The 72,089-nt window shown below is 43.1% G+C and overlaps 1 long non-coding RNA gene across 3 annotated transcripts; it reads left to right on the forward strand.

Moving 5' to 3' along the window:
* Positions 1-583: 583 nt before the first annotated feature.
* Positions 584-17,532, forward strand: LOC123863919 (uncharacterized). Of its 3 annotated transcripts, none has more exons than XR_010411033.1 (8): positions 584-720; positions 1,515-1,562; positions 1,658-1,836; positions 8,341-8,402; positions 11,157-11,240; positions 12,158-12,354; positions 12,470-12,541; positions 15,132-17,532. It is a non-coding gene; the product is annotated as an uncharacterized LOC123863919 (long non-coding RNA). The 3 variants fall into 3 exon arrangements; XR_006795673.3 differs by having other exon boundaries at positions 12,277-12,354; XR_008505087.2 differs by having other exon boundaries at positions 1,682-1,836; positions 12,277-12,354.
* The last annotated feature ends 54,557 nt before the right edge of the window (positions 17,533-72,089 follow it).

Below are 72,089 nucleotides of genomic sequence, written 5' to 3' on the forward strand. Positions count from 1 at the left end.
CTGGGTCTTTGATGGATTGAAACAGTTCCTCTGTAATCACAGCCTCTTGGCTCTATTTTTACAATCCTGCTTCGGATCTCTTGGAGGCAAGGCTCTCCTGGGAGTTTGCTGAGTCAGATAGTCCCCAAGAGAACCCAGGGAGAGGCTTGCCAGACAAAGCCACCAGTGAGGCCCTTCCTAGTGGGCCCTGTGGTCACCCACACCTCCTCCACGCTTCCTGGAGACATGGGGGGAAGTGGCGGGCAGCTCTGGGACCTCCCGGGGCCACAGTCAAAGACCCTTCAGTGACTCTAGATTCAGCTAACTCCACATGTTGGGGCCTGGAGGGTCTCCTGAGGACCCCAAGTAGCTGGTACAAAGCCCTGCTTTAACACGTGAAGCCACTGAGGCCGGGACAGAGCCCAGCTCTCCCCTGGCCAGGGCGACCCTTCCTGCCTCCCAGCGCCCCATGCAGGAGGCTCACAGTGGTTCCACAGCATCTCCTTCCTCTTTCCCTCAGCTCCAATTTCCCTTGTTATTTTATTTTATTTATTTATTTTTTTGTAAGGAGATTGATGTGGAGCCAAACTCTGTTGGCTACGTTTAATTGTGTTTTATTCATGTGGAAAGCCACCCTGGCTGTGTATCCTGGAGAAGAATTCTGGGCTTGGTCCTGTTAGCAGCCACTTTCTGGACTTCTGAAGGAGCAGGGCCTTGGCCCTTGAGCCCTAGCGTGCAGGGGTGAGTAGTCCTCAGGGTGTTGGCTAAATTTTCTGAGGCTCAAAGGTTCATAGGTCTAAATCAGGGAGAAGGGATTTGGGACGGTCTCAGAGCAGGGGAGTCCCCAGGCCACGGGGCACCCATCCCATCCCATCCCAGAGGGCGTAATCGCTTCTGCCTGGTGTAAGGGGAAGGTTTAACTGAAGCGAACCATCAGGTTGGTGTGAACGGCTCACAGATCACAACAGGAAGTACATTACACCGTTGGGAACAAATGCTGTGGAAATTTTCTTCACAGAAAAGGGAGGGAGAATGTTACGTCCTGCCAGACATTTGTACCAAATGGTTAGATGTGGAAATAATTAGCTCATTTATTTTTCTTTCAAGTTTCAAGGTTTGAATTTGTTTGTTTTCCATTTATTTTAATATAATTCTCTTTAGTATAATGGTGTGGTATGTATATATAAATGGGTCACAAGCCTGCAGACTAGAAGAAGAGCCTCCCCTTAGCCGTTTTTCTTTTATTCTGCAACCAGCAGGCAGCGATGTGTCCGACTGAGCCTTGTGATTGTTGGGCCTCCCTCCAGAAGCTCGTCACAGCCCTCCCTGCCAAGGGACTATGATCCTTTCTCAGACACTCTCGATGCCATTTTCAGCCAAACATATTGAATTTGCACTATTTTTTGCACAATTGTTGTTTCATTTAGCATCTTCCCAAGGGGGATGAGGGAAAAAAATGGTTGTTAACTAATTTATTTGCTTATTTTAATTTAATTTCTTTATTTCTCTTTTGCTTTGTGTTCTACCAAAAACAGAGCCTAAGACAAGGACCTGTAGAAGGATGCCTGCAGTTTTTTTGCAAGGTAACTCCAGGAAGTAACAAGGAAATGGGGGGAGTGAGATAAGAGGAAGAAGAAAAGCTGGTAAGTGGTGAGTTGTTGTTTTTTTTTTTTTTTAGATTTTGTTTATTTGTTTATTTGAGAGAGAAGAAGTGAAGGGAAGACACAGAGGGAGAGGAAGAAGCAGGCTCCCCACTGAGCAGAGAGCCAGATGCGGGGCTCTATCCCAGGACCTTGGGACCATGACCTGAGCTGAAGACAGATTCTTAGCTGACTGAGCCACCCAGACACCCCAGTGGTGAGTTCTTAAAACAAATAAAAACTGGTTATTTCCGTGGGCACCTGAGCACAATTTTTCAGCGGGGAGGGGTCCCTAAGGAATAGTGTAGAATGCACCTCAAAAGAGTCCACTTGGCCAACAGGAAGCTCAGGCATTTTTATTCTAATTCCCATCCTCCTTTGATAGAGGCCCAACCCTCTGCGCCATGCTCATGTGGGGCTTTGAAGAAGCTCTGAGGCAGAAAAATCGAGAAGTTCAGTGAGTAGGGTTGCTGTTGCATTAAGTCCATTGTAGCTACAAGCTGAAGTTGGAGAGTGTGAACACAGCTGCTACAATTCTTCGCATTCAAAAGAAAAAGAAAACAGATTTTCAGTGGTGTACAAAAATACCTATAGTTCAAGACATAAAAGATGTGAAGAAATTTGGCAATGAAGGGAGAAAAAAAATAGAACACATTTTCCCTCAGGTCTTCCTAGCAACCAATTCGAGGAGGGAAACTCATCAGTTATACAATTCACAGTGTCCATGAGTCAAGCAAATCTCAGGCAAAGTTAGCCTTCCTCCATGGTCCTTGGAAGAAAGGCAGGGCACACAAAGGTGATGCTGACACTCCAACGGTGAATGCAGTGGCCGATCTTCTCTCTGTATAGTCTAATGGATGAAGAGTCTACCCTCAAAACAACAAAGAGCATAATATTCAGGAACACATTGTTTAGAAAGGATTTTTTCAAATAAGTGACAGGAACCCAGCTTAAAATTAACCTTAGTGGCTAGTGGCATTTGTTGGGTTGTGGAGTCATGGAGTGGACTGACTTCAGGCAAACCTGGATCCAGGCACTCAGCTTTTCATCATAACTCACTCTCTGTCTATCAGTTCCTTGGTTCTACTTTCCTCAGCATGGCTTCATTTTCCAGATGTTCTCTTTCTGTGGGTGGCAAGATGGTCCTTGGTCGTTCCAGGCTTACATGGCCTTCGAGAAGCTCACTCTCCCAGCATCCATATATGAAATCTCATTAAAGGATTCCAATTGACCCTGCTTGAGGCCCAGGTGGACCCCTTGAACATTTAATGACCATAAGAGGGATATGATCGGCCTGGCCTGACCGTGTGCCCACCTTTGCAGCCAGAAGACAGGCAGGTTTCTGTGATCCACAGACCCTTCCATCACAGTCATGCAGGATGGCAAAAAGAAAGTTGAACAGGCCAATGCAGCAAATCCACCGTGCCCACGATAACTTCTCAGAGTCCAGGTTGACCTCAATATTCTAGGGGAAAGAGTGACATGATATGGTTCTCACCACACATCATGACGGGGGATGATTTTTGAAATGGTCCAGGTGATAAAATAACAAACTTCCTGCTTGCTTATGAAAATGGATGAAATCCCCATCTAGTAAGAAGAGGGGTATAGCTGAACCGTTGATGCCCCATACATAGCCCCTTGGTGTTACCATTCCCATCCTTGTTGACAGTCTTGCAATTATTCTGAGGGCTATCTCTCACCACAGGATTGTGTTTGACTTGTTCATGGACAGTGTAAGTAGTTAATGTCCCCAGGAACATAAATCAACAAATTGGGAGTTGAAAGATGAATGCCCCATCTCAACGACACCAAAGCATGGTCTACACTGTCTCCCGGAAGACCCTAGTGGATTGAGCCACAGTTGATTATAGCTGTAATCAATGCTTCCTACATTGGCTTCCTTCCCTTCTCTCTCACCTGCTCACCCCAAACTGGTGCTTCCTGGGATCGCCTCCTATATAAACTACTTGTATTAAAATCCTTTTTTCTGGATCTGCTTCCAGAGGAACCCAGCATCAGCATGAGTACTCTTATTTATTTCCCTCATTGCCAGGATCATTAATTTCTCTCCCCCACCCACTCCCAGTTCTCCAAGATTAACAAAATACACACTCTGATTTGGCGGCTTTGTGTTGTCTGTTTAGAGATGAACTAGGTCACCCAAAGGTAGGAAGAGGTCAAGATGATCCTTCTTAGATTTGGAAATGGCCAGCAGGAACAGATTCCTGAAAGAGGGAAAGATGGACTGCCTTTAGCAAACATACCTCCCATTACAGCTCGAGGTCTTTTTCTGCTCCATGTCCAATTATAGCAGCAAGACTTATTGCTCAGCTTTAAACTGCTATCGGTTGTTTTAGAGACAGCACAGCCAAAGAAAGAGTGGACGCCAGCCCTCAGCAAAGGTTTGCAACCTGGATTCCCAGCCGACAGACCACATCGACACTCTGTTCCTGAAGGCACAGGGAAAGGAGGGTTTGTAATAATTTCCAATGGAGTCCAGACAGGTTACATTATGAGAATGAAGATAACTCCCCTGCCTGGAATATATGGATTTATTTGGAGGCATACCTCTGTCTGGTTGAAGTAGGACCTTCATTTAAATGTAAATGTGGGTTTTCAATGTGTTCCTAGAGAAAGGAAAATACTGAAGCTGCTGACATCCAGGACCTGGGGGAAGGTGCTCAGGGTGGCTTCTGTGAACTCAGGGGGAGAAGGGGCACTAGGGGCAAGAGGTGGAAAAGATAAATAAAATGGAAATGCAAAAGGAGCAGATAAACCGAGGACTGGACAACAAGATGAGTTACTATGGGACAGAGAGGCTGCAGGAGCCTAAGGGGAGTTCCCAGGCTGACTAGAACAGCATTGTCTGGTAGAATGTCCTGTGATGACAATGTTCTCAGTATTGTTCTGCTCACAAGTGGCTGTGGAGCACTTAAAATGTGTTCCTGATGAACTGAAGTTTTAATGTTATTTAATTATAATTAATTTAAATCTGAACAACCATAGATGCCTAGAGGCCATATTGGACAGCAGAGGACTAGAAGCTTATAGTTTAGGGAGGACTTGAAAACAGATTGTTGTCCACTCTGAGATAATAGGCCTGGTGATTCTCCATGTAGCTGGAAGGGGGCAGATCAGAATTACTTGGAAGGCATTTTCAAACAGCACATTTGCACTGTTACTCTGGTAAGTACCACCTCCCACCACAGGAGGAAGGGCCCTGCACAATTCTGTGGTGAGCCACCATTATCTAAGACAGTGGGTGTCCCTCAAGGTATGAGAGCAGGAAAAAAAAAAAAAAAAAAGGTTGAGAACTCCTAGCCTACTGGGCCAGAAAAATGGAAGTTTCCCTACCCTTATCTGTCCCCCAGGGACTGGGAAGAAGTAATCTTATTTAGAGCTGATCTTGGTCTGCAGGATTCTTAATGATCAATTTCAGTTTTCTGTAATCTTTAAGACAGATGTGAAGCTGTATGTATTCATCCTGTTTACATTGAAGGCCTACTGTGTGCTTAGCTCTGTGTTAGGCACATGGCTTATCATGGAAGGGGTGGGGAGGTAGGGAGGCTAGCCATCTGGCTCCAGCCACACATTCATGAAGGTCCTCAAAATGACACTTATGATTTAATCTTATTTATAAATCCAGGAATTCTTCTGGGAATGCACCATCAATTTCATTTTTATTTCCATGAGTTAACATAATCTGGTAAATATAAACACTGAGATTTTATCAAAATATCTGTGAACCCCAACTGGACATTTCTTCTCATCTTGGCCAGACTTGGGTGATCTTAGGTGGGCTCACTCATATACCTGTGGTCAGCTGGTGGATTGCCTGGGGCAGACTGCTCATCTTGGCTGTGCTCCCTTATATGTCTGGTACCTATGCTGGGACAACTGGGTTGACTCTGCCCCATGTTGTCTCTCATCATCCAGTTGGCTAGCCTGCACTTGTTCCCATGGCAGAAGCCAGGGGCCCCAGGGCGCAAGCAGAAGCACACAAGGTCTCTTGAGGTCTAGGCTTGAAACTCCCACATATTACTTTTGCTACGTTGTATTAGTCAAAGAAAGTCATGTGGCCAGCTCAGGTTTTAGGAGTGGGGGAATAATTCTACTTCTTGATTGGAAAAGCAGCTAAGTCACACTGGAGAGGGGCATGGATATGAAGAGGGGAATAATTGTGGACTTTCTATGCAACAGTTTATACATAAGGCTCAGCGGCGCTCATTCAAATGGGAGTTGAAGGTGATCTAGGGGAGTGGTAATATTTGAAGTTTTCATAAGAAATTTGCATTCAGAAGAGAGACAGATACCTTTGTGCAGAAATGTACATCTTAGCTGGGAAGGAAAGCAAGTACATGTGACAAACACATTGCCATTGACCCTACCCTCATCAAGAGAGCACACATGGGAGATTTCCTTGATAGAAGGGAGGGTTTAAGCTAATCCAGCCTTGCATTTCTTCCTGTCTCCTTTTTGAGCACCGGTACAAATTTAGATTTTTGCAAGACAGCTGGCTATGGTTTAGATTTTCCTAGACAACTTTGGCATAGAAAGAAATTGATAATATATTTGGAAACTACAGTCTCCTAAAGTCCTAGAGACTTAGCTTTTGTTAATTTCTTCTTGTTTTAATGATTTTCTGGTTGCTCCCATTCGCATCATTATATCTATGTGTTTTTGTTTTATTAAATTTTCAGCGCATCGGTGTTCCTTTTTTGTGTATCGATAGGATATACATAAATAAATTAAAGTAATATTAAGAAAGTTGAGTAGGTATGGTAGAGTAAGGTAATGGTGGTGACAAAGTTGAAAAGAAGGGCTTATGTTTAATTCGATTAGAAATAGAGAGCTGGGTGTGCTCAGCAGAAGTGACCTACAGTCAGTGTCTTTGATACTTGGCACACTGTAGCCCTCTGTGACCTCCAGTTGCCTTCTCCAGCTGCGGAGTGACAATCCGTTGCTCAGTTGGCTCACAGGCACTGTCTCTTCAATTTCTTACAGAGAAAGCATCTCTAAAGTGAGGAGTTCTCCTTTGAGCGAGGCACCTTAAAGAAACAGAAGGGAATGGCCCTGGCTGATCTCTGAGTTTTGAATGACATCAACTCTACCCAGATTACTGGGGAAATAGCAGAACTATTTCCTCAGCAGGTTTTAAGGGAATTTGTTTAGACAGATCCAGGAAATACAATTTGATAACTCGGGATTTATTTCATCCTCCACTGTCAAATTGGAATCTTTCCTAGAGCGAGAAACGCAGTCAAGAATTGCAGTGTGAGTTAAAATATATAACTGCACAGGACGGAATAATTGACTTCATTTCTCATTGGCTGTCAGGGAGCAGGTGCTCTGATGCTGGAGAAAGAAGAGAACAGAGGGCAGAGGAACCCCTTGTCAGTCCCTCTCACACTGTGTTCGGGATCTGAGCTTACACTGGCTGAGGGAGACTCTCTCTGATACAGCCTACAGAAGCATTTTGTTTTTATATCACTAGACCCTTGCTTTTAGGTGAGACCCATGAACCAACAATAGTAGCATCATTAGGAAGCTTATTAGAAATGCAGACGTTGGACCCCACCTTATACTTGCTGAATCAGAATTCACCTTTTAATGAGATGCTCTGGTGGTGAGCACACACATTAAAGTTTGAGAAGCCCTGGTCTAAAGAAATCTCTTTGATAATTAGAGACAGAGCCTATTCTAGAATGAGTTTGGGCTTGACTCGGGTTTGAGGAATGGCACTGCCAGTCACTAGCTCCATAACCTTGAACATCTTTCTTTGTTCTGGACACTGAAGCAGGCAGTAGGATGCCTTAGCAAGTGAAAAGTAACCCTTCTATTCAAGGAGCTTATAATCAGGAAGTAAATGGATCATTGGAAGTCATCATAATGAATTTCATGATAAGAGAAAAAGTCAAATGTTATGGAAACAGAGATAAAAGGCATGTAGCCCAGTCTTAAGGGCAGAGATGGCTTTCCAGAAATGATATTTAAGCTGAAGCCTGACTGGGGAGCTGTAATTTTTCTGTTAAGGAGTATGATAGGGGGTGGCGAGGGGAGCGATGCACATTTAGCAGTGATTGGAACAGAAGCCGCATTGACAGTTGAACAAATGGGAGGTGAGGAAGGGGAAAGCATTTATTATAGTCAAGGCTTTTTAAATGTTTGCTCTGAGGATTAGCTAGAGAAAACATGGGTTGTGGAAGGATTATTTTTTTCACATGGAAGAAATCTGATGAAAAAGAACCAGGTGGAATAGAGAAGAGATCATTGAGGGAGGAGATCCCAGAGATTGGAAGAGGAGAGACCCAGAATCAGGGGTTAGGACTGGTCTCAGGCAGGAGAGGAATTCCTTCCTTTCAACTAGAAGGAGGGAGAAGAAGATGAGAGCAGATGCAGGTGTGTTTGTAACTTCAGTAGCAGGAAGTCAAAGGAGAGTCCCTCTCAGATGCATTCCATCTTCTATAAGTAAGAACATTTGCCAAGAGGGAAGAGGTCTGAGGAGAGTAGAAAGAGACTGAAACAGACACTGTGAAAAAGAGAGAAGGGCTGTTTCAGGGCACGCAGAGATCTCTCTGGGTCCCTCTGATGATGGAGAACTTGCTGTGGTACCAGTTTGTGTAGTGGAATGGTTTTCTTTAAAAGTGATCTGCAGCATAAATATAGGCTAAGACCCTAAGACTGATATAAAGGGTTTTTTGGTTTTTGTTTTTTCCAGGTGTGTGATGAAAAGACAATGGTACAGGAGTTGAGGATTCTGGCGAGAAAATAACGACCATGGTATGAGAGAAATCAGTCATTCTATTCCCTCCTACATCCCTTCTGGTGGACGTATTGGTCTTTATGGGCTGGCTTGGGCCCCCCAGTTGAAATGCTGAATCCCTAACCCTCAGTGTGATTCAGAATGTGACTATATTTAGAGATAAGGCCTTTAAAGAGGTAATTCAGTTAAAATGGGATCACTAGGGTGGGCCCTAATTTAATATGGCAGATGTCCTTATAAGAAGATTAAGACAAACAAACAAAAAGAAGATTAGGATGCAGACAGGGCCACCTGGGTGGCTCAGTCGGTTAAGCGTCTGCCTTCGGCTCAGGTCATGATCCCAGGGTCCTGGGATCGAGCCCCGCATCAGGCTCCCTGCTCAGTGGGGAGCCTGCTTCTCCTGCTCCCCCTGCTTGTGCTTGCTCTCTCTATATATCAAATAAATAAATAAAAATCTTAAAAGAAAATAAGATTAGGACAGACAACACAGACCAAGGGATGACTAAGTTAGGACAAAGCAAGAAAGTGGCCATCTGCAAGCCAAGGAAATAGGCCTCAACCTCATCAGGAACTTCAGGTCCCTGATTTCTCCACTTTCTTGCTGTAAATCATCTCTTCCCTCTCCATCCGGTGTTGGCCTCACCTGCCAACACTTAGATCTCAGACTTCCAGCCTCCAGAACTGTGAAAAAATTAATTTCTGTTGTTTAAGCCACCCAGTCTGTGGTACTTGGTTGTGGTCCAAGCAGACTGATTTGTAGTGAGTATGTGTTGCAGGATGCCTTGGATCATGTGGTCTTATCTCCCTGATTGGGCTGTTGGTGGGAGGTAAAGGGGGGCACCTGACCCAGTTGATGCCTGGCTGCAGGCCTACCATCAAGCCATGGCAGGTAGGCTGAGTCATCAGAACCTCTGCTTTGTACGTGCACCCCAATATTTATAGCAGCAATGTCCACAATAGCCAAACTATGGAAAGAGCCAAGATGTCCATCGACAGCTGAATGGATAAAGAAGATGTGGTGTGTATAAATATACAATGGAATATTATGCAGCCATCACAAAAAAACCGAAATCTTGCCATTTGCAATGATGTGGATGGAACTAGAGGGTATTATGCTAAGCAAAATAAGTCAATCAGAGAAAGACAAGTATCATATGATCTCACTGATATGAGGAATTCTTAATCTCAGGAAACAAACTGAGGGTTGCTGGAGTGGTGGGGGTGGGAGGGATGGGGTGGCTGGGTGATAGACACTGGGGAGGGTATGTGCTATGGTGAGTGCTGTGAATTGTGTAAGACTGATGAATCACAGACCTGTAGCTCTGAAACAAATAATACATTATATGTTAAAAAAAAAAAGAAGAAGAAGAAGATAGTAGGAGGGGAAAAATGAAAGGGGGGAAATTGGAGGGGGAGATGAACCATGAAAGACTATGTACTCTGAGAAACAAACTGAGAGTTTTAGAGGGGAGGGGGGAGGGGGGGATGGGTTAGCCGGGTGATGGGTATTAAGGAGGGCATGTATTGAATGGAGCACTGGGTGTTATAGGCAAACAATGAATCATGGAACACTACGTCAAAAACTAATGATGTGGGGTGCCTGGGTGGCTCAGTCATTAAGCGTCTGCCTTTGGCTCAGGTCATGATCCCAGGGTCCTGGGATCAAGCCCCACAACAGGCTCCCTGCTCAGCGGGAAACCTGCTTCTCCCTCTCCCACTCACCCTACTTGTGTTCCCTCTCTCACTGTCTCTCTCTCTCTGGCAAATAAATAAAATCTTTAAAAAAAAAAAAAACTAATGATGCAATGTATGGTGAATAACATAACATAATAAAAAAAAAGAACCCCTACTTTGGGGATTTGATCCGAAAAACATGGACACTGGGAATCCCAATATATGTAGGGCTGGAATGGCCATTTGGGGGCCATGAGCAAGTTAATGAGATGGTAAAAGAAGGTGATCTGCAGAGAGAGGAGAAAACAGTAGTTAGAAGAAAAAGTGAGAAAACGGTACCTAAGATATGGAGAGAACAGCTCCAACTCCTAAAGACTTCAATCCCCACAGGGCTAGCTTAGTTTCTCATCTTTGGATTCAATAGGACCTCTCCATAACTTTATAATAACCTCTGGAGCAAGTACCCACTCCTCAGCTGGATGGAGAGGGAAGAGATGATTTACAGCAAAAAAGTGGAGAAATCAGGGACCTGAAGTTCCTGATGAGATTGAGGAACAGGAGGAGTGGGGTAACTGGGTGATAAGTCTTTCTTTCAAATCTGCCAGCTCTGAACATCTGTTAATGCATGTTGGCCCATGTGCTATTCCTTACAAAGGTAGCATTTTTTTATGGGACAAATCTTTTATTCCAAAAGAGGCAAATCAGAGAGATATTTTGGAATAAAGAAGTCTCTGGTCTCGAAATCAGGCCAAGTAGACCACTGTCCTTCCTTTTTTTGTGTATGTAGCATTCATCTTGTCTGCACTTCCTGGGACCAATAAGCCACTTTCTAGGGAGTCTCTCTGGGTCTCTGGGTCCTCTCAGTAACCACAGAGAGATCGCCATCCTACACAGCTGTTGCTTACATGGAAAGGGCTGCAGCATTACCAGGGAGAAACCCAGCAGTATGGCTCCTGTCAAATGTACAGGGGGGCCTGGTGGTTGGTTCACACCCTCTAGTCGAGGTCTTGGGGTGATGTGCCATCCCCAGACCCTTGACATGGGTGACTGTGTCAGTTTCTCTCATGCATTAACACCTTGTGCTTTATGTTTTATAGCTAGTTAAATACAACCTTGTCAAGTAACCAGATTTCAAGCTTCTTGAAGACAAGACAACTCTGACTGTCGCTGTGGTGCCTTTGGTGAGCTCATAGGACTTTGCTTGGAGCATGTGCTCCATAAATATTCGTTGGCATAAAATGGAATACCCCCATTCCCCACCATTGGCCAGAGAATACGGTTGTCTGACTCCTTACTGGGAACACGACAGTTGTCAGGACATCAGTCTCTTCTCTTTAGTTTTTTCCCTCGCCTCTGTTCAATGCATTCCTCTCGGGTTTGGAAGAGATAGTGGCACCCACAATTTGTTTATCTGCTCTGAAACATGAAGGTACTTTGTGGTTATGAGGCAGTAACTTTGCCATTGTTTTTATTGGAAATAGTGACAAGAAGGCAGTGATTAACTCTCATTGCTGCCCCGGGACTTCATGATCGATGGTATGGCCGCTTTTCCTGTCACTATCAAGTGTTGCTTGGCCTCTCACTGTGGGAATTATGGGAGGAGGAGGGTGAGGAGGGGCACGTCCGAGGCTACCTGGATTTATCAATCTGGTTCTCCAGCAGGAAGAGATTCAGGTTGCATGATCAGCCAGAGACTATTTCCCCCGTGGCTCCTGCCATGTTCAGGTGGCTTCTAAATGTCAATATGGGATCTGGGGAAGGTGCAGTGAGCCACAGAGGCATGCCGTAATAGGATGTTGGCTGATTGGTGACGCTGAACTTCCGCTTGGGAAAAAGATTAGCTATAGAAAATGCAATTACCTTTGGGTCCCCTAGTTCTGCAAATTTGTATAAAAACTGGGCTGGTTTGTCTTCATGATAGCTATGAAGGAAAGGTTTGCTAGCAAAACAAATAGCTGAAACAAAATTGCAGGTGGCATGTTCAGACATTTTAGGGAATCATTTTTCAAGCCCTTTAGCAAAGACTATATGTAAATCAACAATCAGTTGGAATATTTACTTATTAAAGCAGTTGGTTTTCAACTTTCTTTTGTTTTAGACAGGGAAATTTTTAAAGTCTTAGATAAAGCAGAAGAAAGGGGAGTTCTTCGAGGTGAAGGCGGGCCATGGGACCCTGCAAGCTCAGATGTCCTCTTCCACCTTATCCCTCTTTCACAGCCAGGGTTGGCCCCTCAAGCACCTCTGCAGAGACCTGGGATGCCAGGAAGACCAGTTTAAAAGCCAGCAATTCAAAAGGTAAGACCTACATTTGGAGCTGTTTGATAAGCAGTTAGAGGTACTGTGCATACTTTTCAGAAACAAGATTGTGTCTAAACAAAGCATTCTCTAACCACAGCTTTTCTCTCACCAGAGACTTGTTCTTGTTCAAATCATCTTTTGCTATTAGCCTGAACAATTGTTTGGAGTTCCTCAAATAAAACAGGTACGGAGGAGAGATGGGGGACAGAATAAGACGCTGGGCTGCAAGTGATTGCGGGTTCTTGGAAGAGCAGCAAAGTGAAGGATGGGGTTGCTTGGGTCTATGTCCATGACAGGAAAGGAGGCAGGAAGGGAACAGGGCAGAGTTAAGAGATTTAGAATGGTTATTCCCAGGAGCCAACATGAATACATTTTCAAATACACTCGGCCCACTGGGAGTATGGAGCAATGTCACCAGGAAAGGCAGCTTCCAGCATGCGTATGCCATATGTCCTGGAGGCTGTCCAGATTATATGGCCCCAGAGCCAGTGACTGAAGCCCAGCAAGGAAGTGCCTGAGGTCAAGGAGCGATAGCTCAGCAATCCCCATGCTTGGATTAGCCCCCTAAGCCAAAGTACCGGACAGCAAAGCCCAGGGTCCTTGGTCTGGTTGTTGTGATCCTGGTTGACAAATCAGAAGGCCACTGTGAGGGGCAGCCTGACCAGCATTCCCAAGCATCTGTCTGTGGCCAAAGTCCCCAGACCCTCTGAAGACGGCTGACCCTTCCATCCTCACAACACCATGTGGCCGCCATAATTTTCCACTGATCTATCCTGGAAGATTAGTGGATTGAGTGTCCAAGGATGCTTCGGGGTTTGTATTATTCAACTAATTCTCTCTGTGTTGCTGTGTCCACTCGTCAAGAGCAGGGCATATGCTTTATTCCTTCTGTTTTTCCAGGAAACTTTATATTGGATATTCAATATGTGTTTGAGGATGAATGGAAGAGAGGCTGAGAAGTGGGTAGAGACAGCGGTCTCTATGATCCCAGTCTTTAAGCTGTGATCAACCTGTGGGCCACCTTCAGTACGAACTTGCCCAGCAAGTTGTACTGGCAGCCCCCATCCACCTCAATCTTTGAGCCCACTCTGCTGCTTTGAACAACTCCTGCCCCCATCACAAAGTAAGGCAGCAGCAAGCTTTCAAGATTCCTTTGCTGCAAAGATGCATCTCTCCATCATTTTCTTTCTAAAAATCAGAAATTTTTAATGTATACCAAAATAGAATAGTATGCTGAAATCTCATGGACCCATTACTCAGACATCAACATTTATCAATATTTTGCTAATCTTGTTTCACCTATATCCACTTTTTTCTAAGGTAGTTCAAAGCAACACACACACACACACAAGCACTTTTGCTTTTTAATGTATCCCTAGTATATTATCACCAACCCAGAGTATCTAATAACCTGTCTTTGTTCAAATTTTCCAGAGTCTCTCCAAAAACTTTTACAATTGGTTTGTTTTTAAGTAATCTCTACACCTAATGTGAGGCTCCAACCCACATCCTGGAGATCAAGAGTCGCATGCTCTACTGACTGAGCCAGCCAGGTGCCCCTCGTTTTTCTTAAACTTAGTATCCTTTTCTTGAATCACAGTTTGACCCCACTTGTAAGTTCTTACCACTGGCTTTAGGTATTAGCCCCGAGTCATCGGGAACCACGGAGCACACCCAGCAGATGAACCCTCTGGAGATCAGCAGGTGTTAACAGGGGAGACTATTCCTGAAGTTTCATTTATTGTCCACATTTATTGTTATACCCTACTGTTGATTTTTAACCTCTCCAACCATGATGAAGTTCTGCTTGGAATGGAATGGTGCATGGCGTCGAAACAAGTGCTTGTGTTACACACTCATTCTCAGAGCCCAAGGGAGTCAGGCATGTTCTTAATAACAAAACAACCATGGTCACAGATGTAAGCTATTGATAGCAATAAACAACTTGTAACTTTGCATGCATCAGTTAACAAAAGTCCCACTAACGTCTAAACAAGCTTGCATAAATTAACAATTACTATCTGCCGTGATACTTTATTACTGTCCTGGAGCTCACAACTATAGTTTTAGGAACTAGATCCAAAAATGTCCTTCATCCTGCAAAGACTTTTGTTGGTGTCTCCAGAAATTCAGGCAGATACTTGAGGACTGTCGTATCTCAAAACATAATGCTTCTGCAACCACAAAGAACAAGGCAAATGTGAGATTAACCCAGACTCTGCCTGTATTCTTTCTTTCCTACCTAGGAACCAGGGAGGTCATTTTCATTTGTTAGGGAAAGGTAACCCACCACTCAAATTAAATGGATGCAGTTCTCACCATCAGGGACCTAGAATCCACATGTAGCCTCAAATAGTCTATTGTGCAAATGTGTCTTATGGAGACATGATCCATTTTCAAGGAGATGGGATCCCTCCTCTGGGTGAACTTTTGAGTTCTATGAAGATTTCCTTGGGAATCTGGAGCCACCAAGGGAATGGGTCTGTCAGGTCCTGGAAGGAAATATTTGCCAATCACACCCAGGTTAGATTATCTCCGCAGAAGAAACTAGGGGCGTTTATTGTACTCATAGAGTCCTACCTAATTTGGACCTTGAACTTTGTTTTGGTCGAGCGCATTCTCGGGCCTGCACTGGGAGGTTGAATCCAGAGCAGACTTCTGGAGGAGAGCCACACTATCACAATCAGCTGATGAATCCCCAAGCGGGTTTTCAGGGCCCTCCTCCAGGACCGGAGGCAAGTTATCTTTGTGTCTCTGTTTTTCCACCATCACAGGGGAAACAGCAGCCGACTTCGGAGGGAAAAAAATGATTGGAAAAGCAAAGTGACAGTGTTTACCAACACATTACTCACAGTTCCGTGAGCCTTGGGGCTCCCATCCGCCGTGGAGGAAAGTTTGATTTACCTTGCCATGATAGGAAAACACTCACCCCCGTGACTTCACCGGCTCCCCACCTTGCAGACCACATCAGACTGCGCTGGTGGGAAGTTGCAAGGGGAGGCGGCTGTGCACAGGGAACACATGTCTTTGTGAGAGAGGGAGGCTGTCCTGGGCAGTGGCTAACGGGCCTGCTCAGTGGAATTTTTCTCCCTTTTTAACCAGACTGAGCCTTGCTCCCTTCTGGCAGGCAGACAGGCCTACTCTTCCAAGTACACAGGGAAGTTCTGTTTTGACAAGCACACACATTCTTTTTCAGAAAGCCACAGAGGCGAACGCCTTTGTTGCAGACAGACCAACTCCCTTCCAGTGCAGGAGGTGAAACCCTTTCATGAGCCACATAATGGGAGCAGCCGTGGTGCTGGCCGACTCAGTCCCCGAAAAGTACATAACTTCCATTATGTGGCTTCCACATACGGAATGTACTTCCCCTCTCGAATCCAAACGCTGGCAGGGCTCTTTGTCCGGCACTGGGACTGGCAGGGAGCAGGGGCTGGCAGGAGTCATGAGGCATTTTTCTGTGGGCTTTGGCTTCCTGGCCAGTTGAACACAGTCCAATTATTGTCCCAAGGTTCTGCCAGATAAAACAAGGAGAGAGCTTTTCTAGATGCCTGGTGACTATAAGATGGAGGAGGGAAGGCGAGTGCTGAATGGGGGGTGGGGTGTCCAAGTTCCAGCAAAGGCCGTGGCTCAGGAGACCCCTCCCCAGGCAGGGGCTCTGACTCTGCCCTCTGGAATGTGCGGTGGCCTCCAGAGACCCTGCCCGTCAGGCGAATGCCTGGTACTCTGGCCTTTCTCACCCTGGCATGGGGCTCCAATCTTAGCACCCTTTGTGACACAAAATCAAATTCCCTGGAACATGGGGTTAGCATTTTCAGCAAACTAATCCCATTGGTGATATTTAGTATTCTGAGCAGAGTGGGCCATACCCACAAGCAGTCTAGAAAGTTGCTACCTTGAGATGGCATCATGAAGGCTGTAAGACGGGCGCCTGGGTGGCTCAGACAGTTGAGTGGCTGCCTTCAGCTCAGGTCATCCTGGGATGGAGCCCTGCATCAGGCTCCCTGTTCAGCGGGGAGTCTGCTTCTCCCTCTGCCCCTCCCCCCACTCATTCTCTCTCTCTAATAAATAAATAAATAAATAATCTTTAAAAAAAATGCTGTAAGATACTGTCCGCTTCCAAAGTACCTCCCTGACCTGCCCCCTCACTGTGCTTGAACTTCCTACAGTTGGAGGCACTAACTGGGAGTCACTAAAGGATCACCTCCAGAAAGTTCTATTTAAAATGCACATATTAAAAAATAAAATAAAATGCACATATTAAATTAATCGTGCCCTAATTAAAATGCAAATTATAAAATATATGTAGGCTTACCTCTCCTGGGGTTCTAGTGGCTACTCCCCATCTCTCCTTCCTAAGGAATGGCTGCATCTTTTTGACACAGGAGGCTAAGGACGAGTGTCTGCTCTGGGATCTCCTCTTCTCCTATTGTCCAGTTCCATATTCATCTCACTTCCTTCAACAGTCCATGAAGAGCTTCCTTCCACATTGGTCTAAACAAACCCACATCGGATTGACCATTTTCTAGTGTCTCGGCTGAGGTGCTAAATGCAGAAGTTGTTCGATATCCAGTATTCAAAGTAGAGAGACCTTCCATCTTGGTTACAATTCAGCAACTCTATTTCTGCTGCTCTGTTATTTTGGCACCTCTGTGCAATTGCATAGATCTGTGAAATGCTGAAAACTCAGGAGGAGCTCATGTCCCCTGAAATATAAGGACTCTGTGATATTGCATCCTGCAAAATGTCTTTGAAGGCCTCTTATCAAGTGCCTGTCCTCAGCCCTGCAGAGGTGGGGAGGTGCAAGAGGGTGGGACCTCCTTGATGATGGGCAGGACAAGAGATGTCATCCAGGCTGCTCATTGCCAAACAGATTCTGATAACCCAAGACCCTTTCCCCTGTGGTCACTTCAGGTCTCCTGCTATCAAATGCCCATCTGACTCTGGCACTTGTCCTCTGACCACAAAGTATGCCTTTGCCAATGCTTGATGTTTAATTATTTCAACTTAATTAAGTCTAGGTCACTCATATTGTCTTGCTTTCTCCCAGTTTTTTCAAACCCAACCTGAAGAGGATTGGAGACCCAGGGCTTAGGATCAAGGCGGGGAGGAAAATCCAGGCTTCAAAGCTATTCTTACTGCTAGATAAATGCGCAAATAAATAAATAAAACACTCCATATTGGAAAGCTTAGCATTTTCTGTTGATTTCTGCCTTTATTTTTTTTAAATGAAGAATGGGTAGGGAAGGGAGAACAATGAGGGGCAGCAGAGGAAAGGGACAAGAAGGAAAGCAGTGCCAGGTTAGACCAGAGCTGCTGGAACTCAGGGTCTGGCAGGAGCAGAGCTGGGTGTCTCCCGCATTGGCCAGAGTGTAGCCAACCCTTCTGAGCCCTGGTGGACCACACTGGCAGCTCCAGCCAGTTTCACCCCTGAGGCCAGGCCGAAGATGCCCTCAGGGACTGACCAAGTTCAAGGTGAAGCTCCTTAGCATGGTCACAAGTCCCAAAGGCAGGAGCAGGGACCAAAATGGCAGATAGAGACAAGGGAGTAGAAATAAGACAAGAAGAATCCTGGCAATGGACATTCTGGGCAGATTCTGGGAAGCTTCTCTTTATCATTTGTTAGTTAGCATATAGATGGTAAGATGTTGGAACAGACAGTTGGGTTAGAGGAAGGGAAAAAACAAACATATTCTCTTAGAGCTGTACACAGACGAGGGTTTCGGGTAGTGCTTTTTGAATGAATTAATATTTGAAGAAATATCTTTAGCCCTTTGCAGCTTCAGGTGTGTGTATGCCACTGTCTTCTGTAGCCCTAACATGATTCCGTGGCCCAGACCCATCCCCGAGCCAGATAAAGATAGTGGTTGTGAATGTGACAGGAAATCACCCACAGGCCCACATGCTACATCTGGGGTGCCCATGGTGGGGGTTAAGGGCTATTCCCCTAACCAGGCTCTTTCTTGCTCCTCCTCTGCCTTGTTTCCAGACCTCACTCATTTATTCAGTAAATGATTATGAAACAATTACTCTATGCCTTGTGCCATGCTAGGCATGAGCTACATAGTGGTGAACAAGACAGAATTGGTCTCTATCCTCATAGACCTTAGAGTCTGGTGGAAATTTCAGATAGTAAGGAGGCAAACAAACATAATCTATACCTACATATTCACATGTATTCATGGAAGACTACAATGGCACTGCTCTGTTTTTATTACAATCATTTGGTTACATTCATCTGAGGCTGTATATGCTTAAATCCACGGATTCAAATTCAAAGATGTGGAGAGACCCTCACTATCAGGAACTGATCACAAAGTGACACATCCCTGGATTCGTTCCACTCCAATCTCGCTTTCATCTCCCTGTACAGCATTATTCATATAAACAAACAAACAAATAAAAGGGCACTTCAGGAAAGTATGCCCAAATCCCATAGTTGCCCACCTCCCCAAAGTTAACTCATTCCTTGGGTCAAATGCCTCTTTCTTATGTTTCATAATTCCTTACTTTTGTATCAGTTATCCATGGTCATGATAAGGCTGCATAACAGACAGTCTCAAAATCCAAAATAATAAGCTTCTATTTAGTTTATGGGTCTATGTGCTGGCAATTTAGGTTGAATTGGCCAAGTAGCTCTGGTCTCAGAACTCACTCACATATCTGATAATTGTCTGACTATAGGCCATCTTGGCTGGAATGACTGATGATTCAGCTCTGCTCCCATGTTTGGGTCCCATTCTCATGCAGGCTAGCTGGGGCATGTTGTCATGGTGGTGACAGAAGACAAGAACAAAAATGCAAATGGAAACATGTAAGTGCTCTTTCAAGCATCTGCTTGTGTCTCTCTCATCTACTAACATCCCTTTGGATAAAACAAGTCCACATGGTGGGTGCAGAGAGAGTAGGAGGTCATCAGAAGGTGTGAAGAACTGAGGTCATTGATGTGATCACTCTACCACATCTACCATCTTTTTTTTGCTTTCTGGGTGAATTAAGAGAATTCATCAATGATTAAGAAGTTTGCTTGATTTAATATTAGAGCATCACTGACAATTTTTGTCTTTATATTTTTAAAATGTAAAACAATAAAATTTACCTTTTTGGTGTATATAATTCTATGATTTTTAATGCTTGCAGACTTGTATAATGACAAATAAGATAGAGAACAGTTCCATCACCTCCCAGAATTTCCTCAGGTCACTGATATTCTGAGAGCTCATGTCTGGATTCAACTTCTCAAACAAAACTGGTGGATTTGTATGAAGAAAGTTAAAGCTTTAGCAATACCTCTTGGGTATTTTGTAGCTACAACTTGAGGTGTCACTAAGGAAAATAAATTAGTCAAAAGAGTCAGCCATCAGATGGAATGCCTTGTGAAGACCTTGGTAATAAGAAATTTAAAAAGCTTCAAGCCAGAGGTATCTGAACTTGAAGAGACTCATACCTCACCGTTATACAAAAAACTAAATCCCTGAGGGGTTTGAGTGCATTTTCAAAGTGGGGAGACAGCAGGGAAAGAGAGAGAGAACAAGAACCCACACCTCTTGTTTAGTCTAGTGTTCTTTCTCTTGCTCAAAGCTTCTCTTGTTTGCCTCTCACCTCCACTATAAGATTCATCTCTGCCCTTTGACTTCATTTTCCTACCAACTCTGGCCCAGTGAGAATGGACTGGTCTGTCAGTGTCCATTGTCTTAATTCTTCTTGTAGAACTGAAGGCATTGTTTTTCTCCATGAGAGCCTATTTGGTGCTAACCGATTTGAGGTGCCTCCCCTAGGGTTGCAGAGGGAGCAAGGTTTTAGTTCCTGGAAAATTTAATACACAGTTTGATCTTTGCTACTCTACTGGACCCCTGAGTTCCCTTTCCTTATCTCATAGCTCTCTCAGCTGCCAGGGAATTTGATCTGGAGTTGTCTTATCAGTCCTAGGGCAACAAGCAGGTGATGAATGAGGGGCTGGGGAGGCAGCTGTCTCTTCTTCGAGGCCACTGACATTTTTGAAAAGGACCATGTGCATTGGTGGTTGCTAGAAATGGAGGTAAAACTCACTCCCACACTTCTTAGTCTAAGGTCTGTAGTATTCTTTTGTCTCTTTGCCCTCCAACTAATTTAGAGGTGACTCTTTCTTCTTAAGGGTTCTTGGCATTCATGGGGCTTTGCAGTGGCCTGGTCATTGTGGCTCTCTTTCCAGAGGACAGAATTTCCCTGGCATGACCTTGATTGATCTTAAAACACTAGCTCGCACTTACAGATAATGTTCAGAGTCTCGAACTGAGTGTGAAATGGTGCAGCAGGTGGATTATTCAACCTTCCCGAAGAGAAGCCCAGCTGGTACCATGATGGTGTGGCCCCAGGGAACCCGGCTAGGTGTTGAGCTTCAGATGTGAGATTGAAGAATCAAGGAGAAGCTAGTGAGTCATGGCATCTGACCCACTTAAACCCGTTATGCTCTTTTCAAGAATCTGATATGTCCTTTGAGAGGAACCGCCTGTGAGTTGTACCTCTTCTGCCCTTTATTTCTGCTGGAATAAAAATGTAAGCAGGGAGGATGGACATCCAGACCCAGCTGGACAAAGCCCTTATGAAGAAGGGCTTTTTATAGGCCACTGTTGCAGCCATGTCCTAAATAGAAATGTATCCAGCCCGCCTCGCTGACAATTCAGCATTCCTGTGCCTTGGGGGTATGATGTCACAAAACAAGTCAACCATCATTTAGGGGAGTCATTTCAAGGTTTCCCATCTCTGCTCTCCAGCTCACTTTCCCTCTGCTCCTGTCACCAGGATGTCACCACCCAAATTAGTGAAAGGCCCCAACCCAAGCAAGCATCAGCTGGATTGTCAGCCCAGTGAATGGCCCACCCTGGGGACCTGCTGTTATAGCCCTGCCTCAGCTGTCACCTTCCTGTGGCCTTTCCACTTTTCCTCAGCATGAAGAGCTGCCAAAAACAGCAGTCAGCTTCTCCCTGAGGAAGAAGAAGCTGTGTGCAAGGTCAGGTAAACCCAGGGCCTAAGAAAGCTTTCCCCTCCCCCACCCCACTTACATTGTGTCTTATCCTCACTCCAAGCTAAGGACCTCTAAATCCAGCCACAATACTAACCCTGGAATGGCAGGAAAATGTTCAACCCAGAAACCACATCCTCTGTAGTGCCACAGCCAGCACCAGCAAAGGACATGAAGTTAAATCGAAATGGAATTTGAATGACAAAGTGACATGATGTCCATCTCCCTAATGGTGGGACAAGTTGGTCTTCCATCACTGGCAAGGCAAAAACTGCAAGGCCCAGATCTGTGTGTAAAGGCTATTTTGCATGGTTTTAAGTCACCAGCTCAGCTCAATATCTAAAACAAAGAGAATGAATTATGGAACAGGACGAAGGGAGCTTGTTAATTTTCCCACTGATGCACTGTGAAATAAGAGCTTTATTCTAAGAATGGTATATCCTCAGGGCTCTCTCTGGAGAGACGCTGACAAATCCAAATGTCCTTACTGTTTCCTTTGCCCCCTGCTCTATGACTTTTCTATACACATTTACAAAATATGTATATTTCATGGCATGTCTTTATCTATAGGACTCAGCGAGTTCAAATCTGTGATTCTCTCTAGGGCTTCTTTGACAATAAAGAGTGCTCGGGTGATGTTATTGATGAACACACACACACACACACACACAAACACGCACACATATTTGATTGTGTACAGCCTGTCCGTATATATTACAGAAATGTCCTTGCAGCCTGCTAGCTATTGTCCATACTAGTGAGCTATAGCCCATCTCCAATTGAAACCCAATGAAATAATCATGATAATTTTGCCTTCGTGTATCACCTTTCATCAGGGAGGATGAAAGGGCTTCACAAACTCTGGGTTCCTCTTTGATCCAGGGCTACTATCTGGTGTACCAATCTCCACTGTGTATTCTGCCCTCGCCCCGCAGATGGGCCTCCCATTGACAGTAATTGAACCTCCATATGCAGAGCACCAGCCTGGCCCGAGAGCCTCCTGTCAGCTGCCAGGAAGGGGAGGGCTGCTTCCAGAAGGGCTGCGGGTACTATTCCACATTTGCAACAGGGCGAGGATTATAAACAGGGGAAAGGAGGAAAGGAATTCTCAAGCTGCAACTTTAGTTTTGAGACAGAGGTGCTTCGTGGCAGGTGGAAGAGCATTCTAGGCAGTGATGAAACAAATATTCAGAAAGTAGGTGTTGCCTAAGGCTTTGCTCTTAGCTTCTCATCCACACCCAGGACTTAAGCTATTAGCTCTATGGGAAGGACTCCAAAATATATATCCCAGGCTCAGACTCTCCCTTGGGTCTAGCCAGGCATCTCCAGCTGTCTCCCGGGCATTTCCATCCACATATTTCATCGGAACATCAAACTTGACTTCTACCAGATATACTGTATGCTTCTTTCTCCTTCACTCTCAAATAGCTCCCTTCTCTGACTTTCTGATGTGTGGTTGCTGGAGTCATGGCCAGGAGTAAATTAGTTGAGATCTGTGTTCTCATGGAGCTTGCATATGCAAAGGGGGAGAGTGTCATAAACAGGTAATAAAGATAACAGGGTGTGATGGCTCAGGTGGTAATAGGTTAGAGGTGTAGACTTCTTTGGACATAGTGACCAACACTGGCTTCGCTAGGGAGATGATAAGGGAGAAAGCACTCCAGGTGGAGGGTAGAGCAAACACTGAGACCCCGAGGCAGCAATGAGATCTGGCCGTCTGTGGAGCAGAAGAGATGCTGGGCTGCTGGAGCATGAAAGAGGGCGAGCAGGAGGAGATGAGCCCAGAGAGGTGGGCAGGGACCAGGTGAGGCAAGGTTTGCCCACAGGGTGCAGAGTTTGGATTTTCATCCAAGTGCCACTCAAAGCCAGGGGGAGAGTTTTTAGCAGGGGCTATGGGAGCTGATGCCCATTACTGGCAACTCTTCACTGCAGCTATGAGTCACTTTGCTCTCTGTATACACCCCTCTTGCTTTCCACACAGGCAGTGTCTAGCAGAGAGCGAGGGCAAGGTTTTGGTCATCCTCCAAGTCCCTGCATCTCCCCTCCAGGGTCCTGGACAGAGTCTTCTGTGTTCAAGAGCACTGGCAGCCAAAGGGAAAACAAAGCATCCCTTTTGTGATCACTGGGAAAGCACCAGATACCCCAAGGCCGTGAACATGGCTTAGGCTTGCAGACCAAAACCTAGCTTTCTCATATTCTGAGAATCTAAATCTTGGTGCCCACCCGCTCAGGCATGCCTGTTGGGGGAGGGGCTGAGAGTTGGGTGGTCAGATGGAGATGGGTTGGTGAAGCACCCTCAGCTGCTGTAAGTGTCGGCTGCTAAGGGGTCACAGCTGCTACTCCAGAGACTTGCCTTTAGAGGTTACACACCTCCCCCGTGGAAGCAGGCAGCCCACGACTGACAGGCATGGGGGTGCAAAAGGCCAGCCCCTTACCTCTGGTGAGACAAGCCTGTGGTACAAATTCATACTCCCGACTCCCCATGGGATCAGACCAAGCCCAAGCAGTCTCCAGCTGAGACCCCATCCTTGCTCTGTCCTCTTCTCTACCTGGCTTCCCTCCTTCCCTCCCCTTCCCCTGAGAGCATTCCATGAGCAAACCATGTGCACTCGATCATCTTCTCAGGCTCTGCTTGTGGGGAAGGTAACCTATGACAAATGGAGATAGAACCAGACCTTATAAGGAGGCCTGACTCAAACCCTCTGTGAAATTTTTCATTCACTTTTCTCTTTTGGATCCATTCATTTATTCAACAAATACGTTGAAGCATGTTTCCTACACTCTGGCACACAAGAAGCCAGCTGGGCACAGTCCATGCCCTCAGAGAGCTTACTAACCAGGAGAAAGGCACATATTAGACCAGTACATGCATCCATTTGGGTACGTTATGGCCGGGTGGTCTTCCTCATTGTAATGGGATTGTTTGCCTCCAAGGCCATATTTCCCGGACAATGGAGGAGTGCAAGAGAGCCCAGGAAGGGGCGTGGCCACCAGAACCTTTCTTCTGCTTTGGGAGCTGCTGGGACATAGATGGCATTTTTAATCTCACCATCTCCCTTGAGCTGGATCCTGCCAGTGAACCCATGCAGTTAAAGGGTCAAGAACCCTGCAGGAGGCCCCTTGGTGGGTCTTACACCTCCTTCTCCTGATTTTTTTTTTTCTTTTTAACTTGCTTTTTTTCAGCCTCTCAGAAGAGTCTCGGCTCATGGGGGTATGGCTGCCTCCTGGAAGAATCTGGCCAGGATTCTAACCACCAGCCCCACAAAATCCTAAAGGGCTTTGGACCAGCCCATGCTACTGTGAGCTGAGGGTCACTCTGCAGTTCTCATGACTGAAGGTGAACGTCCAAGCCATCCTTGAACTCTTACAGAGAGGCCGGGTCCTGTCAAAGAATTCTTTTAGCCCAAAGACCCTGGCCACATTGCTGGGAGGAGACTTTCTTGTGTCCACGGACTCTCCTAGAGCTCTAGCTGGAGCTATTCATCCTCCGTGCCTCAGTTTCCCACCTGGAGAAGGAAGAGGAGAATGGCAGGCTGAGGCTTGTTCGAGTCACTCTGAGGGTACAGTCTAAGGAAGATCTGCCGGAATGGCTGCCAGACTCCAGAATCCTCTATTAGTGTTTTCTAATGGAGGGCATAAATTGGGGTCAGAGCCAGCATTATGTATGTGTACCTCTTGCAGTTACACAGGGCTTCCCATTCGGAAGGTCCTTAGGCTTGGTTTAATGCCCTACTCTTGCTGTCTCGGATTTCTTAATAATTCTCAAACAATGATCTCTGCCTTTTCATCTTGTCTTGGGCCCCACAAATTATGTAGCCAGTCCTGATTGGGGTCCCACATCAAGAGTTGCTTGGGTTTGCCTGCTAAGTGGCAGAGGGAAAGGTGAAAATTTCCTGGGATATCTTTTTACCCTGGGATGCTGGGGAATCCTACAGGTTCTGCAGCATATTTCTCCAGTTAGGCAGTGTCTCAGGGAGGGTGTATTCGCAGTACGAAGCCATCAGACGGTACAGAGGCCAGCATGGTGGATAATTCCTGACCCCACATGTTGGTCAGCAGCGGAAGAATAGAGGAGAAGAGGGGTAGGAAAACTCCTGCTTGGCTGAGAGCAGAACCAGATCTGTCCTCTCATATTCTGGCAGAAGTTTGGAGCTGCTTTTTTCAGGGAGCTTGTGTGGGCTCCTTGGAGGTTTCCTGCTAGCTCTTCACTGGACGTTCCCTTCATCCAGACAGATGTCTCTCTGTTCCAGTAGTTGGTCAGGCTCTTTCCACAGCCCCCAGGGATCCAGGTTCCCATCAACTTCTGGGACCTCAGTAAAGATGAAGGCAGACAAACCCAACCCCGCTCCCCTCTTCTGCAGAGCACACCTGCATCCAGCTCCATCTCTTCAAACTTGCAGCCTCTTTGTCTCTGTCTACCATGCAGGAAGACACTGATCTCTCCTTCCAAACTTTCATTGCAGCTCACACTTGTCACAACTTTACACTTGAGTAGTCTGATGGCAACCTCTCCCTAAAACTGAGGCCAAAGTAGCACTTTGTACCATTTCCCGAAGGTGGAGTGAGAAATCCCTTGGCATAGCAATTATTTTCTCAATAAGTAAATACATAAATAACACACACCCTTTCAAAATTCTCTCTCTCTCTCCTCTCTCACTACTATTTTTACACACTTTGTGTACAAACTATAGTTGAGTGGCTGAGAAAAGATTCAGGAGTCATGAAACCAGGTCTCAACAATTTTCCTTGTAATTTTTACATGAGGGATCTGGCTGTGGAATTTCACACTATTGTGTCTCATTGTCTCAGTAGAAACTTCAATATTAACACCTTGTTACAGGTACAAAACTCTGGATTAAGTGCCACAAATTAAATAACATATTATTTACCCAGCCCTGTCAAATTTATGAAGCATCTCACGTAACTGGCCTCATTTGATTCTCCCGACAGCCCTGTGGTAGACATCATTATGTTCTCACTTTATGGATAAATCTTTTGAGATTCCGTTGGCTGTATGCTGCCCCTGTAACTCAGCTCATAAATGGGATGGCCACAGTGGAGACTCCCTTCCAGGTCTCCTTCCTCCCAACTGCTTGCTCTACCCTGGTGTCTCTGCCCAGGAACCAAACATGGCTGCTGGTGACTATGATATAGAGCAGCCTCCAGTTAGCTCTCTATGAGGTATGGAGGTAATCAGTGTGCAAACTATAAAACAAAGGACCAAGAGAATGTGTTACTATTTCTGTGGTTATTACGTTTAGCTCCTGGGTCATCTGGGTTGACTCTTCAGGGTGCCCAAGTTCACAGTCACCTGTTACAGTCATCCCACTGCTGGACTTTGGATAACCCTGAACACCGTCTACCCTTCTCTTTGCCTTATGTGCCCTCATTGTTTTGGGTATCTTGGGGGGTCAGTTATACCCTTCCTGGCCCCAACTGAAGTTTACTTTTCCTGCCTCCCTGTTCTTTAGGCCTCTGCTTATTCTCGCACTAAACTACCTTGCCTTTACAAAGGTACAAATGTGACACAGGCCTTCAATTGCCATGTTGGTGACCAGTCATCATCCTTTCAGTGGCTGTTCAGAGACTATATCTCCTGTCCTGGCCAAGTCCAACCCTAGTCATGCAATCCCAAAGAGTGTCTGACATGGACACTCTGACAAGATGGGCAAGGAGACAAAAGCATGGGATCAAGGGTGGGAGAAATCGGTGTGGGGCAAGATCTTGCATCTTCAGAATCTTACACTAGGTGAGCATCTACACAAAAGACCACCCTGGCCTTGAGTAAGAGCAGCTTTGCACTTGCTGAGGACATTGTGAATAATCTAGAAAAGTTACTAAAGGGCAGAGGAACTCAAGGGAACATTGGCTAAGAACAATAGTTAGTACACCTATATTTTTGTACATGTGAAGCACTTTTGTGCATTATTTTTTAAAATATTTATTTATTTAGAGAGAAAGAGAGAGCGAGTGGGAGGAGCAGGGAGAGATGGAGAGAGAATCTCAAGCTGACTCCAAGTTGAGCACGGAGCCAAGGCGAAGCTCCATCTCATGACCCTGAGATCACAACCTGATCAAAACCAAGAGTGGGGCGCTTGACCGAATACACCACCCAGGCGCCACCCACATTATTTTTTATACTAACACTAAGTTCATAGGTCTATGAACTCATGAATAATTATCCTCATTCAACAAATCAGGACACCATGCTGTAGGGAGATTAAATAACTAGCCCAAGGTCAAACTTAAGTGGTAGAGCTAGGATTCCAACCCAGATCTTTCTGAGTTTGAAGATCATGCTATTAATCATTATGTTATGTGTGATCTGACCCCTTGGGGACTGTGGAGAGGAATATTACAGATGTATCAACCTGGGTAAAACCATAAGAAAGAATAAAGCACATTTGTTCCAAAGTTCCACCTGTAAATATGTCATGAAAACTTGTATGATTCCTCTAGATTCTTTTCTTATTAAAAAAAAAAAGTATTTATTTGAGAAAGAGAAAGAGTGTGTGTGAGGGGGGTGGGGAGGATCAGAGGGATAGGGAGAGAGAATCTCAAGCAGACTCCCCACTGAATGCAGAGCCTGACATGGGGCTTGATCCCATGACCCCAGATCATGACCTGAGCCAAAATCACAAGTTGGATGCTTAACCAACTGAGCCACCCAGGTGCCCCCTTCTAGATTCTTTTCTTCCAGATTGTCCCAAGCACTCTGCCTTGGATCATAAAGTAAATAATGGCTCTTCATGTGAAGTTTTGCAAGCTAAACAAGAACTCTGGGTATGTTACAGAAACATGGTTCTCCAAAAATATGCATTCCTTTAAAATTTCATTCTGAGGGGCAGTCATGAGGCCTGCTCTCCCCATGACCAAATCCACCACATTAAAGCAAATGAAAACCTAACTCAGATGATTAATATATATTAGTCTTTCCATAACCTTCTATATTATAAAAGTGCTTTGCCCTGCTGTTGTTGGTCTGTATAAACTAAGTGATTCAGCCAGCCAAACCACCAAGAAGAAAGATCTTACCAGGCTTTGACTGAATTAAATCATCCATTCTTTTCTGGCCATTGCTAAAGTTCTCATATGAAATTAAAACAAGAGAGCCTACCCCTCCCAACTAACATCCATGTAAGAAAAAATTGGTTGGCAATTGTTCTCCTCTCTGCAGAGTAAAGCACCATGCCCTCCCATTTGGTTGCAAGGTGGCATGTTTGAGAGCTTTGTCCCAAAATACAAGATAACCAAAAGAGTAGGTCTTTAGCTTGGATTCTCTCGGGAGCAGACCCTGAGACAAGAATTTGAATATAAATGGTTTATTTGGGAGGGGATCCCAGGAAACATGGGTAGGGGAGTGAAGAATTGAAAGGGAAGGGAAGACAATAAAAGGTCCATTATCAAACAAATTACACTTTAGGAGACTAGAGGCTAATCCTGCCTGGGCCCCTGGGAGTCAATAAAGAGCATGTACCTCTGAGCTTCTGGCTGGAGGAGTGAGGAACTGGGGTATTTACACACCATCTCCCATTGCATACTATTTAAAAGCTGCTAAATAAGGAAATCGCCAGTGATTCCAGTTTCAGGCAAAGTGCCCCCAGGTGCTAGCCCTGAGAAGATGGACCAATATGCTTGGAAATAGTAAATGCCAAAGCAGGCTGCACCTTCTGGGGGAGCAGTGAGGAAGAAGAAGAGAAAAGAGCAGAGGCAGAGCTGACTCAGTCATTAGGCACAACATCTGGGACCCACGAAAATAATTTAATTATAGTTTCTTTTAGGATCAGAAGGAAGAATGGTCATAATAATAATGAACATATAATAATCAATCCAGCCTGGATTATATTTGTCTTTATACCAGCACAGTCATAAATATAATTTTTAAACATTTTTAATGAAAGAAGGGACCCATAAAGACCCATAAAAGTCATACTGAATCCCTGAGGAGGAGCTTCAGTTATTTATTTATTTTTGATTGATTGCATATTCTCTCATTTCAGATGGCTCACACTAATCCAAATCACTCCACCCCTTCTGTTTTCATTTCTTTCCTATTTTCCTTTTTTCCTTCTGCTTCCATGCTCTGGTGTCTCTCCTGCCATAGTTCTCTTTCTATATCAGTACTAGATATGTATTATTTTTTCTGCCCAGCAGCATCCAGTCCAAAATCTTCTGATAAAAGCCTCTGAATTTGTTTTTGAGAAGCCAGTCTGCCCTACCTACCCATGACCAAGAGGTGGGCACCTGACATAAATCAGATGGTCACTCTTTGGAATTTGAGTTCTGAAGAGATTAATATAAAAACTACATTATTACTCCCTACTCCCCAGATCCCTGCAGTGCCCCAGCTCCTGTCCTTTTTGAAACCTGGTTCTTCAGCTATTCCTTTCATTCTACAATGTATAGGGTATATGTGTAATGTATATGAGATGCATAAATATACATACATGCATATATATACATATGTATAGGAAAAACATACCACGTTCATAGATTAAAACACTCAAAATGTAAGAGCCATCCATTCTTGTTGAATTGATACCCCAAACAAAATATGAATAAGTTTTTCTTTCTGTAAAAATTAGTGTTCTTTCTACAATTTCTATTAAAGCACAAAGATCAAAGAATAACCAAGACACTCTTGAGGATGTAACATAAAGCATGATGATTTGCTCTACCAGACAACAAGAATTACTAGTATAAAGCTCCAGTAACTGAGATACAGTTAACTAAGGTAAAAATCTAGACAAATATACCAATGATAGAGAAAAGAGCCAAGAAACAAATCTATAAGTAGGAGGGGAAGAATGAAGGGGGGGAATCGGAGGGGGAAACGAACCATGAGAGATGATGGACTCTGAAAAACGAACTGAGGGTTCTAGAGGGGAGGGGAGTGGGGGGATGTGTTAGCCTGGTGATGGGTATTAAAGAGGGCACATTCTGCATGGAGCACTGGGTGTTATGCACAAACAATGAATCATGGAACGAATGCTACATCAAAAACTAATGATGTAATGTATGGTGATTAACATAACAATAAAAAAGTTAAAAAAAAGAAACAAATCTATATGTGTGGAGATATTTGATTTATGACAAAGGTGGCATTGCAGAAAATTTGAATAAAGACTTTTCAATAAATGGTGCTGGGACAATGAGATAGCAGTATATAAATACTGAATCTCTACTTCATACTATACACAAAAATCAATTCCAAGTGGTTTTTAAATCTAAATATGAAAGGCAAAACAGCAAATTCTTTAAAAGATAATATATGAAAATATCCTCATTATCTTAGAGGAAGGATATAATACAGAAACACATAGTAATTAATGAAATAGAAACTTACTAAGATGGTAGGCCTTATGTTAAGAGTTCTTATGAAAAAAAAAAGAAGGAGGAAATCTTTAGAGGTAATGGTTCAGTTTATGGCAGTGTTTATGGTGACAATTTGATGGGTATATACTTATCATCATACTCAAGTTTCAAAACTCCAAATCAAGTTGTGGGAAGTCTTTGCCTCCCTGGCTCCCTAACCAACCCCTCTCTTATGAACTTTGCACATTTCTTGGGTTAAACAAGACATAAGAAACACTGATAGGACATTTAAAAAGATTGCTAAACTGGACTCAAAATTAAGAACTTCTGTTCATAAAAATCACCTTTCAGAGCATGAAATCACCTTTAAGCATGAAAACACAAGCCACTGAGTGGGAGAAAATATTTGGAAGACATATAACTGACAGAGGACTTGTATCTTGAATATGAAGACTACAAATCAGTAAGAAAAAAGCATACAACCCAATGAAAAAAATAGGCGAGGGTCTTGAACAGATCACTTAGAGAAGAGGATGTCCAAACGGCTGTAAATATATGAAAAGCTGATTAATTTCATTGTACTGAGAGCAGTATAAATTGCAACCACAATGAGATACTAATGAATGTCTCTGATGAGGGAGACCAAGGGTCTTAGAGGTTAAGAGGAAATTTGCTTTTTATTATATACCACTTTGCATTGAGTTTATTTTATGTTTTCCTTGTATTTCTTTAAATTAAAAGAAGGAAATAAAATTACTTTTATTTATTTACTTTTTGGTAGGAAATAAAATTACTTTTAAATTAGAGAAGGAAAACAATAAAGCAAAGAACAGAGTGACAAAACAGACCCTATGTTTTTGCTATGGATTGGTGACAGGCATTAGCTGATTGATGTTCTTGAGCTCTGACTACTACACAAAGATAAATTAATGACTGAGAAATCAATTGATGGAGCAGTCCAACAGGCAATTCAGGCTCCCAGACCACTTTTCTTTTCTAATAGAAGACTGGTTTAGTAAGGAAATCTAGTTTTCTTTAGCTCCCAAAGGGTCATATTGGGCTGGGATGATATCTCACTGACTTGAAACAGAACTCCTTTGAAATAGATCTATGTTTTAGCTGAAGTACTAATTTTTCTATCTTGATGGTCCATTCATTCACGTACTATTGACTGTGCCTACCATGTGCCAGGCATTGTTCTAGGTAATGAGAATATAAAAGTGAATAAAGTAGACAAATTCTCTGCCCTCTTGAAGCTAACATCCTAGGAGAAACAGAAAATAAATATGCAGAATGAGGCCAGAAATAATATATGCTATGAAGAAAAGTAGAGTTAAAAGAGTTGAGGCTGATGTTATTTCAGATAGGGTGGCCATGGAAGGCCTCTCTTAGGAGGTGATATTTCAGCAGACAGTGGAATGAAATGAGAGAGGGTGTCACACATCCTAAGCAAAGGGAAGAGCAAGTGTAAGAAGCCCGAGGTGGTTTGCAAATTAATGGACTCTACTTGGGTTATTGTTGTTTCAGGGGATTAGATGTTATTTTCCTGTGCTGTTTCCTTTAAAAAGGTAAAGTTACAAGTGGGTTTAATGTCTGTGGTTTGTCTGGATGCACTCTTCCAGACAAGCCTGTGCGTGCTAGGCTGGAAGCAGGTGTTGTCAGCAACTGGCTATGAAAGAACAGATTGTCTCCCTTGGTGTCATGGCCATGCTACTCATACCCCAGAATGGCTAATGAAGTGTTTTATTCTGGTATAAAGTAAGTGTCTGGGGATTTTCAGACTAACTCCATAAAGTGTCTAACAAAGAGGGAATCGCTAGCCACTATCACAAGCTGGAGGTCTTGAGCTCCCTTGCACCTCCCCTCTTGGTGTTCAAAGGGCATATCCTGAGCTTCCTGGACCCATCCAGGACCCCTTGCTTCCTCTTATTCCCACAGTCTTCCTTTGGGTTCTAAACTACGCTCTTGTTTCTTTGTACAAAAGCCCTATTTTCCTTTCTTTCACAATTAACTTTGGCTCATTAAAACCCAGAGCTCAAATATTTAGCAACCAAAAAACTGGTTCCCCTTTCCTTGAGGGCAGGGAGGGCTTGCCCTTCAAACTCTGCCAGCTAGTGAGGAGACAATCACATTCCGTCCTGGTAGGTGGGAAGTACCCTCCTCTCCCAAAGTGGATTGTGTCCCACTAATGGGCAAAGGAAAGGGAGGAGTAACAGTTGTCAACAAGTAAAACCAGGTTGGATGATCAGTTCCTGCTACATTTTCTCCTGCCAGTAATCTGTTTGTGCATCCCAGTGTCCCTAGGACTGACTTCCTTTCACTAGGCAGACACACCACCTACCACTGTGGGAGGGACTCTCTAGCTTCTCTGGGTGTATGCATTAGCCTGGCCCCTAGGTAAATTGCTCACCTCCTTTGTGCTTTGTTTGCAAGGGTGTGAGTTCCTCACAGTTCTGTGTTTTATCCACCTCTGGGCCATCCTGTGTGCACTGTGAGGCTCAAACAACACATGCAGGATAAAATGAGATTGTGGGGAAGTCTTTGCCTCCCTGGCTCCCTGACCCACCCCTCTCTGTAGTGGTGTCCAACTTCTGGCTCATACTTGGCTTTCCTGCTATAATCCCTGGGGAGCCCATCATCAGCCCCATCTTCTAAGAAAATGCTCCTCAACGTCTCTCCCACGAAATGAGCCACCTATACTTGAACTTTGCATGTATGGAGAGAGTTTTCCCATCATCTCCCTTAGGAAAAAATAACCAGGTTATTTCTAATCTGAGCCACCTTGGTGTGCCCTCCTCCACTTTTTCCCCATATTCATTGAAGGGTAAGTCTTACAATAGAGATACTTTTCAGTAATGACCATTCCATTCCTTAGTATACTGTCCTCCATTCTGTACCTTAGTTGGTCCCCTTCTTGCAGCTTCTGGCACCATAATTTAGTCACGTCCCTGCTGTGCTGAGCTAACTGGTATCCTCCCTGTAACTTGGTTCTTAGGCTCTTGATCCAGTGGCTCACCTTCTTTGCTTATCCTCAAGCAGAGATGGTTGGTAACCAAGGTTGCCAGCCAAACCTAATAGCATCTTTCCTATTGGATTAGGAAAAGCACCACACAAAGTAAAAGCACCACACAAAGTATCTATTGCTTCTTCTGCTCAGGGAAAGTGTTCCTACCTGTGTACGGAGTGAAAGGAGGGTGGGGCAGGCAATGAAAAGGATGATTCTCCATTCTGAAGGCAGAAGAATATTTAATGTCCTGTGATGTTCCTAATCCAGCATGACCAGGGCAGTGGGGCTCAACGTAGAGAATTCATCCAAACCCTTAAGGATCTGGTAAGACTCAGACTTCAGGGAACCACTGAAGACATACTGAGACATAGAGATTAAGTAACATGCCCAAAATTTTACACTGAGCTAAACTCTGTATTATATTGTTTCTATTTAATTCTTTAAAACACATTTATTTTATATTCTGAATTTGATATCATCTGAAGTTCCTAGGAGTCTAAATCTCCTGTTGGTTGATTCTATTGATTCTGCCTCATGGAATTTTTGTTTCAGCATGTGTTTTACAATTTGAAATTGTAAGCTCATGTTAGGTGGGCTCTATATGTGGGTAGACAGGTTGAGTGGGAGGAATCTCTCCCAAGGGGTTTTAGTTTGGCTTCTTTTAAGATGCCCCAAAGATGTTGCCTACCAAGGACCACTTTTTATTAATTTCTAGGTTTGTAGTATCCTGGGATAAGTATGAATGTGAAACCCATATGACATAACCCTGGACTGCAAATGCCCAAAGAAGAATCTTTTTCCATTCAGATGAAGATTGAAAGAAATTCAAACTTGTCAGTCACTTTTATTTGATAGTGAATAGACTTTCCTTAGTTCATTATTTGTATCATTCTCCAGAGGAACAGAACCACCAGGATGTGTGTGTGTGTGTGTGTGTGTGTGTGTGTGTGTATATATGAAAGAGAGAGAGAGATTGATTTTAAGGAATTGGCTCATGTGATTGTTGAGACTTGATTAGCCCCAAATCTGCAGGGTAGGCCAGCATGCTGGAGACCCAGGGAATAGCTGCATTTTGAGTCCAAAGGCTGTCTGTTGGCAGAATTCTTTCTTGCTTGAGGAGGTAAATCTTTGTTCTTAAATTAAGGTCTTAAATTAAGATCAGATGAGGCCCACCCAGATTGTGGAAGAAAATCTGCTTGCTATCAATCCCTACTGATTTAATATTTAGTCTCATCAAAAAAACATGTACACAGAAACATCCAGAATAATATTTAACCAATTATCTGGGCACTGTGGCCCAGCCAAGTGGACATAAAATTAACCAGCAAATTATTTAATAAGAATGGGGCATTTGAGTATCCTCATTCTGTGCAAGGGTCTCAGTTCCCACTTTTTGCTTCTGTCTCTTACCCCGCATGGAATTAGTCTATTTTTAGGCCCAGGTTTCTGAGTTCCATTTAGGATGACCTAATTCTCAAAACTTGAATTTTCATTTGGAAGCCTATTACTGCTCTCATTAAATTACTCTTCACACCTGATGTTCTTGAGAAAACCAGCTCTTTAATGATGTGTAGGGACTGTGGTAGTATATTCCCTTGGCCCACAGATCTCAGACCGAGTGATTTGGTAATGGATTTTAGCACCTGCAATTCACACAGTCTTCACTTGATATATTAAAGGAAATTCAAGTTAAAATGTTGTCAGCTTAGAGAGCAATTATGATCTAAGCCCATTGATGTAGGCGTCATGTGAGCTCTGGCTTTATAAAAACATGGCTAGAGATTATTTTAGAGCCTACTGCAGAGTATGAATACCATTGTCATTGAAAAGGACTCAATGGATAAATCTTGTAGTTGTATTTATACTAATGATGATGATAGAGCTACCATTTATGAATCACTTACTATATATGCCAGGCACTGTGCTTAGTATTTTACATGCTTAGTATTTTACATGAAACCCATGGAGCCAGGACCTGCAAGAAGTAGGTACTATTGTTTCCATTTTATAAATGGAAAACAACCAAAGCTTGGAGAGTTTATCTTAATAGCTAGGTTTGTATTGCAATAATGTTGTGTAATGAACAATCCCAAAATCTCAGTGGATGTCAACAATTAGCATTTATCTGTTATTCATGAGTCTGTAGGTCAGCTGCACCTCAGGTGGGCTCAGCTCCAGGTTCCAGGCTTCAAGCTGACTATTCTGTTATCTCGGGACCCCAGATGCAGCCCCAACAGCTTTGTGGAGAAGGTTTTTCCTATGGTGGAGGTTAGAGACTCCAAGATGGAGAAGAAATGGTACATGATGCCTTTTAAGCCCTCAGCTCCAAATTGGCACCCTGTCCTCTCTGCTCACATTTCACTGGCCGGGGCAAATTCCACATCTAGGCTCAAAGGCAATGGGAAGGGGAAGTAAGCTGTACCACACAGAGATCATAGACAAATACCATAGACAAATGACCTACCATGTCAGTCATTAAACGACTATCACATAGTCCTCTCTCAGGATGTTTTTAAAAGAAAGAATGAACATATTTATTGGTCCTGCTAGTGTTGTAGGGCAGATCAATCAAGTTAAGGCATACTCTCTTCCGTTTATTCACCTATAGTCATCAACACATCCCTAGGGCCCAGTCCATCATAGATGCTCAGTAAATATATGTTGCGTGAATGAATAAGACAACCAAGAAAGAAGTCCATGAGGCTCATGTAAAATGTTTGATGTCCCTAAAGGACCTTTGTTTGAGAATTTGGCACAGACATTCACATCTCTGGATGCAAGTCACCACCTCAGAGAGCCTACAGCAAGATAGTTACTGAGTCATGCAAAACCATCCCTGGGGCCCAGGAAATGATGTGGTCTCCTGGGCACTGCCTTATGGCAGGGATGTAGGACAGTAGGGCTCTATATACGTCTCCGTACATAGGAAGGCAGTTCAGCTGAAAGGTGCGGCATGAATTGCTTTGCCAGCTGGCGTAAAGGGGCTTAAAGTTCAAACGTGGTGATTAATCCATTCACTTCTACTCATACAACCTACACATGAAAGGGTAAAAATAACAAACATAACAGCTTAGTGTGGGGGTGGCAAGTGATGATAGAGTGAATAATGACACAGGACTCATCCACAGAGCATGTCTTAAAGCAATGAGTGGGGAAGGGGATACTTCTTCCACCAGCACCAAGATTAGATAGAGGATGTCCCCTTCTCACTAAAGACTGGGACATGTGTCAGTCCATTTCTATAATAATGCAGAGGCCAGGTGGCATTCCTGAGCTGTTTGCAGTCCTATTTAGAAAATTAGAGGTGAGGGGCACCTGGTCATGAGTTCAAGCCTGGTGTTGGACTCCATGCTGGGCATGGAGCCTACTTAAAAAAAATTAGGGGTGAGTCCCCACTCCTACATTTGCACTGAATAGTACAGCATCAAATAAAATCAAAGACAGCAAGAAAGGAGGATACAGCGTCCATAAAGATACTCTACTGCAAATCCTGGGGTAAGAAGTTTGAGAAAAAGGAGACTGTAGAATTCTCTACAGTTAGTATACCAATAATCAGGCTACAGGAAGTGACCAGCCCAGAATCAACCAACTTGGGCAACAAAGAAGGATCCAAAGCTTATACATGTATAAGAAAGGAGGAGAAGAGAAATAGCCCAGAGGTTTTCCATTCTCTGTCTGCTGATGGCTTCCCTAGTGGCTTTTGGAGGAGAGATGGGGAGTTGACACATAATACACCACAGGTGAATATGTGTGTTACCTGTAGTTTCATCCTATATTATACTGGCTATTTGCCTATTTGGCCTTAGATCTAGTCTCTGCCCTTCTGTTCTGCTCTACATGGTATCAACACTCTGAAAACTACATTTCCCAGGTTTCCTTGTCCACTGGCTTCCTGTTAGGTTCACCAATGGGAAGACCCCAATGGGAACCTGAGAGCATGTGGGACCATACCTCTCAATGGTTCTAGCTCTCACTGGGCAACTTTTCCCATGTTCCCAATGCCAAGATTCAGCTCCACCTAGGCAGCCCTTGCTCCTACATTCTGGTGACACCCTCTCTGCCCTTTGTCCCTCTAGCCCTAAGAGTGGTCACATCTTTCTAATTTTCAATTTGTACCTCTGTCTCTTTTTCAGCTCTTCCAAAATCTCCATAACTAGGTTCCCTTTTAAAATTCCCTCAATTGAACTACTTGGCATGGGTTCCATTTTCTGGACTTCCATGGTTATGGTTATATTTCTTAGAGCCAAACTGAGCATGCAGAGAGAGGCACAAGCTGAGTTACAGAGAGAGGCACAACCCTCAAGAGCCTGGAAGCATCTCACCATCCAGTCCAGCTGGGCAGGTTAGGCCAGCTGTTCCCGCAGGATATTGTGCTTGGTGCTGATGGGAAGCTGCTCACTCTCTGTCCAAGTTAAAGCCGCAATTCTTGGTCTATCGGATAAAGGCTGGCCAGTGTGTGCTGTCGCCCAGAGCAAAGCAGGGTCCTATAAACTCTTCTGGCTGGCAAGTCCAGCCCAAAGCTCTAGGCCTTTGGGGCTGGGTGAAGAAACCACAGCTCTCACAGGACTTTAATTCTCTGAGCTACTAGTTTCCCCCTCTGCAAATTAGGGAACCATGATTGAGTTCAGAGGTGGGGCGTCTACTTGAAAAGCTGCATATGCCGCATGCCTACACAATAGTTAGCTCATGATGGGTACTCAATTAGTCTCTAGCTTTCACATACCTCTATCACATTTTCTCCCACAGGAAGCACTATCCTCTTCCCCTGTGAGTGAACTGCAAGAGTCTATGCCAGGCAAGCCTCCCCAGGAGCTCCTCGGCTGTCCCAGCACCAACTGTATTTTCTTAGCACCCACCCGATGTTCATGGTCTTATCATAAACTAACAAGCAGTGCTTTCCTCTGTTGCTTACCCCTTGCTTATGTGCCCTCTCCCTATCCTGTGGCACTATGCCATTCACCCATGGGCAGATACCCCTGTCCCTGCCCAGTTTGACACCGGGAGCGTTAGAACCCATTCCTGGGCTGAACTAAACCAGCCCATCTTGACGTCTTGAGCTGGGACAATAGTTAACATTCCCGTTATTCTCCCAATGCAAGGAAAGAATTTGTGCCCTCCTCTAAATGTGTGCAAATTTGGAATTTCAGACTAAACTGGCTGAATACAGATTTCAAAATCTTTCATCTTTTATCTCAAAGTCCAGTTGAAAAGTGCATCTGACGTGGTTTGCTTTTCATGACAGAAGGATGTCTTGGAGATATTTGCCTATTGGAGAGAAACACTCTGAGAACCCAAGAGTTAAACGCTGCCAGCACAGTCACTCCTCCACTCCTGTGGAGCCTTGTCCTCCTCTGCCCTTGAACAGTTGATTATATGGAAAGTGGGGGAAGAGAGGAAGATAATACGGTCACCTTTTTGAAATCAGCCTTATTTTGGCTATGAGAACCAAAGACTATGAACATCAGAGCAAGTCCATGTTCCAAGTCTTCAATGGACCATGTCCTTTGAACATGAAAGCCCCAACTTAGGCTCCCCAAGGCATGGAATCACTTAAGCGATGGTCAATAGGCCCAGGTCCAGCTGTGAATAAAGGTGGAGATTTCAAGGCTCAAATCTTTATGAGAATGGGACATTAACTGTACCATATATTTCCAAAAATACACGGAAGACTGGAAGTGGGAGGAGACCTAGAGGCTTTGGTTTTCCTCCAGATACCATCCAGGGCTGTGTCGAGAGAGTCCTCCCATCCTTTTTGTCCACTGTAGGACTAACTGGACAATGTCAGTCTAATAAAAAATGACCCCAGCCCTTCAATCTTTTTGCCACTATAGCTCAATTTTTTTAAAAAGGGTTTTGGAAACAAATGTTTTAGAAGCCCTTATTCATCTACTCAACTGCCTTTGGTTTCCTTTCCTTTCCCTCTGGATGAAATAGGTTCTGAGTACAATTTACAGAAGAACAAGACCTGTCTGCCTTCTCACCCCTGCAGTCTTTCCAACATAACTGTAGCTACCACTATCACCTCTAGGCAATCCTTTCTGGGTCCTAAGATAGTTAATGGGATGCTAGGCCAGGCACTCTGTTCTATCCACATAAGACTTGTGCTGGTCTTCTATCCATTCCTCATACTGGGGCATCCCTTTGGGTTTTTTGTTTTGTGTTGCTTTGTTTTTGTTTTTGGGAACCAGGCTGATGTTTTACACTCCACTTCTAGCAGTTTGGCTTTGGTTTTCTTTCTCCCACCTGCCTCAGCTCCTACAGGAACTGTCTCGTTCTTACCCACCCTGGGCCGCCTTTCTGTCACCATCCCAAATTTCTCCCATTTGGCCTCCTGCCAACCTAGCTTGCTGTTCTTTCACCCTCTGCCCAGACACTATCCTTTTACCTCAAAACCAGGCTCTGTGTTTCATCTGTTGGGGCCCTTGTGATATATTTCTAGTGCCTACAATGTCTCAACAGTCTGCCCTGACAGCCCCTAAGATCTGGTTGGATAAGAGGCTCTGACTGAGCCTTGATGAATCCACCACATCTTGGTATTCTGGATTAAGAACTGCAAATATGGGCCTGGAATGTTGGCCACTTTTTGATGAAGTTATGGTCCTGGGTTTACTGGAAATACAGTGGTTATAGAGGACCTGGCAACACCTTTCATCTTTAGGGTCCACTCTGGTCAAATCTCTTCCTCTTACTTTCCTTATCTGTGAAATAAGAGTTGAAGAAAGAGAATCCCTAATGACCTTCCAAGTTCAAGTGCTTTGACTCCTGTATATTTTTGTCTGAGGCAGTTCTGCTTTGAGTGAGGCATGATCTCCTTATGAAACCCATCAGTTTGGGTACACAGAGCTGACATCTTATACTTGGTCTTCATCTAAAACTTGGTCACTCCACCATCATCTTTTCCCAAGGCCATTTTATTTTGTGTTGCTTTGTTTCGAGTCTCATCAAATCAATTCAGTAAGTGCCTATTACATGTTGGCACAAAGGAATAATAACTTTGGGACTGAGATGAGAAACTGACATGCATGTATTTTCCTCCTTAAAGGAGATGAAATCACCAAATCTGCCGGGACCACCCCAAAGCAGCCAGAGCTCCCAAATGCCCCTATCGCAGCTCCGCCTGTCATAAACCCAGGGCTGGCAATTTTATGAACCTCCCGAGGTATGCATTTCCTCTCCTTACAGATGAAGAAAATGAAATCAACCTAGACCTTGGGAAAGATCATAAGACCAAGGTCTTCAGATGAGTAATTCAGAGCTTACCCTATCGAGACATCCAACTTGTTTGAGCCCTAAAATAACTCTGTATAGCAAATATATATGTTCTCATTCCCATTTTTCAGATGAAAACATTGAGGCTCAGAAGGATTGCATGACTTGATCAAGTCACTCTCCTGATCTTTGATCTGTCCTCACTCTTTCATACATAATCTTTTTTATTTGGGAACATGTGCCTGCTCAGCCATAGCCTGAGACTTGCTTTGCAGTGATGACCAAAGAGCCTCTTCAGACAGTTTCATAGATCATTTTCAGGCAGCTGTGGAGAGCAAATAAACATGATCTTATGGCTCTGGGTAGAGCAGCAAGCAAGATATGGTATTATATCTGGTCATGGAGCCTGGAGCCCAAGATCCAATCCTCCTGGTGTTATGACAGATGACTTCATAGCTCCAAAAATATTTTCACTCAGTTTCTCATAAGCTGCAGTTGTCTAAAGCCTCCAGAAGCATTTATGAGATGGGGAGAGGGGTGGCAAGAGTGGGGCTTATTGCTGCTTTGCTTTAAACAGAATTACAAAATGAGACCTAATTCGTCTGCTTCGCCAGCAGCTCTACCAGCACATGTGGGTGGATTAATAAGGTTTTCCTTTCCCCTCCTCTCCTTTTTAATAAGAGTCATTCCTGGGGTGAACCAGATGCTGCAGTTACTTGGCAACAAAAAAAGGAGGGGACCAGCCACATATCTAATTACTAAACCAGCCCTACATGCGTGTTTCTAACCAGAGAGTAGACCCATCCACACTCTGCTCCTCCCAGGAGGACCCGGAGGACCTTCCCCACAAGGACATGACAGGGCTGAGCCTTTAAGAGCTGGAGGGACAGAATGGTCTTCCCCAACATGGCAGTCGGCTGACCAGGAAAGACTCCCTGGTCTTAACATGTCAGAGGAGGGAGGACCCCTGCCTCACTGCAGAACTCCGGTCCTAGTGAGAGGAGACCAGAGACCAGAGTGCGGCACAGCCTGGGGCAGGGCTAGACACAGCCACGAGTAGCTGGTCATGGCTTCCCTCCCAAGGCAAGCCCACCCAGCAGCACAGACCTCCAGAGCCTCTGCACCTGCTGTGGGTCTGAGGAAGAGGGGCATTCCAAAGACACCTGTGTCCCTTCCACGCTGGGGACGCAGGCAGAGGGAAAAGGAATGCAGGAAGAGACTGCACTGAACACAGACAATACTCAGCTGGTCCGCACAGCCTCTATTCTGAGAAAGAGACAGCTATCCAGGCTGACTCTTAAGTAACCAGGAAACCCAAGGGAAACTAGGACAGTTCTTGGCTTGTTGACAGAGGCAGCATGCTGTGAAGTCTGTCAGGCATGAGTATGTGTGCGTGCGTGAGTATGCATGCACTGGCGTATGTGTGTGTGCGTGTGCACCTTCACAAAGGCAGACAGACTGTCCCAGGATGCAGGGACAGAAACTATAGGTGACTGCACAGGGCCATGAGCTCTTTGCTGGAATCTTTGCCGCTATAGTTGGAAAGGACCATAATGGGTGCGGGGAAATTTTGCAAGTTGTTTTTAACATTTCCTTAGAAACCACTATAGCAACTGGTAGTCTCTGTTATAGCAGTTTTATAGAGAGGCCAGGAGAAGCCGCGAGACCTTGCTGCCAGGATGGGTCCTGCTGTCCACCAACACCCTTGGCAGGCCTCCTTCCACCACCACCTGGGTACCTGGTTAGGTGAGGAGGCTGTCCCAGGAGCTTTTTCGCTTGTGTTTTGCTTTCCTGAATATGTTCATGTTTCAATTAGTTCTCATTGGCCTTTCTTTGCAACATGTCACTGCATCTCTGATGTTTTTGTCCCCAGGTTGACTTTTGCCTTTAGCAAAATTAGGATACAGATAAATAAAATGCAAAAATGGAAGCCCCCTTACCTCCAACATTAAAAATCTCAGAGTTGTACATAAAAGGCCAGGTCTTTGGTAATAATTAGATCAGAAAGACTGCAGACTTAGGACCTGGACAGACTTGCAGTCAAATCCTGTCTTTGCTTATTTACTTCCAGGTTACTTTGGGCAAGTTCCTCAACCTCTCTGCATCTCAGTTTCCTCATCTGTAGAGCAGAGATGATTATGCCATCCTTAGTAGGTTGCCTGAGGATTAAATCAGTCCATCATGTACAACAAACAGCACATGCTAGCTGTTCAACAAAGGCCACTTCCTTCCCCAGCTGTCCCCTTGTCCTCTCTGTCCCTATCAGCAGCTGTCATTCCCAGACACGGTTCACATGACCACAATCCATCTTTGTGGAAAGCCTGACATGGGGATTTCTTCTAGGGAAACATGAAGGGAAGGGTGGTCAGGAGCTATGAGCATCTGTTAATCCAAGTATTTTAACAGATTTCTTTTGAACAGAGGACACCCCTATCATAAACCGTGTGGGGCTTTTCATTCTCTGTGGAGAAGCAATGAGGTTTTGGGATCAGGCAGGCCTGGGACCATGTGCCAACTCAGCCATGTCACAGTTAGCTGTGTGACATCGGGCAGATCATGTAACTTTCAAAGTCTCCATTTCCTCATTTGTGAATTGGGGTGGGGATTGGGGGGCTGGGCAGATGTCCCTCACCAAGTTGGTTGTTATATTTATTAAATGAAATAATACTTATTAAAAATAGTTCTAGTCATTGGCTACTACACAACACACCATCCCCAAACTTAGTGACTTACAGCAGCATTTGTGATGTCACAACCCTTCCATTTAGCCTGTGCTCAGTGGATGGCTCTTCTGCTCCAAGTGGTGTCTGTTGGGCTGGAACATCCAAGATGGCTTCTTGGTGTACACGTCTTGCGCCTTACTTTGTATGGCTGGAAGAGCTGGGGGCCATCCAAGCAGCGCTCTCCCTCTCTGTCTCTCTGTGGCCTCTCCATGTAGAAACTTGGGCTACCTCACAGCACGGTAGTCTAGAGTAGTTGCACTTCTTATTTGGCAGTTGGCTCCCAAGAAAGAAAAGAAACAGAAGCTGCCAGGCCTCCTGAAGGTGAGCCTTAGAACTGGCTCAGTCTCACTGCTACCACATTGTGATGGTCAGAGCAAACCAAAGAGCCAGCCCAGATGCAAAGGAAGCAGAAATAAGCTCCCTCTCTACAGGTGAGGAACAACATGTGCGTGCAGCATGGGAAGGAATTGATGGCGGTCTTATCTGGAGACCAGCTACTCCTCTAAGCCTTTAGTCCAGTGCCTGGATCAGTAGGAGTCATTTTTTTAAATGACTTGGTTGAGATTAGATCCAGATCTCTGACATAGAAAATGAAACATGGGAAATCTTGGGTCCTCAGGATGGATGAACAAGAAATCATTCCAAGCAGGCATTCCCAACCAAAGCCCCAAGAATGCCATGTCCCTCCTTACTCATTACATCCATCATGTAAATGGCAGGGCAGAGGTCCTATCTGCAGTGGGATTAATGCAAATTATTGCAAAGAAACATGGGAACAGGTGGTTCTTGCAATGCAGAGCAGAATGTAGAACCCATTTTAAAGGAGACTTACGGCCAAAGATGTGTCAGAGTAACTACAAAAAACCCATTTGGGTGAGAGATTTCTGCTACAATAAGGAATGATTTTGTGTGTCTCTCATTCTGTCACCCATTAGACAGTGATGGATATGGAGGAGGATTTTGCTGCAGTAAGTCGGAGGTGGAGGGAACACGGATATTTCCATTAATCGGACTTCAGAGCAAATGGTGCAGGCAAAACCTTCATAAACCCCAGGTCAGATCTGCTCTTGTGAAAGCATCTGTTTTTTCCTGCCACCCTCCCCCTAAGGTTGGCAAAGTTGTATAACGTTCTTTTAAATAAGAACCGAATAAAGGATAAAGCAAGGAAAGGAGTGGTTGGTGTGTCTGCTCAAAGCCCAAAGATGATGCAACTAAGAAAAATTTCATTAATTTTGAAGAAATTGAGAAAACAGGCATAGCTGCTAGATGAAATTACCAGGTTTTGCTCCCACAGCTTTCACCAGTATATTTAATTGCAGAAGGAAATCGAGACAATATAAAATCCTGCTTTTTGAGGTTAGGCAAGATCTAAAGTTTGTAGCGGCAGGGAAGAGATTGTGTCTGTGTTACATGCTCCATGTTTGGACCCTGGGCAGATTTAAATGTGTCAGGTGACACAGCCTGGGGTCAGGGTGCAGTTGTAAAGCAGGCAACCTTTACTTAGACCTTTTTCTCCTCCTTTTAATCACCAATCTTGCTTCTGAGTTGGCCTTTCTTTCTCCCTACTTCTGAGGCCTGGTGTTTTCATGATGCAAAGCCTCATCTTCAATATCACAACAATTTATATTAGAAGACAAAAAGAAATATTTTTTTATTTGCTAGTCAAAGAATTTCTTGGGTGGGGGTGGGAATCATCTTTGTGTGGAAAATACCTTGATAGTTTGCTGGAGGATGGAAGGGCACACCCTGGGGGCACAGTCTGGGAAAAGTAGGTTAGCACAGGATGACTCAAGTGTTCTGTACAGGAAGCAATCCGGAGCTAGGAAATAGAGACCTAGCATAGAAGAGAGGCTAAAATGCTGAGTCCCTTGGCTAGGACCTGGCATCTACGATGGAAGAAATGCCCATCGACTTTTTTTCAACAGTTTAACTGCTATAAGAGTTTCCAAACGTCCCTGGTTCACAGCACCCTTAGTGTTTGTGACTTTTTTCATGGCGCCCTCTAAGCCAAATGAAATTCCTAATGGTTCTTTTATTAAGTGGTAAGCTCAAATAGCTTAATATGTCCTAACAACTTAGCAGTTTGAAAGAAAAAAAAATTTTTTAAAGATTTTATTTACTTTTATTTAAGAGAGACAGAAAGAGGGCACTAGAGCCTGAGCAGGGCAGAGGGAGAGCGAGAAGCAGACTCTGAGCAGGGGCCCTGATGCAGGCTTGATCCCAGGATCCCAGGATCATGACCTCAGCCAAAGGCAGACACTTAACCAACTGAGCCACCCAGGTGCCCGAAAGAAAATTTAAATTAAAAATTATTTTATTTTCTTGAGATAGCAAGAAGGGAAAAATGAAGGGGGGGAAATTGGAGGGGGAGACGAACCATGAGAGACTATGGACTCTGAGAAACAAACTGAGGGTTCTAGAGGGGAGGGGGAGGGGGTTGGGTTAGCCAGGTGATGGGTATTAAAGAAGGCATATACTGAATGGAGCACTGGGTGTTATATGCAAACAATGAATCATGGAGCACTACATCAAAAACTAACGACGTAATGTATGGTGGTTAACATAACATAATAAAAAATATTATTTTATTTTCTTGTTAAATAACCATGATTTACCAATCAGATGAGTGCATCTTGGGTGTGTGCACCTCTCAACTTTGGAATAGAATTAGACGCTTCCACCTCATTTCCTGTTCCATGTTGATTTTCACTCTATACTTCTTTTAATCTCAGCAACCTTGATCATCCAAGATTCACAAAGATATCATTGAAAGGAATGTAGTGCAATCTACTGTTGAAACAGTGAACTACTTTGAGCCAGTAACTTGTGCGGTGCCTGCCGACAGACATTGACTATCACTTTGTTTCCTTTGAAAATGTAAAATATCTTACATTTGCTGTGAGTTTGCTGCAGCACCCCGGGGTGCCTTGGTACACAGTTTGGGAACCATGGTACTATAGTGTTCATTTGAAGTTGCCAGTGTTGACTGCCATGTTGCCCTATGCCTCCCAACTTTCAGCATGCTCTAATACACCTGAAAGGAACTTGTGTGAGTGTGGGCAAGTGGAGGAGTGTCAAAGATGACTCAATGAGTCAGGCTGGGGACAGCGGGCACAGGTGGGAAGAAGAGCCAAGGACAGAACTAGTTCAGCAGAGGCTCGGCTCTGTGTGAGGGGTGGCCCTCAAATGTGACCTCTGGGGTCGTGTAGAAATCTCAGGGTGGCGTTTCACTTTCCGCAAGATTTGGAATGGAACTTGACCTAATCTCTGGACAGAATGATGCCAGTTGGCATTTTTAGAGAGTCGAACATCTATTATCTCAGTTGTTGGCAAGGTCTGTAGAGTTTTTAATGTAAATCACCACTGTTGCTTACCTAAAATTGGAAATGTGTGTCATGGACATTGACTAAATGGAGATGAAAAAAAATGGAGATGAAAAAAAAATCCTTCTATAGAATATATATATATTTAAAATTTTTATTTATTTATGACAGAGAGAGGGGGAGTGCATGAGCGGGGGGAGGAGCAGAGGGAGAGGGAGAAGCAGAGTTACCACTGAGCAAGGAATCCGATGTGGGGCTCTATCCCAGAACCCGGGATCATGACCTGAGCTGAAGGCAGATGCTTAACTGACTGAGCCACCCGGGTGCCCCTATAGAATATATTTTCATGACAAAGAGGTTAAGGTAGAGGCCAACCTTGAAGCTTGCCATTTCACATTAATCACGTAATAATGCCATGCCTGTCTAGTAATTTTCCCTTCTTTTGTCAAATCCATTACTGCAACTCACTTCCCTTGTCCTGTATGTCCTGCCCATGTGTTGTCCTGTGAAAGATAATAAGAGTTAGCCCATGTTTAGTGACCCTCTTAGTCCATACACCCAATTCCCATGTCAGGGTCAGGTCCAGATCAGAAATTGGCAAATTTTTTCTGTAAAGAGCTCAAGAGTAAATATTTTAGGCTTTGCAGGCCATACAATCTCTGTTGCAGCTACTAAACTCTGCTAGAAAAGCAGGAAAGCAGCCACAGATGATACGTAAAGGAATGAGCATGACTGTGCTCCAGTAAAATTTTATCTGCAAAAATAAGCAGTGGGACAGATTTGGCCCATGGGCTGGTGTCTGCAAACATCTGGTCCAGGTAGTGACAATCTGTAAAAAAACAAAAATGTTGGGCGTCTGGGTGGCTCAGTCGGTTGGGCGACTGCCTTCGGCTCAGGTCATGATCCTGGAGTCCCGGGATCGAGTCCCGCATCGGGCTCCCTGCTCGGTGGGGAGTCTGCTTCTCCCTCTGACCCTCCTCCCTCTCATGCTCTCTGTCTCTCATTCTCTCTCTCTCAAATAAATAAATAAAATCTTTAAAAAAAAATGTGTGTGATATCTTTGAGTAGAGACTCTGATGAAATACATAGCTGGAATGGGTTTGCCAAACTCAAGGCTAGGGGCACAGCCCTCCACAAAACTACCATATCTGCTCAAGATTCAGACACCAACTGCAAGTTTGGAAGTCCTCAGGGCCACCCGCACTTCTGACCAGGTGACAAATTTGGGTGTCTCTATAGATTCTCTCCTGTTTGATCATTTTCTCGAATTATGCATGGAATTCAGGAAAGTGCTATATTTACAATTATAGTTTTACTACAGAAAAAGGATTTAAATCAGAGCCAGCCAAAGGAAAAGACACACATGGCAAGATGGGCGGGGAGGGGGGAAATGCAAAGCTTTCATCGTCTTCTCTCATGGAGTTCTGAACTGCATTCTTCTTTCTGGCTATAAGTGACAGTACTCATATGAGTCCTGCCAACCAACCATCAGAGTCCAGAGCTTTCCCTGGGGCTCCATTACATACTGACCACGCACTGAGGCTGCGCTTTAGTTCTCAGCCCCTCCTGAGGGTCAACTTAAACCTTTGGTTTCCAGTTCTTCCAGAGCTCAAAAGTGATATGGCATATTCCAGAGCCCCCTTTATAAATTACATTGTGAGGTCAAAGCTCATAGGCAAACAAAGACATTCCTATCAGGCAGGACATTCTAGGGAACTAAAGATCAGCTTCCAGAAGCCAAGAGCAAAGGCCAGAATTTGCTTTGAGTAAAAATAATTCTTCACTATACAATATGTAACAGCTTGAAAATATCTTATCCATTTATTCATTTGTCTCTTCATTCACTCTAGTAGCCTTCTAGATGGCTTCCCTGCTTCCATCCTCCCCCTGGTTAGAGTGATCCCCTCAAAACCTAAGATCATGTCACTTCTCTGCTCAGGACCCTCAGTGGTTCCTCTCCCAGACAAAAGCCAGAGTCCTATAATGGTGTACAAGGCCCCAGTGATCCAGCTCCCATCCCAACGCCCCTATTACCCTCTCTGTCCCCTCTTACTCCACTCCCATTGCATTGGCCTCTTTACAGCTCTTCACACACACTAGGCCTGTTCCTTTGTGTTGGCTGTTTTCTCTGCCTAGAGTGCAAGTATCCTCCAGATATCTACATTTCTGGATGGCCATCCCCTTCCTTCCTTCAAATCTTAGCTGTAATGTTACTTTTTCAATGAGGCTCTTTGTTTTAGTCTGTTTGGGCTGCTGTAACAAATGACCATCCATTGCGTGGCTGAAACAACAAACATTTATTTTTCATAGTTCTGGAGGCTAGGAAGTCCAAGAGCAAGGTGTCAACAAGTCCAGTGTCTGGTTTGCAGACTTCCTGGCTTGCAGATGGCTATCTTGCTGTGTCCTCAACATGGTAGGGAGAAAGAGATCTTGTGTCTCTTCCTTTCTTATAATCCCATCATGGTGGCTCCACCCTCATGACCTAAATACCTCCCAAAGTCTCTGCCCCTGATGCCCTCACATTGGGGGTTGGAATTTCAACATATGAATGGGGGAGCACAAATATTCAGCCTATAACACCTATGCCAGTCACATCATTGAAATTGAGATGCACCACCATCCACTTTATCCTCTTCTATTTTTTTTATTATTTTTTATTGTGGTAAAAAATGCATAGCATAAAATTTACCACTGTAACCATTTCTAAGTGTACAGTTCAGTAGTGTTAGGTGTACTTACAGAATTGTGCAACCAACCTCCAGAATGTTTTCATCTTGCAAACCTGAAATTCTGTACCCATTAAAGAACAACCCTCCAGGGCGCCTGGGTGGCTCAGTTGGTTAAGCGACTGTCTTCAGCTCAGGTCATGATCCTGGAGTCTCTGGATTGAGTCCTGCATCGGGCTCCCTGCTCGGCAGGGAGTCTGCTTCTCCCTCTGACCCTCCACCCTCTCATGCTCTCTCTCTGTCATTTCTCTCTCTCAATAAATAAATAAAAATCTTTAAAAAAAAAAAAAAAAAGATCGGGCGCCTGGGTGGCTCAGTTGGTTAAGCAACTGCCTTCGGCTCAGGTCATGATCCTGGAGTCCCAGGGATCAGGCTCCCTGCTCAGTAGGAGTCTGCTTCTCCCTCTGACCCTTCCCCATCTCATGTGCTCTCTCTCATTCTCTCTCTCTCAAATAAATAAATAAAATCTTTAAAAAAAAAAAAAAAAGAACAACCCTCCATTTCCTTCTCCCCCCAGCCCATGGCAACCGCCATTCTATTTCTGTGTCTACGAATTTGACTATTTTAGATACCTCATACAAGTGGAATCCTACAGTATTTGTCTTTCTATGACTGCCTTATTTCATTTAACATAATCTCTTCCAGGCTTATCCACGTTGTACCATGTGTTAGAATTTCCTTCCGTTTTAAGGCTGAATAATATTCCATTGTATTTTTGTACCACATTTTGTTTATCCATTCATCCATTGATGGACACTTGGGTTGCTTCCACCTCTTGGTTATTATGAATAGTGCTGCCATGAATGTGGATTTGTACCCTCCTCTGGTTTTTTTTTTTTAAGATCTTTATTTATTTATTTGACAGAGAGAGAGAGCACAAGCAGGAGCAGCAGGCAGAGGGAGAGGGAAAAGCAGACTTCCCGCCAAGCTGGGAGCCTGACGTGGGGCTCGATCCCAGGACCCTGAGATCATGACCTGAGCCAAAGGCAGACACTTAACGACTGAGCCACCCAAGAGTCCCGCATTTATCATTTTAAACAATATTATAAAATTTGCTTATTTAGTGTGCTTATTTGCTTATTTGCTCATTTACTGTCTGTTTCCCCTCACTAGAGTGGAAACTTCATGAGGATAGGGGACTCTTGTCTTGTTCTGTGTATCACAAGCAGAACAGGGTCTGGCACATAACAGACACTCACTAAATAGTGCTATTAAGAAAATTAGCAATAAGTACCTACCATGTAGCAATGTAGCAGGCCCTGTGCTGGGTCTTAAGGAAGCCCCAGCAAATAAGGCATGGAATTTACAGTCTGACAGCAGAGTTAAATAAAATTAATTGTTAGGTTCAAATGTGGCAAAACAAGCTTACTTACAAGAACGATACTAGCTGTGCAGCTCACCTTTTCCTCCACATGGCTTCTCTTGTGCATCTGTATGTCTGTTACATATGTGTCCTAATGACTAGAATAAGTTATTTCTATCTGTTCACTTAAGTTCTACTTGATGTGCAGATACTTGAATAATTTAAATTGTGATTAAATAATAATTCTATTTTTATGTTTTCCCTACTGGAACATTTCCACCCATCAATCTGGCTTAATTGAAGGGTGTATTGCAGAATTGTCCTCACCACTCTTCATTTAATGTTAACATCTACATGAAGAAAAGCTTTACATGCTTTTTTCATCACCCCTCCACAGAATTTCTTGGAATATCTTTACAAGGGAATTGTCTGATTTCCAAAGCCCCAGTGATAGGTATTTTCTTTGATCAGTATTTTTGCTTGAATGAAATTCCAGCATTCTTTAAAACAAGTAGGCACCCTCCTGAGTTGGGGTCCTGGGAGAAATTCTGTTCCATTTTCTAGGCTTATGTGGCCAGTGTGCTTGATTCTCCCTTCTGCTTCTGCGTGATTTGTTTTTTCTTTAATTTATTTTTATTTTTATTATTTTTTAATCCCAGTATAATTACAGTGTTATATTAGTTTCAGGTGTACAATATAGTGATTCAACAATTCTATACATCACTCAGTGCTCATCATGATGAATGTGCTCTATAATTTCCATCACCTGTTTCACCCATCTCCCCACCCACGTCCCCTCTGGTAACCTCCAGAGTTTGTTCTCTATAGTTAAGAGTCTGTTGTTTTGTTTGTCTCTTTTTTCTTTATTTGTTTTGTTCATTAAATTCCACATATGAGTGAAATCATATAGTATTTACCTTACTCTAACTTATTTCACTTAGTATTATACCTCCTAGCTCCATCCATGTTGTTGCAAGTGACAAGGTCCCGTTCTTTTTTATGGCTGAATAATATTCTATTATAGATAGATGATAGATAGATAGATAAATAGATATAAATATATCTGACATCTTCTTTATCCATTCATCTATCGATGGACACTGCTTCCATATCTTGGCTAATGTAAATAATGCTGCAATAAACATAGGGGTGCACATATCCTTTTGAATTGGTGTTTTCATATTGTGTGGGTAAATATCCAGTACTGAAATTACTGGATCATAGAGTAGCTCTATTTTTAATTTTTTTGAGGACGCTCCATAGTGTTTTCTACAGTCTGCCTGATCTGGTATTAAAATTACTCTTTTTACTCCTTTCTCTCAGTAAATAAAAGCATTTCTTGCTTATTTTTTTCTATGAAACAGGGTAATACATAATTTTTCCAGAAGACACAATAACGTACAGAGCACACAGGACACTAATTGTTCCAATTGCTATTGAAACCATGGTGAATATGATTCTAGATTTGTGCTGTCCAGATTGGTAGCCACTATTCCCACTTAGCTACTGAGCACATGAAATGTGGCTAGACTGAATTGAGATGTGTTGTAAGGGAAAATACACATTAGATAGTAAAGATTTAACACACACACAGAGATATAAAATACCTGTTTAAATTATAATATTGTGAATATATTGGGTCAAATAAAACATATTATCAGTTATATTAGTGTCTTTTTACCTTTTGTAATGTGGCTACTAGAAAATGTAAAATTAGATATGGGGCTTCCATTATATTTCGGCTGGACAGTGTTGTTTGGATGGTCATTTTCTGTGCGTCTCTATACATATATACATATTGTAAGAGCAAGAGCATGGTACTTTTTATTTCATAATACACATTCTTCACTTATTAATATATTGTTGGCATATTCCCATATCCAGAGACATATTTCTTCAAAATTATATATAATAGCCAGTGTTCCATTGTAAAAATGAGCCATAAGTTCTTCAACCAATCTCCTATTGTTGAACAGTAGAGTGTTTCCAGTGCTCACTGTTACAGAAAGCATTGTAATAAATATCCTTGAACACACAGTTCTACCTACGTGAGTGACTATTTTATTAGGCTAAATTTCCAAAAGTGAAATTGCTAAATCAAAACAGAGGCACATTTTTAGGACTACTGTTACAAACTAAAGACAATCAAATCACTCTCTAAATATGTGGTGCTAATTTGAACTCCATCAGTAGGTATACCTGGTTTCTATTCCTCATAGCTTTTTTTTTCTACTGATCATTACAGTTTAAAGAAAAATCTCATTGTCTTCCTTTTACTACTTCTATTCTAAGTAAAATGAAAGTTTCTCACGTTTTTATTAGTTTGTAATTTATCTTTTGTACACTAACTGTTCGTGTCTGTAGCCCATTTGTCTTTTGGAGAATTTGTATTTTGTCCTTGATTTACAAGGACTTTTTTTATAGATTAATTATATTAATTCTTGGTCACACATGTTTCATATATTTTTCTTAGTTTATTTGCCTTTCATCTTTTATGTTACTTTTTGATGTTCAGAGGTTTTAATCGTTACATAATTTTCTTTTAAGATAACTGCCCTTGAGCTTATGTTAAGGAATTCCTTTAATACTTTAAACTTACTTTGTTATTCAAGCGTAACGTCTTCTGGTATAGCCTTGGTGAAATTTTTTACATTTATTCCCACATACCATATGGAATCTATTTTCATATAGAAATTACAAGACTTTTCTTTTTGAAATATTGCAGACTTATAAACAATCTGTCCTTTCTTTGTTGGTTTAAAAGGGATTTGAAAGTGAGCTAATGGGAAAGGATCGAGTACATACTAGGTCAAGTCCATGGAAATTTGGAGAAGTAGGAAGAAAGAGGCATGTACTTGGGTCTAGATGGGCAGGGATGAAGGTAAATCAAAAAGACCAGCAAGAAGGGCACAGGCTGCCAGCCTTCTGCACTTTCCCAAACATGGGTGACCTCACTTGGGCTTATGATTTTAACCTGTTCGGAATCAAATGCCATTTTAAAAATCTGAGTAACATTAAGGTATCTTGCCCCAGAAAAATGTGCAAATACATCCAACTTTGTGCATAATTGCATGAGGTCTACAGACCCCCTGTAGTCCATCCAGTAGACCTATTGAGGTACAAAGAACTCAACATGAAGATCCCCTTCCCTTGTGGAAAAGAAAATCAAAGGCCCAGAGGTGAGTCATACTCCAGGCAAAGGCAGGTACAGGAGCTACTCCCCTCTTTATGCGTCACTTGGGGATACTTGCCAGACTCCAAACTTGGACCACACTTCTCAGTCTCTTGTTCCGCTGTCTCTGTTCCTACTGACACCTTGTCCAACATGCTATTTTCTGTAGCAGTGGATATTGCTGGTTACTTCTCCAGCATCCTTTCTCCACCCTGAAATTCCAATCAGTGCCCTGAGTTTTGTTACTTTCCCGCTCCAGGGCCTGGCTCAGCACCAGGGGTGGGTCCTGGTTAATTCAGACCAACCAGGACACTATCTCCTTTGACTTCAGCCCATTGGTCCAGGAGTGGACATGTGACCTAAGCCATTCACTCAGTGGGAATTGAGGTCTCTTGCTTGGGCAGAAGTTGGGACAGAAACACTCTCTCCCATTGGATACAAAAGCAGAAGTGATGGCACCACCTGCTGCTGTCAGCCATCAACCTCAACCAGCCAGCCTTAGAACAAAGACAACGCTGTGGAAGGCAGCTTGGAGAGAAGAGGATATTCCTTAGTGTGATGGCTGAGCCACCTGATCCATCAACCTTGAGGGCTGCTCTGACTTGAGACTTCCATTACTTGGGTCAATAAATTACCCCTGTTGTTTAAGCTATTTTGAGTTTTGCTTTCTGTTCCATGAATATAAGATTCCTAATTGATACATCCTGGCTTGGGAGCCTGGCTTAGACCCTGAACTGACTCCTGCCCCTGGGGTATCAGAGTTTGACCCAAGGAGAGGAATTCCAAATAAATGAATAGCATGCCTGGACATCTGATGAAGGGGTTGCTCCTTTGGGCTGGAGCCTTTCCAAACATTTGAGGAGCATCAAGTGATCACCTGCCAGGCCTCCTGAAGTGAAGCTCGCTGGGCAATCCAACTGGTCCACTTACACAGAGCTTACAGGCAGCCTATGAAGAAAATGGACCTTCAAAAGGGTGGAGAAAATCCCAGCTACTTACCCATATTAATTGCCATAGTTATTCTTTCACATATAAGATGGAACAATCAAGATTCACTAGCTGTTGAAGTAAACAAGCAGAACAAAGAAGACAGGCCAATATGAACAGAGAACAGTGGCCCCAGGGGAGCTGAAATAACTTTTGGAGCAGAGAACTTTAAAGAAATGTAATTTCTCCCCAGAGAAAGTTGACTGGCTACTGCATCCATTAAAACAGAACATGTATCTATAAAAAGGAGGAATAAAAGAATAAGAAATGTTCATAAATTTTATATATATACATATAAAATTTTATACATAATTATTTTATATTTGTAATAATTATATGCATATGTATGTACATATAATTTAAACTCAGTTTGCCTCACTGGAATGTAAGCCCTAGAAATGCAGGGACTTCGTCTATTTTTTTGTTGTTGCTGTATTCCCACTGCCTAGAATTGGACAAAAATAGATAAAATAAGAATAAAAATATAACCAACCAAAATCTAAAGTAATAGAAGTGAGTAGAAGAGATAGTACAGATGAAATAAAATTCTTGCCTTTCAAAGTAGAGAATCAACAAATATTTTTTTAGGTTGATCAAGAAAAATATTACGGGACTTCCAAGTCAAGATGGTATATTAACCACGTGAATATATTTTTCCTTGGTCTCAAAACCCTAATGAAAAAGCAGTAAATGGGCTTTTTGAAAGACACATTCTATGAGAACAAAGAGTAAGAGTAAAATATGATGTCAGAAAAGTTTTGGAAACTCTAGAGCTTGAATGAGGACTAACTCTCTTATCTGACCTAGACCACCTGAATCCCAGGCCAGCAGGAAGGAAAGATGTGGGAGCTCCATTGGTAGGAGATGGGGTGCAAAGGGTGTATGGCTTGGTAAGGCAGAGGTAAGAGAAAAGAGCCTGGACCTGCATCTTCTGAAGAGGGAGGACAATAGACACCAAAAAGATGAAAAGCAAATATATTGATATAGATATAGATATAGATGATACAGATATAGATGTAAATGAAGCTCGCTGGTTGATCCATCTGTTCTACTTACACAGAGCTTCATCATATATATATGTGTATTTATATGCACACACATACATATATAGATATAGACATATCTAGATATATTTAGATTTGGTCATTTTACTTGTGATGGCCAATGGTGTATAAAATATAACTCAATAATATGGAGGTAATTACCCAAAGAATTATTTAAAAGTGGTTGCCTCTGGAGTGTAGGATTATGATGGAGGGGGCTGGATAAATCACAGAAATATTTTCTCACCTTTAAGGTCTGTTGGAACTTTTACCTCTGTGTGTGTTCAGTTAATATCTGTATCTACCTATATAAACAGATAGATTTGTTACAAAGATGGTCACAATAATTGTCCTCCTTATATCCTTGCCTGTGTGTCATCCCTCTCTGCATTTATCTCTGGGTCAGGTCACTTGTGATGGCCAATGGGACAATAGCAAATGTGATACAAATGTGATAAATGCTTGGAAAGGGAATGTGCATTGGGGTTTGCCCTCTCTTGCTGCTCTTGGGACCCCTGACACTGCCACGATGTGAAAAAGCCCGGGCCAGCCTGCTGATGGGCGAGAGACCAACGGGAACAGATACCAGCTGTTCCAACAGAGGCTACCTTAGACCAGCAAGTCCAAGTCAGCTTGGCAGCTGACCACCAAGGCATGAGCCCAGAAAGGCCAGCAGAAGAACCACCCAGCTGAGGCCGGTCCAAATTCCCTTCAGAATCATGCACTAAATAGAAGCTTGTATTAAACTTTTAAATTGGGGGCAATTCATTACATATCAAATCCTAACTGATAGATGTAGATACAGACATAGAAATAAAATTAAAAATTTTAAGTAGATGTAATAGGACATCTGGATCCCAACCCAGATTTATGAGATCAAGCTAGAGAATGAATCCTCAGAATTTATGGTTAAAAATCTCCACAATGACTCTAACACAACCTGGACAAGCACTTGCAAACCATTGCCACACAGCAAAGATCAAAGGGTTTGGAGATCTGAATTCCAAGCCAGATACTTTTACTTACTAACTGTGGAATCTTGGGCCAGTTATTTAACTTCTCTGAGCTTTCATTTGCTTCTCAGGAAGATAGAGGAAAGTCATTTTGGTGATTAAATAGGCTGGTATATGGAGGGGCGCCTGGGTGGCTCAGCCGGTTAAGCGGCTGCCTTTGGCTCAGGTCATGGTCCCAGGGTCCTGGGATCGAGCCCCGCATCGGGCTCCCTGCTCAGCGGGGAGCCTGCTTCTCCCTCTCCCTCTGCCTGTCTCTCTGCCTACTTGTTCTCTCTCTCTCTCTGTCAGATAAATAAATAAAATCTTTAAAAAAAAAAAAAAAAAGGCTGGTATATGGAAAGTGTCCAGCATCATACATGGAATTTCTCCCCCTTCCTCCCCCACAAACCCTAATGGGCCCTCTCAGAGGAAGCCAATTCAGTGTACAATTCTAGAAAGCCTGAAGGTGGTTTGGCTGTCATATTGGATTCTTACTGTCCTTTCTGTCTTTAATAAAGCACAGGACAGAGAGACAGAGGCTGATGGAAAGCAACCCTCAAAATGTTTTTATTTTCCTCATTTGTCAGGGCAACTTTAATAAAATTGTTATGGTGTGAAATGAGAAACTTCCGGGAAAGAACAGAACAGGCCATAAGAGAAAAAAACAGGGCTGTTAGCAGAGTCACAAATTTGCGGCAATGATTTGGAAAATCTCAAATACAGGCCCACAGGTTTCCAATGAGGAGGGAAGAAATCTTAGAGACAGGGCCAATAGCATGACAGCAACCCCCCAATGTCAAATCACCTCCCCTTGCTGGAGTCTGTAGAGTGAATTGGGACAGCTGAGAGCAAGCTCTGTGGCTTCCTGAAACCCGTGTCACCTCTGTGGGCCTTAGTTTTCCTATCTGTAAAATGACGGGCTTGTATTAATTGACCTTTGAGTTCCTTTTCAACACTTACATCCCGTTAATTTATAACCAGATCTTTTCCTCCCCCTTGCCCAGTAGTATTGTACTTTCAACCCTCCACTTTGGAAGGAACCTAAGCAACCATCAGCAAACAAACAGCTGTCTCTAGGTGTGAACCTGATGCCTAATCTTGAGTTGACTTCTATTTACTAACCAAAAAAACAAAAAGCACCTTAGTGGCTTATCATCCAGGTCCATGTTTCTTACCACTTTTTTCATTTTGTAGCACCTCACTATCCACAGAACTATATGTATTGTCTCAGTTTTCCCCAGGTGGCCAGCACATGGGAGGACAAAAATAAAATGTCTTGGTGACACCAAGAAACAAAACAAAACGAAGAACAAATAACGTAATGGTTGTAATGATTGAATAAAAGAATATAATGATTGGCCATTTTTATTTATAAATGGCCAATTGCTTCCACATCAGCCAGAACACAGGCATGAGCTCAGAACGTTTGCTTTTATTTTATTACAAACTGCATCATCTGTTCATGTCAGAAAGAGGAATATATACTCTGTGTGGGCTCCTAGGGACCAGAGTCCCAGGCTTTAGCCCCGGGTTTTGTTACTCAAGCTTCTGTCCCTGAGCTTGGGGACCCTGCCTGAGACTGTGGTATGCATGCACACTCTAGGAGGGGTTATCATGCCAGAAAATTGGGACTGAATGTAGTCAGACAAGCTTTACCTGTTCTGGACTCAGAGAATCTGGCCGAAGCAAACTACTCTAATAATACTTGAAATATGAAACTATTTAGAATCTTCTAAAAACCCTATCAAAGAGATTGATGGCATTTTTTTAAAGTTAGAGTGGACATTTTAATATGAAGATCCGATCATTTTCCTACTGTGATCATAAAAACCACGCATGGAAAATATATCCGTGGACATAGACACTGGTGCTGACTGCATGCTCCAAATTCAAGGCACAGGCAGGGTGACTCTCTACCCTTCGAAGAGCCAGCACCTTATCAGCCAGGCCAGCAACAGCCCAGCTTCGCAGGACAGAGGCAGTGGACACTACCCCCGTATCGATGATTATCACCTTGCTGCTCCAGGTGTAGTCTGCAAGCCAGTGGCGCCAGCATCACCTGAGAACTTGTTAGAAATACAGACGCTCAGGCCAGACCACGCCAGACCTGCGGAATCAGAATCTGCATCCTCACAAGCTCCCCAGATGATTCATTCCGGCACATGCTACAGTGTGCAGAGCATTTCAGCGGAGCATCTCCCTTGTTTGGGTGGGATTATCTCTCACTGTGAGAGGCTGGAGAAGCTGGTCACAGATTCCTCCCTCTTCTGTTTGTGTGTCCCTTTGTTCCCCCATCAAGAGGCAGAATCTTTCTCTACCCCTTTGAATCTGGACATTTTGTGTCCTGCTTTGAACAACAGATTGTGCAATAGAAGTGATGATGTTGGAAGTCCAAGTCTGGGCCTCGGTGGCTTTGTAGCTTCTGCTTGCACCCTCTTGGAACCTCGAGAACACTGTGTGAAGGAGGCCAAACTAGCTGGCCGGAGGATGCAGAGATGGAGAGTGAGGTCCAGCCGAGAGCCATACCAGTAGCCAGAGTCACGTGAGATCACCCAGTCCTGGCGGAGCTGCGGGGTACAGAAGCCCCGTGAGTGTCCTCTGACAGACCAGCAGAAGAACGGCCTCGCTGAGCCCAGCCCAAATTGTCGACCTACAGAATTATGAGGGAAAAAATGGTTATTGTATTACACCACCAAATTACGTGGGTGGTTTCTTACGCATCAATAGATAAATAATACACTCCTGAAATCTTTAATGAGGGCCACATAGGCTTCCTGAGTACAAACAAGTCCATTTCCACCTTGGTAGGAGAAATCACCTTTGCTGATGTGAAACTAAGAGTTGGGTAAGTTTATCCCTAGCGAAGCCCCCTTGTTGATAGGCCCACAGATGATGGAGCAACGGAGCTACTCATGCTGGATGATTGACACAAGCTCTGTGACCAGTGAACGCCCTTCCCTGCTCCCCAGATGGATGCTGTGAAGAAACAAAAGCCATGATCAAAATTTCCCAACATCCGGTTCCCAGTTCATGCGGAGACTCTGGCCTGCCTCTGGCTATTCTCTCTTCTGTGCCTTGACCCAGACCCTGATAGTTTCTACTCGGATCCAGCTACTACCCAAGCCAATGATCCATGAGTCTTTGGTGAGCAGTGTTGAACTGGACAGAGTCTGAGCTTTGGAGTCACGTGAATTGAGTTTCAATCCTGGCCCCACCACTTCCTAGCTAGGTGATTAGGCCAATTACCTAACTTCCCTGAGACTTAGTTTTCTCATCTAACCGTTGAGATTGAGAATCTCTATCTATTAAGATTATTAAGATTACGTATAAGAAAGATGATGGCACATAATGAATGAATGAATGCTCTGTGGACATATTCTGCATAAATGAGACTAGGGGCATGAAAGCTATAAAGTCCCTGACATGTCTAATTATGAAAAAGGGACAAACCCACCAGCTTCCCCCTCAATCCCTGCCCACCCTTGGAGAGTACCAGACTTCTGAATGGCTGGACACTCCAACTACAGTCTGGTCTGTTTATCTGCTGCGGGCTTGGCAGCCATTCTACTCACAGCCATTGGATGGATGGGGGGTGGGCAGGGTGATCAGCATTCATCTCTGGGTCACCAGGTCAAGTGGGTACTAATCAGGAAAAATGTTTGGCTATTAAATGCTCCATTGAGTCCTTTAAATATCACCTGATGTGTCATAAATTTGGATTAGCCGTAGAAAATCAATCTTCTCCATATGCAAATGAGAGATGAAACGAGATTCTCCTTGTGAGCCATTGCTGTCCCCCAGCACACCAGTCGTTTCAACTTTATTTAACTGGCCTGCATTTCTTTTGCGTTTTGCTTCATTGTGTTGCTTGAAGCCCATTATCCCCTAGACCATTTATGGTCGGAGTGTTCTGAGGGCGGAGACAGCCTTCAGAAGGCTACTGCTGGTGTCTGTTCGCTTTGTTTCCTCACCTCCCCGTGTAGACTCAGCCGCCACTGGGGTTGAGCCTGGCTGAGCTAGCCTTGGCCCTGAGACCCTCGCCCCAAAACTGATGTCAATCTTGGTAATGATGCATGTGGTGCACGTATGTGTGTGCCTGTGCACATAAATACGTATTCGAAGTATATTCAGGAAGTTGAAGGCTCCATTAAAAAATAAAACACCGTATTTATTCGTCACTCTTCCTGATTCCGGGAAGCCTTGCCAGACTTCTCCGAGCTGGATTGCATTTTTGGGTTTGCAAGGGCAGAAAGCAGGCAAGTTTTTTTTTTTTTTTTTTAAGATTTTATTTATTTATTTGACAGAGAGAGACACAGCAAGAGAGGGAACACAAGCAGGAGGAGTGGGAGAGAGAGAAGCCGTCTCCCCGTGGAGCAGGGAGCCCAATGTGGGGCTCGATCCCAGGACCCTGGGATCATGACCTGAGCCGAAGGCAGACGCTTAATGACTGAGCCACCCAGGCGCCCCAAGGCAAGTTTTTACCACTCCCCAAACTGCTCTGTTCCAGCTCATAACATCACTGTAGCAGATAACACAGGGAGGGAAATGGAGCAAAAGCCCTGCCAACTTCCCAAGGGAATAAACCGCCTGCTTTGCACCCCAGCAGCCGCTGGCTACCCAGAAACTTACTAATGCTCTGCCTTTGTGTTCGGCAAGCTTGAGAGAGGATGTGGCTAATTAGCCTGCCTGGGAACCAACTGGTGTGGACTGGAATGGGACAGAATGGAATGATTAATGATAATAAACTCTGTACACTACTTCATAGTTTGCTACAAACTTGCAATAAATTGTCTCACTTGATGTTCTCAACAATCATGTGGGGTTGCTATTATTGTTATCCCATTTTACAATATGGAAACTGAGGTGCAGAGAGGGACCATTAACGTATAAAAAAGCCCTTAAAGATGTTCATGCCTTCTGACCAGTAATTCCACTAGGAATTACCTTGGGGAAATAATAATAAATCCAACGATAAAGAGGTTTATTGATAGATACATAACAAGAAAGTTACTTATGGTAGTAATAAATCGAAAACCACCTGCATGTCCAAATATAAGGAATCACTTGGATAAATTACAACAACTCAGTAGAAGGGTACATTGCATCTCTAAAAACCAGGTTCTTGAGTACAATGTAAAGGAAATAAGTTTACTATAGAATCTTCAATTTTAAAAAGGCAGATTGCCTCCTCAAAGTGCGGTGTTTATCCCAATTATGTTGCATCTCTGTGTAGATGGAAAACAAAATAGAAGAAATATCCTCAAATATTAGTAATGGTTATATCTGTTTCATGAGATTAATATTGATTGTCCCCCTCTTTTCCCTTTTCCTTATTTTCATACTTTTCTGTAATATACAACTCTTATACTCAAAAAGTGATGTATAATAATAAATAAAACAATGGTGACATACAAAATTATTTTTTCATGTTCATTTGTTCATGAGGAGCTAGTGAAAACCAGAAAACTAAAACAGATGAATGACTTGAAGTGCTTTTGAAGGTCAGAGCCAACATATGCCAAATACAGTTATTTTATCAAAACCATTTTGCCCGTTTCTAACTAATTTATCTTTAACAAGATAAACAAGATTTCATGAGGGTCTGGTAATGATCCATCTGTGAAGTCATTGGATGTTTGGTTCATCTCTGCAATTTTCTATACTTATCTTACTTATCCTTCACAGAGCACTGTCAGTGTTTGGGAAAATGGTTCTGTAAAACTTGGTAAATTGCTAGGTAAAATATTTCCTCGGATCATGGTGTAAAACTCTCCGAGTTATTAGATCTCAGATGGAGGAGGTCAGATAGTGTCTCTGGAGATGGTTCCTATTAGGGGAGCTTTGGGTGCTGTAAAGTATGAGGCAGGAGCGGAGGGAAATGGCAGGCTGTGACTGCAGAATTCTAAACAGATATTTCGAAGGAATTTCCAAACAAGAGGCAAAGCCCCTGCTTCTATCAGAATGGAGGGAAGCAAATTGATTCTGCAAGGGAAAAGTCTGCCCTTTGTGAGGAGACTTGTAACGGTACCCAAATTCCATTTCTTACCTTTTATTTTTTTTGCTAAAACGCATGTAAAGCTATAATTTTAGCATTTTTGATTTAGGGGCATTTAAATATCAATGTAAGGGTATTTTTTCAAAATTCTTAAACTCATTTGGAATGTAGTGATACATTTTTTACATGTAATTCTGTAATTCACGTGGAATGTACTTTCCCTTTTTGACATAATATTTTAATCTGCTGAGAGTGAATCTTAGTGATTTTATTAATAATCATCCCCACTACCATTTATCAGCACTTGTTGTCTGCTCTGAATTGTGCTAGATCCTTTCTCACAGGCTGGCGTATGTCACTTGCTGTGAACTTCACAACACTCTGCAGATCTGGGAACAACCTCACAGAGGTTAAGCGGGAAGACAGCCAGCAACCTAGACCTTCTGACTCCCAAATCCTAAACACTCTGCTACGATGCCACCTGCATCACAGACCAAATTGTCACATGGGGTGTGGTCCCTTCGTGCAATCTCTGGCTTCATTGCTCTACCCGTCTAGTGCTACGTCTTATCATTTAAGCACCTTGATAGGATAAGTTCCCCTAATGAGTCTACATAATCAAAATTAACCTTGACTATCCTCACCCATACATCCTTCCAAAAATTTTTTTAAATAATTTTTGTGTTTTCATGGTCTAAGTAACACATGTTTATTACTGAATGCTTAGGAAATGCCCCAAGCAAGAATAAAAGAAAAATTAAAATCACTTATGAACTTAACCACCCAGAGATGATCACTGTGATAAAAATTTTCATGTTCATCTTGTTTATTTATGATCTGTCTCCCTTCATTAGAATATAATCTCCATGAAGCAGGGATTTTGTCTCTTTTGATCATTGTTGCATCCCTCGGATCTATGCAGTGGATGACATGGTCTGCTGCCCAAATCTCAAGTTCAAGGCAAGATTCTCATTAGCCAATCTGCTCAGAGTACTGGCTCACAGATCAGCCCTTCTTCAGGAATAACCTTCAACCAAAGGGAGTGCCTCTTCCAAGGTTACAATTCCTCCACAGAGGTAGCCCACATCAGCGACCTGTACGTTTGGGGGTACAAAGGCCCAGCCCCCTTACCCCAACTTGGAATGACTCCAAAGGGCCATTCCAGTTGTAAGAGCTCCCTGCTGGACTAGGTAAGACCCATGAAGTGGCTGCATCATGGTTCACTTCCCTCTGCCCAGTCCTGCCTCCTTAACTCCCCTACTGAGACTGTTTCTGAGAATCCTCCCCAGACAACCTCCTGCACGCTAACTGCTGCCACATAACCTGTTTCCAGGGAACATCACCAAAGATAATGTGGAACAGCACCTGACACATGGTTGACTTGATAATATCTGTTGATGAGTAGGTGCAAAACTCCCTAGGGCTCCTCCTTCATTCCCAGTGTATCTCACTCAGCACTGAAGCAGAAACACCATTGACCTCCCCCTGATGAAATCAGAAGACTTTTTTCTTTTTTTTAATGTGCACACATCAACACTATTGCAGCTTCTTCCCCTTATGGCCTCTTCTACTCCTGGTGATGCCAGGGGCCCCATCCACTGTTCGTTAACAGCCCAACAGGGCCCAGAGACAAGATCACAACTTGGTTACCAGTTCTAGGCGTCTCTGCACCTGACCTCCACTAGTCCCCACAAATCCTGAGGCTTATTATCGCTGCTTCCTGAAGACGGGGAATCTACAGACATCCCAATCCTGCTGAGCCTGCATTCCTGGGTCTCTGCCCAGCTTACAGGGGTCCCAGAGGGGTGGGAAGCATGTTCCCACGTCAGTGTTCTGTTCAGATAAGTGTACTCCGTGACGGAAGTGACCTGGTCTTTCAAATTTCAGATCTTGGGTTCCTTCACATGGCTGCTTCCTCAGAGCATGAATGACCCCGCCAGGATAACTGTGTTGGGATTACCAGGGCAGACCTGGAAGCCAACACATACCCCAACTCCAGTCAAGTCATCACCTACCCTCCCAATAAAATCTCTCTTGCTTTTATCTGAGGTCAGGATACCCAGAAACAGAGCCTGAAATTGGGGGTTCTTGGCCGATCAATTTGTTGAAGAGCACTCTCAGGAGAAGGGAGGGAAGGAGCACCTGGCAGAGAAGGAGCTAAGCAAGGATGTGGTCTCGACTGAGTCTGCTTCTGCCTGATCCCAGGGGAAGCACCACTGGGTTCACCCACCTGGGGATAAAGGGGTCCAACCTGTTATACCTCATGCCAGATGCCTCCAGGCTAGGGGCTGTCCCCAGAGGAGGAATGGGGAGCATGACCAATTCTCGGAAGAAGAGGGCAGCTGTGAGCCATTAGCAGCCAATACTCTGCAGCTGGGAATGGGTGAATTACCCGTGCTCAGCACGGGGGTATTGCACCCTTTCCTAGCCGGTGGCCTCCACAGACTGATCCCTGTCCTCAGATAAATTTTAATACCTTTGCCTGAAAAGGGAAAATGTTAGGCCTCTGTTACATTTCCCTAGACAGCTCCTCTACTCCTATGTATATTCATGGGTACAAACAGAGAAGCAGATGGAGGTGCTCTGCCCACCTGCCCTCCCATCACCTTCCACCCACAGGGTCAAGCTCCAAATACTCAAGGAACTTCTGTTTCGAAAGCCTGGGCCCAAAATGGGGAGTGAGCTGGTATATTTTTAACAACTGGCTCTCCAAGGAGAAAAGCCCTGATATGTGGCATTTGCCAATTTCTGTGACATACATCCTCCCGCCATGGCCATTTTCAAGATACCATAGTGATGGGGCACCTGGGTGCCTCAGTCGTTAAGCGTCTGCCTTCGGCTCAGGTCATGGTCCCGGGGTCTGGGATCGAGCCCCGCATCAGGCTCCCTGCTCAGCGGGAAGCCTGCTTCTCCCTCTTCCACTCCCCCTGCTTGTGTTCCCTCTCTCGCTGTGTCTGTCTCTGTCAAATAAATAAAATCTTTAAAAAAAAAAAAAAAAGATACCATAGTGATGTCACTCAACACGGAGTTGGGGAGAGATTGGCATGAACACACATTTATACAGTATTTTCACCATAAGATACAATACACATAAATAACCTCAAGAACATCAGAATAATAAAATGTAGTAAAATAAGAAGTGATGAATTGTGAGAATATGATAACTTCTGTCTTTTTTATTATTTGTTTAAAAATGGGCACACCATAAAATTGACAGTTTTATGAATTTTAACACATGTACAGCTTTGTGCAACCATTACTACAATCAAGATTCAGAAAAACTGTGGTGTGAGCCAGCTCCAGCATACCTCTGTCTGTGCCGTAACTCACTGAAAATGGTCTTACAGCATGTGCGTGTATGTGTATCTTTTCTCCAAAAAAATTTTTGTTTATTCTTCCAAGGATGTGCTGAGTGCTAGGGCAAATAATAAGTACAAACAGACTAATCTCTGCCTTTATGGAAATAACCATTAATCATATAATCACACAAATAAATATATAATTAAAAACCGATTAAAAAAAAAAAAACAAGGCAAGTACTATGAAGGAAAAGCACAAGGAAAAATTCCTAGAAGTGGAATTATTGAGTCAAACAGCATGCCTACTTGCAAGGCATTTGGCATATGTTGCCAAATTGCCCTCCAGGAAAATCATTCCAATTTACATTTCTATAAACATTGCATAAGTGACGTACATTTCTTCTCACCCTTGCGAAAGCCAGATAGTATCTTTTCCCTTTTTTAGCCCTCTTCATTTTGGGAGGGTAAAAATAACTATTTGGTTTTTTTATTTTGCATGTTTAATTACATTTTTCATCTTCCTTTTTTGACTTGTCTTTTCATTTTTGAGGAATTTCCTATTAGGTTATTCACCTTCATCTTACAGAATTGCAAAAGCTTTGTATCATTTGAAATGGTGATCTTTTTAAAGTTATTTGTAAAATACGCTTTTGAAAATGTGAGGTGTACTTCTCTCAAAGAAGTAAAAAAAAAAAGTGCACATGGTCTCTAAGCCTCACCCAGGTTGCCAGGAGTTCTTCAATCTCTGCGCTGTACTCACTGCCTCTTTATTCCGCAAAAGCTCCATTGGCTTATTCTGTTGTATAATTTGTGCACATCAATTATTTAGCTTTCTCTAGATTTAAACTTGTTTATACCTGAGCTCTTGTTTTTCATCTTCTCTTGTTGGGTAGAACTAACAGTTTCTACAAGAAGGATATGTGGATTGGATCTATTTTGAAGGATCTCTTTATCTGGTAAAGTCATGTGCCTTTGCACATAAAGACACTTTATGGGGAATGAAATTCGTGGATCACTTTTTTTCAAAGCCTTACACGTGATACTCCAGAATTTTCTGACCCTGAGCCCTAAAAAGATGAGCTCCGCTGGGTTTTTCGTTGTTGTTGCTCTGCATGACCCTTTATAGGATTTTTATATTTTCTTAAGAAAAATGAATAATCTTTGTATTCTTATTCTATATTTATCATCTTTTTTTTCCTTCAGTGTCACTTTTTGTACATTTCGTCTGCATTCTGAGAGAGTATCTCAAGTTTATCCTCCACACTATTACTTATTTTTCCCTTGACATAGCTTCTTCATATATATGACAAAGCTTCTGATTTTAGTGGAGATTTTAGTTTTGGTACTTAGATTTTGGTTTTTATGCAAACGTTCCTTCTCATGCATTTCTCTTTTATTGTTTTTTTTTTTTTCTCTTTCAGTTGCTTTACCACCTTAGCCTGTTCTCCTTATAATTTCATGATACTGATTCCTAGACTCTGTACTTAGCCCTCCATTAAGCATGCTAAGTAATTTCTTATTGTTTTGCTTCTGGATCCTATAAGAGATCATCTTCAGAGGGGAGCTCTTCCTCTGATCATCCTAGATGCAATTCCATTCCCTCATTCTTCAGTATCTTTTCCAAAAGCCCACAAATCGGTATTCTTCTCTCTTATCCTCAGAGTAGATCCAGACTAGATGCTGCTGAAGAGATCTCTTTGGTTTCTTTCAAAGTTTCTCTCAAATCTCTAAAGGGCAAGTTAATATCAACATCAGTCATTGCGTTTTTCAATGTTAGGTAACCTGTCATGCCCTGCTCTACCTGTGTTCTAAATAATGTACCACATGAAAAACTACAGTGCTCTGTGTGGACTTCTATTATCTCTGTTCTCCATATGGCCAATGGTGCTTCTCTGGTGGATATTACACCTGTCAGCACCCATTACATCATTTTCAGTATGAACTTCATGACCACCACCATCCCCTCAGCCATCACACATACCCAGTTAGTGTCTGGGATTTGCAGTCTCTGCCTGGATGTGGAAAGATGGGGCTGCAGAAGCAAGGTGGGGAAAGAGGAGATAGAATGGAAAATGAAGATACAAAAAGAAGAGAACTTTTCTTGCTTCGTGGAGAAGCACACGAGGAGGCCAGTGGGCTATGGCCCAAGAACTTGGCCAGAAGTAGGTTGTATATTCATATTAAGAGCTTACTAACCTTTTCTCAGGCTGTCCCCATTTTATGAGAAAAGTAGGAAAAATGCCTTTATGGTCAAGGAGGATTTCTTTTTTTTTTTTAAGGAGAATTTCTTCTACAAGATTCAATGTCCCCCAAAACCCCACAAAGTAGGGCAAAAATAGAAAAAGAGAGAAAGAAAGAAAAGTTTGATAAATTTTATCACCATATAAAAGGCAAAACTTTTGTATTATATAATTATAATCACTATAATTAAAGTGAAAAGATAAGCTATAGACAGGGAAAAGATATTTGCAATGCACATGCCTGAAAATACAAAGAACGTCTGCATGTCATTTAGAAAGAGATCATCTACTCAATAGGAAAACAGTCAAACAATACAAGCAAGCAATTCACAGAAGAAGAAAACTAAATTGTCAAAAAGCCAAGGATAAGGTGCTTAACTTCACTAGTTACCAAAGAAATGCAAACTAAAACAATGAGGGACTGTTTCACACTTATTGGTTTGACATTTGGAAAGTTTTATAACACCAAGTGACTGCAAGACTGTATACAGATGACCAAACTTTTTTTGCACCACTAAAGAAAGTATAATTTTAAAGTTAAATTTTAAAATCCTAAAAAGCCCTTAGGAGAGCATATTGGTAATATCCTATATATTTTTTTTTTTTAAAGGAGCACTGATCCTACAATCCGATGATCCCTCTTCTAAAGCAATGCTTCCCAAACCAGACCACCTGTCAGAATCACCTGGAAGGCTTATTAGAACACAGATTGCTGGGACCCAGGCTTAAAGTTCCCAATTCATTAGGTCTGGAGCAGGGCCTGAGAATTTGCATCACATACTGGGTCCCAGATGATACTGTCGCTGCTTCTCCAGAGACCACACCTTGAGAATTACTGCTTTAGCAGAACTCTTACACACATGCATAAGGTCTATGTACAACAATGCCCATTGTAGTGTTGTTTGTTGGAGCCAAAAAACAGGAAACAATCCACATGTCTACCAACAGGAGAACAGATAAACGTACTGTGATATGTTTACATGCTAGATGAAAGAATCCTACAGTAAAATGAAGGGACTAGATCTTCAGGCAAATTTAGAACCACAATTTTGTTGAATGCCACTTGGGGCATCCTTTATTAATTCATAATTTCATGAATTTGTGTTTTCTCTCTTCAGCCTTTGTGGTCAGCATATTTTCTATTTTATTCTTTTTCTTTAAAAAAAAAAAAAGAAAGCAGCTTTCAGAGGTATTTATCAGCTCTGCTGCTTTTCTGCTTACTTATTAATTAATTTCTGCATTTTATCATCATTAATTTCTTTTCTCCATTTGATGTTCTTTATATAACTTGTTGAATGGAATCAGAAGCTCGTTTATTTTCATTCTGTTTATTAATGACAGAATTTAAGGCTACTGATTTCCCATTCGGTAAAGCTTCAGGACCTAGTCCACAAATGTTGCTATGTTATATAATTACAGTTTTGATTTTCTTTTCAACCTAAGAGTTATTTAAGAAAGCATTTGTTTTAAATTCCCAACTATTTAGAGGTTTTTTGGTTATTATTTTCAACTTTCATGATACTGTGAACAAAGAATACAGGATAGTGTGTGTGTGTGTGTATGGGTGTGTATGGGTGTGTGTGGGGGGGGTGTGTATGCATGTGCTCTATAGACAATAAAACAGAATATATATTCTTTATTGAAAGAACAAGTTCCTTGGATTCTCATTAAATAAACTTTATTGATTTTATTATTCATATCCTATCAAAATTAATGATTTGTCTAATCTTTCAAGATTTGGGAGACACTAATTACAGTTTTTCACTGTAAAAAGGACAGATAGACAAGTACATACCTAGATACTTATCTTGACTGTACCTTGCATGTTAAATTGATTAAATTATCTTATTGGTCCTTTTCAGTGTATTTGTCATCTACAGTCATATTTTTTCTAAGATCTTTTCATTTGCACTTGGATGACATAGATGTGCCCATTCTTTTAACTTCAATCTTTTTCTTGTACATGAGTATGAATACACAATCTACTTCTGGCCGAGTTCTTGGGCCATAGCCCACTGGCCTCCTCGTGTGCTTCTCCACGAAGCAAGGTAAGTTCTCTTCTTTTTGTATCTTTATCTTCCATTCTATCTCTTCAATCCCCACCTTGCTTCTGCAGCCCCATGCATTTCTTACAGATAACAGCTGGGTTTTCTTTGTGGGATCCATCTGAGAGTTTGTATAATTAAATGAGAGTGTAACTACTGACATCTCTTGAAGTGGCCTCCTTTCTCGTTGGATTTCATTTCTGTTTTCTTCTCCATAGGCCCTGCCTGCCTGTGCGTGCCAATGAGGGTCACCATTATGGATTGAACTATGTCCCCCTAAAATTCATGTGTTGAAGCCCTAACCCCTAATGTCACTCTATTTGGGGAAAGAGCTTTAAGAAGGTAATTAAGGTTAATTGATGTCATAAGGGTGTGATTCTAATCCAATAGGACTGGTGTCCTTCTAAGAAGAGGGAGAGACATCAGAGATCTCTCTCTCTCTCCCTGTGCACTCACAAAGGAAAGGTCATGTGGGCACAGAGTGAGAACACAGTCATGCGCAAGCCAAAAGAGAGGACTCAGAAGAAATCCTGCCAGCACCTTGATCTTGGACTTCTAGCCTCGAGAACTATGAGAAAATTAATCTGTATTGTTTAAGCCACTCATTCTGTGTTATTCTGTTATGTTAACCCAAACAGGTGAATACAGTCACACTAACATCAACAACCAAAATTTGCTGGTGGTTGACCATACTTGTTTCTTGAAGATCTTAGTTTCCCTTCTAAAGGCCTCCAACCCACCCATATTTCTGAGAGTCACCAGGAGGCATCCCATGGGCTCATTTCCTGTAGGTACACTGCCCTACAATTTCTCCCTGGGCACCAGAGTTTCCCACCAGCTATTGCTGTTGCCCTAGCCTCAGGATGGACACTGCCAGCCCCTGGCAGAGATGGGCAGAGTGGTTGTATCTTTTCCACCACTGGCCCTGGAGCACGGGAATCCCTAAAATGCCCAGGCTTTTGTGTGGTTTGTGTTTATTAGCCATTTGTAGAGAAGCAACTCAGGACACAGGCACATGAAATCAAATATAATAATAATATAGTATATAATAAATACAAATATACTTGTTTTCTACTTTAATATAAAAATATGAAATTTATTTGAAATTATATATCATGTCCTATTGTTTACTTTTCTGTTACATATTATTAAACACAACAATAAGACTTGCTAACAGTGACAATTAGTAGCAATCAATAGTAGCACAAATAAAATAAATATGAATGAGAATGTAACAATATTTTTGTATAGAGCGAGTTACTTAAACTATTTTTTAAAAACACTTTTTGATTGATATTTAAATTTCACAAGCTATGTTATTACATATTCTTAAGATACGCAAATGTAAGGCTTTT

This window comes from Mirounga angustirostris, unplaced genomic scaffold (genome assembly GCF_029215605.1).
Source record: "Mirounga angustirostris isolate CCGP_5_RB_7025 unplaced genomic scaffold, mMirAng1.0.hap1 SCAF_1, whole genome shotgun sequence".
NCBI classification, from domain to species: Eukaryota; Metazoa; Chordata; class Mammalia; order Carnivora; family Phocidae; genus Mirounga; species Mirounga angustirostris.